The sequence below is a fragment of the Felis catus genome, chromosome C2, assembly GCF_018350175.1.
Source record: "Felis catus isolate Fca126 chromosome C2, F.catus_Fca126_mat1.0, whole genome shotgun sequence".
Taxonomy (NCBI): domain Eukaryota; kingdom Metazoa; phylum Chordata; class Mammalia; order Carnivora; family Felidae; genus Felis; species Felis catus.
In genome coordinates this window covers 17,691,423-17,763,511 of record NC_058376.1, presented here as the reverse complement: position 1 = coordinate 17,763,511, position 72,089 = coordinate 17,691,423, and positions in this window count along the sequence as shown.

The window sequence follows — 72,089 nt, the reverse complement described above, 5'->3', positions numbered from 1 at the left end:
ACGTAAGTAAGAATGCTGCTCAAAACAACATTATTATGTACAGACATAGGACTGATTCCCAGATTTTTGCTGACAGGAAATTTTATACATAATTATATACACGTCAAAGTATGTATTATATATTAATATGTAATTATACTCATAAAATACATATGACAACATGAATGTAATCTGAACCATATAATTATATTAAACATTTTTTATATGGATCTCATTCCACGAAGTCAATGAAATTCAAAAACTTTGAACAATTTTATGAATTCAGCACTCTTGTTGGTAGTTCTGAAGATACGAAAGAATAAGATGGGCCTTGAAGTGGCTTAGAGATCTTTCAGGGAGTTCTTTATTTCTACCCTTCTTACCATGAATCTTAACTCTTGGGATCCAAGGAGTAAAGTTACCCTTTTCTATCAAGTCTTTTTGGACTATATTTCCAGTCTTGTGTGGAAAACAGACTTTCCTTGCTTCAGTGAAAATAGCCAACATTCCTCGGGGACATAGACACTGTTAGGAGATTCATGACTTGTTTTGGTTTGGGGAAAAAAGGAAAATTTAATATTAATAAAAATAAACTAAAAAAAATCTTGATTTTTTTTTTATTTTTGAAAGAGAGAGAGACACAGTGTGAGCAGGGGAGGGGTAGAGAGAGAAGGAGACATAGAATCTGAAGCAGGCTCCAGGCTCTGAGCTATCAGCACAGAGCCTGACGTGGGGCTCGAACTCACCAACTGCGAGATCATGACCTGAGCTGAAGTCGGATGCTTAAGTGACTGAGCCACCCAGGTGCCCCAGTGAAAATAAATGTTCATGGAATACAAAATACCATCAGTATTTTGTGTCAATTCTAAGATAAAGCAAAACTGTTCCAGGATAATGCTGTGACGACCCATGGCCAACTGAATCATTGAGTCCACTTTTGCTCGACTGTATAGGAACCAGAAATTGTCATGTGATAAGCAAGTTTGTGACTGGGGGTCTTCCCACTTCCTGCTGGGAAGGTAGTGGACTCACAAATATTACTGCCAATGCTTTGAGATTGTTTACATACTCCAATTTTCTTCTATACTTAAGTTAGACACATGAGTTTGTCAAATGAACAAATTCCCTCTGTGTCCCTCATAATCATCATTTCTACTCTTTATCAAGAAAAACAGTTCAATGGAAAAGTGTGTTGGGGTGCAGTGTTGGTTAGAAAGAACAGGGAATACAGAAATAATGGAGTTTTCTTTTTCCAGAAAGCAGTTTGATACTTTCAAAAAAGAGATCTCCAATTAGTGGATCAGGATCTACCAGTAAATCTTGGATCTGTATTTGTTAGTTAGATGCTGCCCCATTTTCCTTCTTTGTCATGTTTCTCCTGCCCAGTCCCAACTCCCCCACGTCCATTAGGCCCATCATCTGGCAGTTCATCAGAATTTCCAGAAGACGAAAAATACAGAGTTGTGCCACCATCAAGGACTTTAGGACAGCACATGCAATGCCACCATGTGTTCTTAATTATCTCTGGAATTTGATTAGATGACTCCCAAAGGCTGTAGACTCCACTTTAAATTCAAAGATACGATACTGTAAATGCATTTAATGAGTCTGTGGGATTCTCACATATGCTTTTGTGTAAATTTATCATTATTATTTACTATTCATGTTACTCCTTTCTTAATGTCATTGAACAGGTTTTTACATATAAATGAAATAAGCATTATAACTCTCACTGGCTAGTTTTTTAAAAAATTTTTTGATTCATAATGGTTTGCTTCTAAAAGATGAGATTTCTCTCATTTATTTGGATTGCTTTATACAATTATAATCACGTAATAATTTCCATTCATTCAGCAAGTATTGATGCCTGTTTTCTAGAAGTTACACTTTATGAAATTCATACATACGCATGTTGAGTCATCCAATAAACACGGAAAAGTATGAATAAAAGCACTGGCCTTCTTCTTCCTCCCAATCAACTGGCAGCCTCAGAAGGCAAAGAAAACCTTTTTAATGGTTTGTATTTTTATTTTCCAGTGAGATCTTAATCACTACATATCTATTATTTGATCTCTCCACTTCATCCAGACAAAACTTGTTAGCTTCTCAGTGTGAAAGACTATGATTTCGCCCAAAAACCTTGCTCAGCCTGGGGCCCATGGGTGGCTCAGTCACTTAAGCATCCGACTCTTGATTTCGGCCCAGGTCATGATCTCATGGTCATGAGATCGAGCCCCATGTAGGCACGGTCAGTGCAGAGCCTGCTTGAAATTCTCTTTCTCTTTCTTCTTTCTGCCTTTCTTTCAAAATGAATAAACTCTAAAAACAAACAAACAAAGAGACAAACAAATCTTACTCGTCTTGCATTTCATCCTGTGGATGTTGATAGCTATGTTATTATTTTTTGTTCCTCTTCAAGTAGTTAGCTTTGTAACTACTATTAGCTTTCACTTCTATTTTTCCCCACTAGCTTTGTACATCTCAATTTAAGATTACAGTATTATTTTCCCTATTCTTTACTGCATCTTATTTCTCTTCTTCCTGATACCATATTTCATCATTAATCAAACCTTTACTCTTATAGTCTCAAGATTATTAGCATTTATAATCTATTCAGCAACCAAAACCCGTCAATGCCCCCATATTCCTGGTGTGAAAAGGCCCAGATGTTTTGAGTTGGAGGATAGATTTTATAAGTAGGGCTTGTTGAAAAAGCTGTAGGAGAGCTGTGAGTCCTACCTGATTTACTAAAGTGAAAGTCTAGGGGCGTCTGGGTGGCTCAAGTGACTGACTCTTGATTTCAGTTCGGGCCACGATTGCATGGTTCGTGGGATTGAGTCCCACACTGGGCTCTGCACTGCCAGTGCAGAGCCTGCTTGGGGTTCTTTCTTTCTCTGCTCCTTCCCTGCACTCTTTTTTTTTCCCCTCTCTCTCTCAAAATAAATAAATAAGCATTAAAAACACAAAAACCCAGTCACTCTTTAGAAAAACAAAGCTGAAGTCTGGTGTCTACTTCCTAAGTGTAGTGGGGAAGGCTTCACTAGTATTGCTTAGAAGTCCTGATGGGTATAAAAACGGAAGACATGGAACATTAGCGCTTGGTGCCTGATGTTTTCCGGAGAAAGTTAAGGAGCCTACAATGGACTAGGGGGGAAATTGCACTGCCCTCTGAGAATAAGGCTAAAGATAAGTGAGTATTTTCCATTAATTACATGTGGTCCAAACAAGGTAGCAAGACAGCTTGAAGCTGCCCTTCCTGCCTAAGGGGATCTCTTTCAATAGAGTTCAGTGTAGAATGGACTCCTGTAAAAGTGTAACTGAGACTCAATCAGCACTGCTTATGTCAGAGAAGTTATAATTGGATGAACCAGATAAGGGAACCTCTAAAGACTTCACAAAAGTGTCCATGAGATAAAGAATAAGCTTGAAACATCTGCCAAATCTCAAGAACATGAAGATAACTTAGAACCATACCACCAAGGGAAGGCATTTCTGACCTGCTTTGACCGTTGGACCTTCTGACGTTCTGGCCCCATGGATTTCAGGAACAAAAGACAGAGAATGGAGAAAGAGGTGAGCGAGAAGAAAAACAGAATCCCACCTACCCACCTTTCTGGATGTAGGCTCACGTCTAAAGATAGTGGCAACTATTGAGTGGGTCAGTTGGAAAGGAAAGAATTCTTATATTGAAAAGAAAATTTAAATTATCATTGACATTATAAGCATTCTAATGTCTTGATTAAGATTACACTTTGCTACCTAATGGTTTAGAGGGACCTTCTGACTTTTATGACTTGGAAGTGTCCAAAGAAGTAATGTCATTCCTGCTTTTCACTCAATTGCAAAAGAACATTTTTTTTTCTAATTTTTTGGAAGGACAGCAGCAGAAAAAAAAAGAAGTATTTTGAATATATTCAATGAGTACCCATTGTAGATGTACTACTGTTGTTAGAATAAATGTTTAATTGTGGTCCAAGTATTTCCTAGTATACACATGATTCTTTATGGCCTCAATCTTGCAGACACACAAGTCACTTAAAAAAGACTGCTTTCAATGCATGCTCAGCCATATAAAAGAATAAGATCTTGTCATTTTCAACAATGTGGAAAGAGCTAGAGAGTATAATGCTAAGTGAAATGAGTCAGTCAGAGAAAGACAAACACCATAGGATTTCACTCACGTGTGGAATTTTTTAAGAAACAAAATGAACAAGCAAGGAACAAAATTGGCAAACAAACAAAAACACTCTCTCTCTCTCTCTCTCTCTCTCTCTCTTTTTAAAAACACTCTTAAACACAGAGAACAAACTAGTGGTTTCCAGAGGAGGTCAGTGAAGTATGGGTGAAATAGGTGATGGGGATTAAGAGTACACTTACTGTGATGAGCATTGAATAATGTATAGATTTTGAATCATTATATTGTGCACCTGAAGCTAATATAACACTCTATGTTAATTATACTTTATAAAAAAATAAAATAAAATAAAATAAAAATACTGTTTCAGGTCAAAGTTAAAGACATTGTCATTGCATACTGCTCATTGTTTCAAGTGATTCAGTATTTTAATTTATTCACACTTGAGATTCTGTATTTGTGTGTTCATTTTCAAATGTTTTTCCAGGAGTTTTTAATTATCTTTCTCTTTTTTAAATTTAATTTTTATTTCTTTAAAATTTATTTATTTTGAGAGAGAGAAAGAGAGAGAGAGTGTGCGTGCATGTGCCTGTGTGCAAGTGAGTGGGGGAAGGCAGAGATAGAAGGAGAGAGAGAATCCCAAGCAGGCTCCATGTTATATCAGTGAGGAGCCTGACACAAAGTTGGAACTCATGAACCATGAGGTCATGACCTGAGCCAAAGCCAAGAGTCAGACTCTTAACCCACTGAACCACCCAGGAGCCCCTTTTTCTTTCATTACATTATTTGCCTACATCATATTTTTCTCATGCACCTCTTTATGAAGAATCCTCCTTTGTTTCTCAGATAGCTTCATTTTGGAATCTTTTTTTTTCCCTTTCCTTTTCTTTTCTTTTCTTTTCTTTTCTTTTCTTTTCTTTTCTTTTCTTTTCTTTTTCTCCAATCTGCACTGCTCGCTCTTTAGTCCAATTATATTTCTGATATTATGGAACTTCCATTTTATTGCTCTTCTAGTTTAGATCCATTGGTTTTTGCTTTCTATGTCTTTCCTTTTCTTGATTTACTGCTTAATTTGTTGGATATATTCTTGAATAACTTCTTAAGAAGATATAAATGGAAATCAAAAACTCCCAACAAACAAAAATCCAGGATCAGATGCCGTCACAGGGGAATTCTACCAAACATTTAAAGAGGAGTTACTACCTATTCTTCTCAAAGTATTCCAAAGCATAGAAAAGGAAAGAAAATGTCCAAATTCATTCCATGAGGCCAGCATTACCTTGACCCCAAAACCAGATAAAGACACTATACCAAGAAGAGAACTACAGGCCATTATCTCTGATGAACATAGGTGCAAAAATCCTCAATGAAATATTAACATAATGAATCCAACAATACATTAAAAACAATCCTTCACCACGATAAAGTGGAATTTATTCCTGGGATGCAAGGGTGGTTCAATATTCACAAATCAATCAGTGTGATATGTCACATCAACAAGAGAAAGAAGAACCATATGACCATTTCAACAGATGCAGGAAAAACATTTGACAAAGTACAACATCCATTCATGATAAAAATCCTCAACAAAGTAGGTTTAGAGGGAACATGCCTCAACATAATAAAGGTGTAAGTGAAAAAGCCATAGCAAACAATCACACTAGAAGAGAAAAACTGAGAGCTTTCCCCCTAAGACAGGGGAACAGAAATAAGACAAGGATGTCCACTCTCACTATTTTTATTCAACATAGTAGAAGTCTAGCTACAGCAATCAGACAACAAAAAGAAATAAAAGGCATCCACATTCATAAGTAAGAAGTAAAACTTTCACTATTTGCAGTTAACATGATACTATATATAGAAAACCCTGAAGGCTTCACCAAAAAACTACTAGAACTGATGAATGAGTTCAGAAGTTTGTAGGATACAAAATCGATATATAGAAATCTGTTGCAGATCTCTACACTAATAATAAAGCAGCAGAAAGAGAAAATAAGAAAGCAGTCCCACTTAAAGCTGCACCCAAAATAGTAAAACACCAAGGAATAAACTTAGCCAAGGAGATGAAAAGCCTGTGTTCTGAAAACTATAAAACACGGATGGAAGAAATTGAGGATGATACAAACAAGTGGGAAGATATTCCATGCTCATGGTTGGAAGAACAAATATTGTTAAAATATCCATGCTAGCTAGAGCAATCTACAGATTTAAAGCAATCACTATCAAAATACCAACAACATTTTTCACGGAATTAAAACAAACAATTCTAAAGTTTATATGGACCACAAAAGACCCTGAATCACCAAAGCAATTTTAAAAAGAAAGAGCAAAACTAGAGGTATCACAATCCTAGATTTCATATTATACTACCAATCTGTAGTCATCAAAACACCATAGTACTGGCACAAAAAAAGCCACATAGATTAACATAACAGAATAGGGAGCCAAGAAATAAACCCACAATTTTATGGTCAATTAATCTTCAACAAAGGAAGAAAGAATATTCAATGGGAAAAAGACAGTCTCTTCAACAAACAGTGTTGGGAAAACTGGATAGTTACATGCAAAAGAATAAGACTGCACCACTTTCTTACATGACACATGAAAATAAGCTCAAAATGGATTAAAGAGCTAAATGTGAGACCTGAAACCCTAAAAATCCTAAGAGAGAGAGCACAGGCAGTAATTTTTCTGACATTGGCCATAGCAACATTTTTCTAGATGTGCCCCCTGAGGCAAGGGAAACAAAAACAAAAATAACTATTGGGGCTACATCAAAATAGAAAGCTTCTGCCCAGCAAAGAAAACATCCAACAAAACTAAAGACAACCTACTGAATGGGAGAAGGTATTTGCAGATGGCTTAGCTGATAAAGGTTTGGTATCCAAAATACACAAAGAACGTATACAATTAAACACTGAAAAACAAAACAAAACAAAACATGAGACATGAAGAGAACTTCTCCAAAGAATTCATACAGATGGCCAACAGACACATGAAAAGATGCTCAACATCACTCATCATCAGGGACATGCAAATCAAACCAGTGGTGAACTATCACCTTACACTTGCCAGAAGGGCTAAAATAAGAAACACAAGAAAAAGCAAGTGTTGGCGAGGATGTGGAGAAAAAGGAACCCTTGTGCACTGTTGGTGAGAATGCAAACTGATGCAGCCACTATGGGAAAAAGCATGGAGGTTCCTCAAAAAGTTAAAAATAGAACTACCATATGATCCAATAATTTCACTACTGGGTATTTATACAAAGAATACAAAAACACTAATTTGAAAAGATGTATGCCTCCCCTTGTTTATTGCAGCATTATTTACAATAGCCAAGATATGGACGCAGTCCATCAATAGATGAATGGATAAAGATGTGGTATGTTTATAGAAGGGAATATTACTCAGCCATAAAAAAGAGTGAAATCTTGATATTTGCAACAACACGTATGGAGCTTGAGAGTATAATGCTAAGTGAAATAAGTCAGTCAGAGAAAGAAAAATATCATATGATTTTACTCATATGTGGAATTTAAGAAACATGACAAATGTACAAAGAAACAAAGAGATAAGCCAAAAACCAGACTATTAACTACAGAGAACAAACTGATAGTTATGAGAGGGAAGATGAGTGGGGGGGGGTGTGTGTGGGAAGTAGGTGAGGGAGACTAAGGGTACACTTACCAGGATGAGCACAGGGTAATGTATAGAATTGTTGAATCACTGTATTGGGTATACCTGAAAAGAATATAACACTGTAGGTCAACTATAATGCAGTTAAAAATTTTAAAACACGGAGTGAGCTTTTGGATTATTTGCCTGTCTGAAAATGTCTTACTCTTGGTCAGAGTAAGACAGTTTGATTGTCTTGCCCATTTGATTGGTTCAACATTACCCGGTTTTATCAGCCTAGATAAATTAGATCATGCTGCTTTGACAAACAGTCCACAAACCTCAGTGATTTCACAATGAAAACTCATTTTTCACTCAAGCTACATGTCCAGTGCAGACCGGAAAGGAGTGCTGCTCATTAGAGTCTGAGTCTCAATGCAATGGGGGCCTTACGTCAACAAATACTTTTGCTCCTTTGGAGGCAGGGAAAAGTGAGTATTGTACATTATCTCTGAAAAAGGCCACCTGGAAGTCACATACTCATTTCCATTTATATTTTATTGGCCAAGAAAGTCACATGGATACACTTACCAAAGCAGAATAAAGGGAACATGACACATCATGTACCTTTCAGCTGGAAGTACTATATATGACTTTCACTTGTATTTAATTGGTCAAGGCAAGTGCCAACACCCCATTTAATATTAAAGAGAAAAATGCAATCCTGCAACATGCCTAGAAAGAGAAGAGAATCAGATTATTCGTGAATAGTCATAGTACCCATTTATGACTTAGCAATGAGTTTCCCTTTGATTTCTAAGGCATTATCTCATCGTCTTCCAACATTCAGTGAACTTAAAAACATTTTTTTTAATGTTCATTTATTCTTGAGAGAGAGAGAGAGAGAGAGAGAGAGTGGGGAAGGGTCAGAGAGAGAGGGAGACACAAAATCTGAAGCAGGCTCTTGAGTTGTCAGCCCAGAGCCTGACACGGGGCTCAAACTTACGAACTGTGAGATCATGACCTGAGCTGGAGTCTGACGCTTAACCGACTGAGCCACCCAGGAGCCCCTTTCCAGTGAACTTTTTTGATTGCTGTTCCTTTGCATGTGACCTGTGCGCCCTGACAGGGTAAGATATTAGAATTTTCATTTTAATCTCTGGTGTTACACAATTTTATGATCGTGTGATTCAGTGTGGATTTTTAAAAATTTATTTTACAGTTCTATGAACTGAGGTGAATGATGAAAAAGAAAGATCTGGCTCATAGGTCCAAAAACACCATAAAAAAGATAAAGAAATCAGTAGCCACTAGTAACTTTTTCAACAAATGCTATAACTCCATCATCTTAATGTCTTTTTCACCAAAATGCTTTAACTCAATATTTTATCAAGGGTGTGAGGACGGACTTCAATTATTAAAAAAAAAAAACAAACTAGAAAAGAGAAATTATTACTTAGCATAATGGAAATTATTGCTTACATATATCTATGCCAGAAAATAAAAAATAATACATGTTGAATTTTAAATACAAAATAATTATTTGTAAATATAAAATCCACAAATTATATTACTTTTATGTATAACTTATACTTGGTATCGATGAAGAATATTTTCAAGTGCAGGTAAACCAAGCAATAATGGCTGTGGATAAAAATAAAAAGATAATTCGTATCTGCCTAAAAATAAGTCCAGAGGTGTGGGCCTACTAGTGTTTTGAAAGCTAAAACAATCTCATCAAGGAGCACAGCTCCTCATAGCCTTCCATTCTTCCATTTCACTCACCTCAAAAGGCTTGTTTTTCCAGTGTATATGGATCACTAATTACAATAATATTACTTATATAGAGGGCAGCAATTAGGCGACTTAAGGGAAAATGGCTAATGCATTTCATAGAAGTCAAAATTACAAACTTATGCCTAGGATTTTTGCCTTAACCAGAGAAATGGTCTCATTTTGCTGGGCCATGTACTACCTCGAGGAAGGTCCAATTTCATTGCGTTCCAGGGACCAATGCCAGACACAGGAGCCAAGTATAATTGGATTAACATGAAGGAAATTCTATTCTTGGGGCAACTGAGCAGCCATCAAGGTCTATGGAGCCTGGGATGGAATAAAGTTCCAGAGATACGGTGGCAAAAGTTACAGAACACATTTGCCAAAAAGAAAATAGACCATCTTTTGTAATGAATGAGTTTCCCCCTTTTTGTTCCCCTTTGCTTAAGAACCAAACGAAGGCAATGATTCTTTTTGCTCTTAATTTTACAACTAACAGAGGACACATCAGCCCATAAGACAAAACCAGATCTATAAACACTACAGAAAGGAGGGATTATCTCCAGTTGAAGCAAGTGTGTGCTTTGCATTTAAGGCAACGCTTTGTTCTGATATTGTATTCACGTCCGTCTTATTCCAGAAGGTGTTGTGTTTTGACCATTTCCCTTTCACCAGGTCTGTGCTTAAAACCCGGAGTGGTATTTCCGGAGGCTAGTGTATACATAAAGTCACGTGAGATGTTGGCAGTTTTTTACATACCTGAAACCTATTTCAGAGCAGCAATTAGCCAGAGGAGCAGATGAAGGACTCTGGAACTTTTGCCCGCCTCTGTCATGAACGGGCTACGTAAATGTTGGCAAGAACCTAAGCTCTCGCCACCTTCTCAGCTGTAATGTGGCGGCTAGGGACCAGGGGGCTCAAGTCTTTCCAGCTTCACTAGCTTGTGATGTCAGGAAGATGAACACTCTCGGGCTTTTCCCGGGTTCGGACCCCATGAGGCAACTAGAAAGTGCAGCACAGCGAACTCGCTCCTGGTCGGCCCGGGGGCAGCTTTGGAGGCCCAAAGGAGGTGGCTAGTTTTCACCTTGCTTATTCCCTTACCTCACATGTCATTTCTAACAGGCTCTTATAACCCAGGCAGGGGAGTTCTGAGAGTTTCCCAGCAGGCCTTTGGTTTGCCTGTTGACTCTGTGAATCCGAAGTCCAGCTTCCTGTGCTCTTTCGCTTCTGTTTTCTTTCTTTCCCACAGCGGTTAAGACAATCTGCTGTCGTATTTGATTTTCTAATTCTTTCTCAGGGTGACAAGCCTATTGTATGCATTATGCTGCTTATGAGAGATATGTAAATACAGACTCAAGCACAAACAAGCCCAGCAAACCTCAGAGGAACTCTTGGCTAAAAGCATTAACACACTTGCTCGTACCTTCGAGAGCTAAACCAGATTGTTCTCCGATGTCTCAGCTACGGGGCTGAGAAATAGGACGGTTTGATTTCTGAGCTCGCGCACCGAGAAAAATCTCAGAAAACAGCCTGCTAAAATTCCCCAGACTAGGGTGCGACTCAGGTCACGAGGAAGCTGCTGCCATTTTGCATTGTCATTCTACAGACTGGCATCGCTTATGGGCTCCTTTCTTCCTATCTGTTTCATTTTGTGGGCTGACACTAAAGTTCCTGCTGGCCCACGTCAGCAATAGCTCAAGGTACTCAGCAGTTTATAGTCTCTATATATGTATGATTGATCTGTGTCGAACAAATAAAAGAAGCACAGCTCACCCCAAGTTTTCTACGTATTGTACTGGAGTTTCTTACCACATAAGACAGAACAAGTTCTTGGTGGGCCAACATCAATAAAAGAAGCCAAGTACTTCACTTGTACCCATTGCCTGGCTTGTGCAAGGGACTATAAAGAAAGCAGAGAGATATAACTGTGCTCGTGATCGGCTCATAAGCTAGCAGGGAAATAATCAGTTTATCATAAGAAGATAGAAAACATCTGCCGTAGGTGGAATAATGCCCCCCCCCCCAAATGTCCGCATCAAAATTCCTGGGACCTGTGAATATATTACTCGGCAGATTAAAATTAAGATTGCAGCTGGAATTAAGGATGTCCTCAGCTGACCTTAGAATAGGGAGATAATCCTGGATTTTTTAGAAGGGACCAATAGAATCACAGAGCCCTTTAGAAGTGAAAGAGGGAGGCAGACTGAGAGTCAAAGTGATGTGGAGGGAGAGGAATTTTGCCCACTGTTGCTGGCTTTGAAGATGAAGGGAAGGGAACATGAACTTTCTACTCCAAATGCTGGAAAAGACAAGGAAACAGATTCTTACACCAGGTCCTCCAGGAAGAATGCAGTCCCGCTAACAGCTTGATTTTAGCCCAGAGAGGCCTGCGTCAGATATCTGACTTGTAGAACTACAGGATAACAAACGTGCTGTTTCAAGCCACTAAATTTGCGGTCACGTGTTACAGCAGCACCGGGAAAACTAATATAGCCCCATATGATTAAGGCCCAGGGAGAGGTTACAACCGGTCCAAAGAAAGAGAAGGTGCACGAAAGCCCTGTTTTGAACTCGAAAGCACTATTGAAATATGGTGTCTGTTCGTAACTACCGTAAAAAAATAAACGTAGTACAAAGAGGTTAATAATAGTCCTTACCTCATAAGGTTGGGATGAGGACCAAATACATTTATACGTGTAAGTACTTGGAACAATGTCTGACACCTAGGAAGTGACACACGAATGTTGGGTATGGTCCTCAGAGTTTAGCGCGGTGTAGTTTCGTGTGTTGTGTTATGCCACTTAATTTCAAGTAGTATTGCAGCAGAGCAAAAGATGCCACCCCAAAATATGCCTCTTTGGCATGAAGGTTATCTTGAGCTGGTTATTTTTAAGAGACTGCAGGCAGAGAAGACGTTCTGAAAACCCAGTAGAGTGGAAGTTACCCTTTTGTAAACGATATTTACGTTTATAAGGAAAATCTCCATTTGGAAGATTGGAAGATGGGCCAATCTCCATTTGGAAAATCTCCATCTCCAGATTGGAAGATGGCCTCCTCTTTGCAACAGGAAGAGAAGGCTAACTCTGAATCTCTAGGGACTCGTATCCGTGGAGAAGGCAATGCTTTACACGTTGATAACAACCTTACCCTTGTTTACTGTGCTTTTCCTGGTAGCCTTCTTGGACTGGGCGCTATGATCTCCCCAGCCCCTTCTTTTGTCTTTAGCTGAAGATGTGATTTAAGGTGATAGCTTGGGCCTTTTCAGGGAGTTATTCAGCTTTCTTGCACATCTCCCATTTTATACAAGAAGGATATTGTTTATTAAACTTTCGTTTGTTTCTCTCCTGTTAATTTGTCTTTTTATTATAGATAGAGGGAAAATTATTTTTCCTTATTCACAATATAGTTTAGAGTAGTTCAGGTCACTTCAGTATATTGGTAACAGTGTAAAACCCTGCACCTGTTTACTTGAGGTCACACCCTGGTTCAGTCACTTTCTAGGCATGGGAGCTTATTAGTTTTCGGCCCTCAAACTCCTTAAGCTCTATTCTCCCTTCTCTTGACTATTAAGTCAGCTTGTAAGTCATATTACATATATATCGCTGTTTAGTTAGGAAAGCAGAAATATTTGTAACTGGAGCCCAAAGGGTACATGAGCACCTGGCTCCAGGGGTCCCAAACAGACCAGGTTTAGCTACTCCCAGCTGACAAAATCCAAAGGTGGAGAGACCAGGGGCGGCGAAACAAGAAAGGAATTTATTTCAGTGAGGACAACACCGAGAAGGCAGAAGACTGTTCCAGAAGATATCTCCAAAGTGCTGAAAATACTTCTAGGTTTAACATAAGGAAAATGTGGAACAAAAGTCAGTGGGAACATGAGGCCGGGCAGTAAAGGTCGGGTGCATTGCTGTCTTGGGGTCAGTCACCCCGAGTCTTGCTGCCTTCAGGGCAGTTGTTACTGCTTGAGGGGGTAGTTTTGGTTCTATCAGTGGATGCCTTACCCCCTCCCCCCCCTCTTTCCCCCCCACCCCAGGGTCTTTTGCCAGAGATCACAGATAAGCTAGAAAGAAGAACTTAATTAGAAGAAACAGACTGAGGTCAAAATGGAGGTAGTTAAGGTGATAATTGGGTCCTTCGGCCCACGACAGACCATCCCATGGAAGGTGCCGCTGGTTGTATGTTGTATGCTGTAAGAGCTGCTTTTTTGAAAGGAGGTTGCTGCAGCCTGAGGCAGACAACAGGAGAACCTTCTTGGCGTCGCTTTCCTTCCATTCTCTGATCTCACAGCGCCTCCCACCAGTTGAACCCAGCCAGAAACCAATGAAACAGTGCCACTGTCCAGTCAAACAGAGCAGAGAAGGAGGGGAAAGAAGAGGTGGGAGAGCAAGGCCCAAAGGAACCACACAGGGGCATAAAAACAGTACCTACATTATGGCTTGGGAGTGAGGATAAAACGATTTAAACCCTGCGAAGCACTTACCTGGCACCCATGTGACCCTCACACAGTACCTGTTCAATTGATGTTTGCTATTATTGTAGTGTTTTAACTTTAATTACATAATGAAAGTAATAACAGTGATGCTTGATGTCTACATCGTCTAGGACTGCCAACTATTCTAAATGCTTTCAAATCTCTTACTGTTTCCTCTGGAGGGAGCTCATCAGTGGGCTGAACTCTGTAAGGTAACAAAATGTGGGAGAATGCTCTGGACAGAGCTCGATTAGGGGAACTGTAATAAGAAATATTTATTTGGTCTTTGGTTCCTCATCTAGAGCTTCTAAATCACTAGAAATGTCCTCAGTGATAACGGGGAGAGGAGTGTCTTATGTTATTCTTCCTAAGCCCCTTTCAGCTGTCCTTGAGGTTAGGTAATGAGGCTACCCTTGGTGGGCTCCTAGATAGCTTCGGAATCATCACCCAAGTAACCAACCAGGCGATTACAGGGTTGAAAATTTTAGCCCTACCTACCGCACAAGTTCCAGGGAGGGGAGAGTGGCTAGATATTGAGTTCAGTTGCCAGCGGCCAGTGATCTAATTGATCACGCCTAAGTAATGAAACTTCCTTAGCACCCAGACAGTGGGGTTTGGGGAACTTTTGAGTTGGTGGACACACCAAGATGCTGGGAGGGTGGTGTGCCTCGGGAAGGCATTGAAGGTCCAACCCTTCCACCCATACCTTGCACTTCACAAGTATCCTTGTGCATAAGGATAAGTATCCTTTAGGATAAACCAGTCCAGTAGTCCCCTCTTTATTCATCAGGGATGCATTCCAAGATGCCCGGCGGATGCCTGAAACCATGAACAGCACTGAACCCCATGCGCGCTGTTTTCCTCTACACACATACCTGTGATAAAGTTTAATTTATTAATTAGGCAGTGTTAAGTGATGAATAACAATGACCGATAATAAAAGAAAAATAGAACAATTTTAACAGTATGCTGGCACAAAAGTTAGGTGAATGTGGTCACTTCCTCTCAAATTGTCTTGTTGTTCTGTACTCATCCTTCTTGATGCGAGATGATAAAATGTCTATGCGAGGAGATAAAAGCGAGGTGAATGACACAGGCCTTGTGACATAGCATTAGGCTACTATTGACCAGCTGGCCATATATCAAAAGAAGAGTCACCTGCTTCCAGAATGCTGTTGACCTCAGGTACCTGCAACTGTGGACATGGAAACTGCAGGTTAGCGGTGGACTACTATAATGAAAAGTAAAGCGCTTTATTGAGTTCCGTGAGCTGTTCTCGCAATGTTGAACCTGAGGGGGGCATCACGGGAACCTTCGATTTTATAGCTGGCCAGTCTGAAATATGGACATCATCGGCTTTGGAATCGGCCACTGACGTGGGGAGCAGTCTTGTGGGACTGAAACCTTACATCTGTGGCTTCTGATTCTAATGCTAGGTAGTTAGTGTCAGGGAGTTGGAGAACGGGGCTGGAAAGACACCATGGATTTGTTGTCAGGAGGAAGAAACCCTCTCATTTAGTGTCAACTTGTTAAGACTAAACACGGCACAGAGGGACACAAACTTAACACAAGGCGACTTATGCAAACAAGCCTTCGCCTCCTTCAGCTCTATGGTCTCGCTTTGAACACGTGTTGGTGAATGGTACAAAGAGCTTTTAAATCATCTTTTGAGAAAACTTAATAATAGTACTTTGGCTGTCTCCTGAGTTTATTTAAGAAACTTATCTACTATATTGTCAGCATGGAAAATGTAATGTCTTGCCAAGTAAAATATACATACAAGTCTTTGGTAAAGTGTTTCATTTCTATCCTGTGGCACAGATATGTTTAGTGTCTGCATTAAAAAGACTCTTCCATGGTGTTCTTTCCCTTTATTCCACTTTTCATTCTTTTAAAAACGTCTACATTGTGTCTGAGACCCTAGCTTATGTTAGGTCACTGAAAATTCTTGTGTGTGTATATTGACTACTGTTGTACCTATCTTTCAGTATTTCTGCTGAGTTCCAGACCCACATTTGGCTACTTCATGGGTGTTTCTACTGCATTTTCCAACAGCATATCATACCCAGAAAGCAGCATATTATTGTTAACCTCGAACCATTGCTCTTGCTCCTGTCGTTCATATTTTGGTATATGAAACAATCTTTTCCACTCCTGAGTCAGAAATGAAGGGTCGTGAGAATGTCTCTCAGTCACTTCCTCCTGTTTCTCCCCGCTGATTCCATCCAAACTGCCACAGAGTTGTGAGTCCACCTTGTTCAAAGGTCTCCAATCTGTTAAATAACACATATGGCTAAAATTAATTTCACGTGTTCTCCTTCTCTCTTCTTTTTCTAATGTTTATTTAATTTTGAGAGACAGAAAGAGAGAGACAGGGTGAAAGCAGGAGAGGCAGAGAGAGAGGGAGACACAGAATCCGAAGCAGGTTCCAGGCTCTGAGCTGTCAGCACAGAGCCCGACACGGGGCTCAAACCTGTGAACCACAAGGTCATGACCTGAGCTGAAGGTGAGAATGCTTAACTGACTCAGCCACGCAGGCACCCCACTTTTTACTTCCTTTTTTTTTTTACGTTTATTTTTGAGACAGAGAGACAGAGCATGAACAGGGGAGGGGCAGAGAGAGAGGGAGACACAGAATCTGAAACGGGCTCCAGTCTCTGAGCTGTCAGCACAGAGCCCGATGCGGGGCTCGAACTCACAGACCGTGAGATCGTGACCTGAGCCGAAGTCGGATGCTTAACCGACTGAGCCACCCAGGCGCCCCACTTTTTACTTCCTTTTAATGTGGCTTCTAGAAGATTTGATTAGGCATGTGGTTTGCATTTGTGGCTCACTTTAAGTGTCTATCAAACAAGACTGGCACAGAACATACAGGTAATCAAGAAGTATTTGCCAATTGAGGCATGCTTTTGAAAGAGCACTCTGGAATAAGTCTAGATATTTGGCTGAGATCAAGGATACAAACTGAAGGACAAAAGATAAAGAAAAATGGATCATATACTCAGCTTTGTAGTGGGAACTGAGTTGCCCAAGGGAGAACTAGAGGTCCATGTGCTGCTTTATGCTTATTTGTGTTGGAGATAAATCTGAATTTGGATTCCAAAACATGAGAGCTGGAGAAGGACTTTTGAGACAAGTGTATGGCTGTTGGTTAAATATGAAGGGATGAATGCAAAAATTAACCTAGGGTTTCATCCAAACCCTTAAAAAAATGGCAGGTAAATACATTGTTTGAAAAACAATAAATCCACAAAGACAAAAAGAAAGGGATAGAAGATGATAGGAATGCAATTTACAAACAAAATAAATGAGAGAGAAAAATAATAAATGAATAACATATAAGTAGAAGAAAATCTCAGACTATGGTTGGTATTTTAAGAGAGAGCAGAAGACCAAGGCCAAGAAACGTATACTATGAAGCATTTCAAAAAATATAAAAGAACCCATGGCATTTAAAAGTATGTTGGCAGAAATGAAAAAGTCAGTTGAAGAGTTGAAGGATAACACTGACGAAACCCAGAAGTCAGAGCAAAAAGACAGATATAAAATATGATTAAAAAGATAAAAATAATAGATGATCAATTTAAGACTTCCAACATCTCAATAATTGAAGTTTCAGAATAAGAAAATAGAAAAAAATAGGAAGAAGACATTATCAAAGAAAGATATATTTACAGCAATTTTAGCCCTAAAGAACGGGGGTTTCCTAATTAAAAGGGCCTGCCCAAGTGTTCTACCCAATGAGTGAAAATAGGCCCAGACCATGAAGCATAATTGTGAAATTTCAGAGCAGTTGAGGCAAAGGAAGTCTAGAGGCTTCCAGAAAGGAAGCTTTATGCAAGGGATGAAATATCAGAAGGTCATTAAATTTTTCTATTCTTCCTTTTTAAGATTTTCTTTTTAAGTAATCTCCTTACCCAATGTGGGGCTTGAACCTACAACCAAGAGTAGCATGCTCTACCGACAGAGCCAGCCAGCTGCCCCAGTCGTCAATTTCTAAAGAGAATGCTGGAAACCATAAGACACCAGAGAAATACTTCCAAAACTTTTTGGAAAAATGATCTACAACCAAATATTTATATTACCTAAAATAAATATCCAGTGTGAAGTTAGGAATAAGATGTTAGGAATGTATGCAAGAACTCAGAAAAACATGATCTTCCATAGCCATGCAACTTTCTCGAGAGGTGGTTCTGCTGAAACCAAGCAACAGGAAATGGTTCAGGGAGGAAACCAAGAAACAGGAAGCCCTCGGACCCAGCACAGGAGCGGGGCAACAGGAAATCCCAGGAAGATGGGAAAGAAGTCCAAAGACTGTGGCTTTGCAGTGTGCATATATCAACCGCTTTCTATTTTAGAGCACATCAGAAGAAGCTGAGAAAGATTTTTTGTTTTTTAAGATTAAATTTTTAAGATGCTTAATGTGTTTAAATGTACCATGCCAAGAGGGGATTTATATGCTTGGCACAGCATGTGGAAATAAATCAAAGATAAGAGGATAGTAAACTAAACAAAAACAAGGCAGAGCAAATATAAACTTCAAGGGAAGACAAATGGTTTTCAGGAAGGAAAAAAGAATAATTATTGTCTATGTTGCTCAGCTTGTGATAGATAACACTGATTATTATTCTACACAAAATTACAGGATAACTCTCATGGATTGATGGGCAGAGTGAAGTTTGCATATGTGTGGTGGGCTTATGGGGTGGATGAATGTGGACAAACTAAATCTTCATATTTCACAGAAATAAAGTCAGTTGAAAATGTCTAAAGCTTAGCATTTAAACATGCTCTCCAGGGACATAGACACTTGTATTAATCAGGGTTCCCCAGAGAAATCTTATAAATCTTATATACAAAATACTTAATATAAAATAAAAGAAATAAAAATGCAATATGAGGTTTATAGTATATATATATGTATGTATATACACACACACCCATATATATATATATATATATATATATATATATATATATATATAAGGAACTAGCTCACATGATTAAGGAGGCTGAGAAACCCCACAATCTGCCATCTGCAAGCTGGAAATTTAAGAAAGCTGGTGGTGTAGTTCCAAATCTGTGGACCTGAGAACCAGGAGCCCTGATGGTGTATGTCCCAGTTCAAGTGCAAGAGAAGAATGAGGTCCCAGCTCAGCCAGTCAGGCAAAAAGTGAATTTTCTTTTGGGATGCCTAGGTGACTCACTGGGTTAAGTGTCCAAATCTGGATTTCCACTCGGATCATAATTTCAGTTTGTGGGTTTGAGCCCCGGGTTGGCTCCGCGCTGACAGCGTGGAAACTGTTTGGGATTTTCTCTCTCCCTCTGCCCCTCCCCCATTCATGCCCACTCTCACGCTCTCTCGCTCTCTCTCTCAAAATAAATAAATAAACTAAAAAAAAAAAAGTGAATTTTCTCTTCTTCCACCATTTGTGGCCTTCAAAGTGTGGGAGATTACTCTACCCACGGCAGGCAGAATGATGTATTTTACTCAGTCTACTGATCTAAATGTAATCTCATCCAGAATCAGCTTCACAGATACACCCAGGCATAATGTTTAACCAAACATCTTGGCACCAAGGACTAGGACACATAAAATTAACCATCCTGGTTGTAAATATAAAAATGATCCATTGGAGGGGATATGCCTGCTTCTGGAAAATATTAAGCATTTAATCTATTTCTCATAATCATTTTTTTAGAACTCTTTGAGCTAGAAAAAATGACAACGTGCATAAGTATGATCAACTAATAAAGTGTGTGTGCCTGTATGCGCAGAAACACTGCACAGTTAGAGCTTACAGACACGATTAAATCAGACCGAATCTGTAGACAAAGTTCAGTTCATAGTATGTGACAGTGCATGCCAAATCAAAGAGTCCCAACGTGGTAACAGAAAGCTCCAACCTCCGGAGTGCCTGGGTGACTCAGTTGGTTGAGCATCCCGCTTTTGATTTTGGCTCAGGTCATAATGCCGGGGTGTGCGATCACATCACTTGGCAGAGCTTGCTTAAGATTCTCTCTCCCTGCCCCTCTTCCCAACTTGTGCTCTCTCTCTCTCTCTCTCCCTAAGAGAAAAAAAAAAAAATCTCCATCCTCAGATTTTAGAGAGAGCCATGGTTCAACTCTTGAACTCTGGCTGAATGGATCCAAAGCATCTTGTTCAATTTTGTTTGGTTTATGCAGTTTTTTTAAAATATGAAATTTATTGTCAAACTGGTTTCCATACAAACACCCAGTGGTCATCCCAACAGGTGCCCTCCTCAATGTCCACCACCCACCCTCCTGTTTATGCAGTTTTTAATAACTGAGTGTGTCCTATATGAACTTTTACAGGGTTTGTAATTTGTACAAACTTTGATGCATGATCTATGTGAAGTATGACTACTGCGAGGCACTTATTTTCAATAATAGTGAGCATTCTGAATGCTTTGTAGGTGTGAAGCATTGTCATAACTCAATAACATATATTCCCTTATTCAATATTCTCATGAGATAAAACAAGATGTGAGTATAATTATTTTCCCTTCGCTGATGAAGAAATTGAGGCACAGGATACAAAATAATTTGCCCAGGGTTCTACATGTACTGTGAACCCCAGCACTGTCATGACTGTTCTAAGTGATGATTTTTTCAGAATAACTTTTTTGGGAGCTTTTATGTTTATTTAATTGATGCTTCGGCCGGTTACTAAAATATTGATCGAAAGTATGCGAATTTACATTTCAGAAGCACCTTTCACATCACTATTGAATAGCCTTGGTAAGCAGATATTTTGTTTTTCAGGGATTTGAATTTCCTCTAATATTCGATTGAACTGACACTTGACAACCTAAATTGATAATTACTTTGGATGTTGTTTATTTATTTAACCTGGTGGTCAAAAACTACACTTGTGGATAGAAAGTATGGTTTGTGGCTAATGAATTTTCTTGGGAGGCATTCTTCCACCCCCCACCCAAACATTCCAAGTGTATGGTGAGCAGACATCATTATAAAAATGTATGCAACTTCATGTGGCAATGTTTTGAATAACAATACACATTTGAATATCTATCATCTATATCTATCTATCTATCTATCTATCTATCTATCTATCTATCTATCATATATCTATTATCTATCTATCCAACCATCCATCCATCCATCCATCCATATTTATTCAATACTCGTAAAGGGAAACTAAGGAGTATGCATTTAAGATCATATATACCATCACACTTGTCAAGATCTTGCCCTAGAATCTACTTTTGGAGGATACACCTTTCCTGCCCAGGCTTCTAGAAAGCAAGACATGGTCACTCTTACTTTGCCTTGAATTCCGTAGCACCTGCGATTTCTGAAGTACCACGTCATTGATCCGTATATACTTGCTGTGAAGAGATCTCTGATGGCAGGCGTAAAAATTATTCCATATTTTGAAACTAAAAATATCCTAAAATATTTTGAAATGGATTGCTGTCACTCCTAAAAAGGAGTGAAGGTGCATCCCAGAGGGCATTTCCCAGAATCGGGACCTCTCTGCTTACAGTTCTCAGTTTCTCCTTAAAGACAAATAGCTGCTACATTGCCACACCTTAAAATAGGATCATTTTAGAGATTCTTAGTCATCTTTGTTTTTGGAATTTAATCTACTGACCTATAGAATGCCTGTAGATCATATCTTTTGTCTTACTGAACTTGTTCTGTGAGGTGATTACTTTAAGGAACAAAACAATAAACCAGTTACACCCTAAAATCACTATTATTCAAAACCAACAATTATTTTACTTGTTTGATTGAATGAAATCTAACTAAAGCTTTAAGTACAACTATTGAGAAAAGAGGCAAGATACCTGCAAGAAGTTAGAGTTACTTCCTAGAAATTGCTTCGCGTCTGATTTTGCTATTTCATCATGCAGCTTGGTGACAGCTACCCAGTCTATCACTGTGACACTATGACCAGGAGGTGGCACGTGCATTGTGTTCACTATGACAGGCATCCAAAGCTGGTTAACCAGACGAATAACCTCAATCTGATGAAACGCTTAACGCATTATTGTAATAGTGATACAGAACCTGTCTACTCATCTCCTGAGTGGCCCTCCCTCTCCCAGTTTTCCTCCTGTCAGCTACAATGTAAATATGTGTTCTTTTAGGTTTCTGTAAATAAGAAGGAAGCTTAGGTTAATACCCTCCCACTTTACAACTTTCAGCATAAATTTCCAAATTTTGGCCCAAAGTCGGTGAGTGCGGTTAAGTGCTTGCTGTGTGGTTTTACTATTCTCTTTTGCACCTGCGTGCTTGTCTTAGTTACTTTGCAATCTCTCGTCTTCATCAGATGCTGAGTGGCTGAGAAGCAACTCTAACTGTAAAACTCATTAAAAACAAGAAAGATCTTGCTAGTGTAGGGGAGGGACATTTTTTTCTTTACTCTTCTAGATTCAGTTGGTAAATTGATATAAGACAGATAAACAGTAGAAAAACAAATTTAATGATGTATGCATGGGAGCCTCAAAAGGGTATGAGACCAAAGGACAAGCCTTAATTGAGGTTTATAAGCCATCATGAACTCAGGAATGGGATAGAAGCCTGGGGCTTCAAAGGGGAGGAGGGTAATTCACAAGACAATAAGAAGAACAGATGTTTGGTAATTAGACCTTTGTCGGCCATACAGACAGTACATTGAGATAAAAGTTATCTCTGGTAATAGTTCTGTCTTTGAGCCAGGCACCCTATCTAAATTCTTTTAAGTGGTCAAGGGAGAGGTACAGGTTTTTCTTGAGTCTGCTGGGTCTTGATTGTCTTCAGTCCTTCAGTTCAAAATAATCTACATGCCAAAGTGGAGTCATGTATTCATTCCCCTTCAATAGAAAGTATCCAATAGAAAGTATTTAGTAGTGGCAGTTGGTTCTCATTCTCTGTTAGCTTTTTTTTTTTAATGTTTATTTATTTTTGAGACAGAGAGACAGAACATGAACGGGGGAGGGTCAGCACAGAATCTGAAACAGGCTCCAGGCTCTGAGCTGTCAGCACAGAGCCCGATGCGGGGCTTGAACTCACTGACCGTGAGATCATGACCTGAGCCAAAGTCGGCCGCTTAACCGACTGAGCCACCCAGGCGCCCCTCTGTTAGCTTTAAGTACCCTGAATTCTAGTGTGCACTTCCATGATTAAACCTTATACATCCTTCCACCAAATCAACAAAGATGTGAGTGACTTTTGAAAAAAAAAAAATCACAGAGCTAAAGAATAAACCCTGTATCCTCAACTATCAGGGATTAAGAAATATATAAAGAAAAGACAAGAATGTCCATTTGCAACAACAGGGATGGATCTAGATGGGATAATGCTAAGTGAAATAAGTCAGTCAGAGAAAGACAAATACCATGTGATTTTACTCGTCTGTGGAATTTAAGAAATAAAACAAAGAAAGAAAAAAGAGGAAACCCCCAAAACAGACTCTTAAATACAGAGCACAAACCGGTGGCTGATGTGGGTGGGGATGTGGGTGGGGAATGGGAGAAATAAGTGAAGGGGATTAAGAATGCACTTCTGATGAGCACTGAGTAATGTATAGAGTCGTTGAATCATTATGCCCTGCACGTGAACTGATATAACATTGTATACTAATTCTACTTGATTTTTTTAAAAAGAAAAGAGTATCTTAGGTACGGGTGAATAATTCTATGTAAGAGATAAGTCACAACACTCTGCTCTGTCCCCCTACTTCCAAATCATACAGAAACTCTACTAGAGACAAAAATATTTGACTTGGCTGAAAGGCAGACTTAGGGAATCTGATTAACCTGTGCTTTGCCCAGTGTGGTTTAAAGTCATTATTGCAGGTTGGTGCAAACAAACCTCATGATTTGTTAGAGACTGGAAAATACAAGCAAGGCGAGCCTTGGGCAAAATTGTCAAGCAGAGACCTTTATGACCTTGTAGTTCTCACTTGCCAGTGGGCTTGCCTCATCTCTGTCCTCTAGCATCAAGGGACCACAATCTGTAACTGACACAGTAAAATTTTCTTGGCCCCGAAGGCTTCATATATTATTCCTCCTGGACATATTTTGGAGCTCAAGAGTAGATTTCTTTAGATTCTTCAGCTGGAAGATGCCTCAGGGGACATTTGAGCAAAACTGAGGGGGTTCTTTGTCAGCATTCTATTTTACTTTTTTATATCTTGTATGCGAAAACCTGAGAAACATTTGTTTCGTGTCTTCTCGTTGCTTTCAGAGAAAATACGATTCCCTTTGCTTCTCCTTGTTTTCTAAAATTCCACGAAGGAATTAAGCCAGAAATAGCTGGCGCTCTATAGCCATTCCTTTAGGAACAACAAAAACAACAAATAAAGAATAAAGCTCATGGTATCTTTAGTTTGTAAAGTTATTTGTGAAAGTTATTCGCTTATATATTTTTCTCTTCAAGAGACTTGAGAAATCACTGGAGCATTGCTGTGGGGTTTAATGGACAGTGACTGTGTTTGGTAATCAGGGAGATGAGGGACTGAATTCCACCGCAACTGCTAACTGGCTTTGTGATTGTTCTCCGTTTGAATGTTCTCATCTGTAACAAGGGGGCAATAAAGTCCTCCTAACATAGTCCTTCTGAGCATCTGACAGTAGATCGCCTTCCGACTTCAATCACAATATGGGTTTTTTCCTGGGTCTCGAGTCTGCCAGCCTATCATACAGATTTTGGACTTGCCAACCTCCATAACTGCATGAGCCAATTACTTCAAATAAATCATTAAGAAATGAATTTCTTATCAATGAACCATTATATATTATACAGAGAACTCTTTCTTTGGAGAACCTTGACTAACTTTCTTTTTTTTTTTTTAATGTTAATTTATTTTTGAGAGAGAGAGAGAGAGAGAGACAGAGAGACAGAGCACAAGTGGGGGAGGAGCAGAGAGAGAGGGAGACACAGAATCCGAAACAGGCTCCAGGCTCTGAGCTGTCAGGACAGAGCCCGATGTGGGGCTTGAACTCACAAACCGTGAGATCATGACCAGAGCTGAAGCTGGACGCTCAACTGACTGAGCCACCCAGGCGCCCCATTGACTAACTTTCAAAGTAACCCCCCTGACATTTGGTGAGTCTTCTTCATTAGATCCTCATTCTGTTACCATATTCCTAGGTGAGAGAAGGATGATGGCTACTTTTTTTTCCATTATTCATTTTTAAGTTATTGGTTTGTCACAGTGGCAGGAGAACTGGATAAACAGTCAATGATGAAGTCTATGAAAGACTTAATGGGCACCCATCAAATATTTGCTTTCTCCTTGTCAATCCAGAATTTGCTGATTCATGTATTGATTTATACATCCATTCACGTAGTCATATACTCAATAAACATTGAGTCGCTATTTTGTGGCAGACAGTGTGCTGCTTGTAGAGGACACATATATGATCTAGTGGAAAAATGCAATACTCATCATAATTAATATTTATTTGATGAATTCTTATTAAGTCCTACATGTACTGCTAATTATTTTTACATGACTTACATTGATGATACCTAAGAAGGAGTTGATGGGATTGTGATATTGTAATTTATATTAAGAAATGTACATTTGGCCTTCAATCCAAACCAGTGGAATTTCTTAAACAAGGAGAGCAATAAAGGTGTCTTTTGTTATGTTAATGAGGTGACTTTTGGGAAGCACCTTGCCAAAGGAACCAACCCTGTGGTTAAAGGGTTGGAATGCTCTGTCCCACCCCTCTGATCTCTGCAGAGGAGAGAAGGGTTGGAGGTCGAAGCAATAGCCAATGGCCAATGATTTAATCAATCGTGACTGTATAATGAAGCCTCCCTAGATACCAAAACCAAAACCAAAACCAAAACCAAAACCACAACAACAAATAACAGGGTTCAGAGAGCTTTGGATTGGTGAACACATCTCCATGTGGGAGGAACCCATCAGGGAGGGTGTTGTGCCTGAAGAGGGCATGGGAGCTTTGTGCCCTTTCCCCGTACCTTGCCTTACACATTTCTTCCATCTGGCTCTTCCTGAGTTGTATCGTTTTGTGATAAACTGGTAATCTAGTAAATAAAATGTTTCTCTGAGTTCTGTAAACCACTCCAGCAAACCAATCAAGGCAGGGGGTGGTGGTGGTGGGGGTCCCGGAAACCTCTGATTAAGAGCTGATTGGTCAGAAGCACAGGGCTTGTGACTGGTATTTGAAGTGAAGGGGAGTAGTTCTGTAGCAATGAACCCCTAACTTGTGGTATCTGATGCTGTCCCTAAGGACAGTGTCCGAATGGAGTTGAACTGTAGAATAGCCAGCCCAGAACCTATGTATAGATAGCTGCTGTTATTATATCAATTTTCCAAATGAGAAAAAAAGGGACACCTGGGTGGCTCAGTCAGTTGGGCATCCAACTCTTCGTTTCAGCTCAGGTCATGGTCTCATGGTTTTGTTGGTTTGGGCCCTACGCTGGGATCTGAGCTGGCAGCGTGGAGCCTGCTTGGGAGTCTCTCTCTCCCTCTTTCTCTGCCCCTCTCCCACTCATCCTGTTTTTGTCTTTCTCAGAATAAATAAACTTTAAAAATCAAAAAAAAAAATGAAAACTAAGATACAGAGAGATTAAGTAACACTTAAGTGAAAATCACTAGTAAGTATTACAGCCAAGATTCTAAAGCTTCTAAGCCACTTTGATGTTAGCTGGAAGATATGGGACATAGAAGTAATTCAGATTCATGAAAATGAATCAATTTCACAGATGAGACCATCTTTGGGCAGGGAAGGGAAGAAGCAATAAGGGAGGACAGATTAACAGGGCCCAGGCTAGAAATGGAATTCACTGTTATACCGTCTTGTGGTATGAGAAGACAACTAAACCTTTTAAAAACATAAATTATGTGATCTGATTTGGGTTTTAGGAAAGTAACTCTGGCAGTAATAGGAAAGAAAGATTGGATGGGAATTAGACAGAGACAGGGAGACAGGTCAGGAGACTCCCAATCGCCTGGGTAAAGTTGATGAAAGGCTGACCTAAAGCTGCAGGACTAAGAGGAGGGATGAGATACGTCAAAAGGAGAAGTGAGTGGCTTGGATCAGTATATTGGCTTGGGGTTTTCAGGAGAGAGAGGAGTCCTGGAATACGGTTTTTCTTCTAGACCACACCATATTTCTATCTAGGGGGACCAGAGAAATGACGCTGCCATTTTCTTTAATAGTGATTAAGCACACTCTTCTCTTGCGTGGGGGAATAGGAAAATAGGCTCAGTCCTGTCTGTGTTGATGTTAAGGAGCCTATAGACACCGAGGTGGAGATACCCTTACTCTGGAATATGTAGATCCAGACCTCAGAAGAAAGACTGGGGCTGGGATATTAACATGAGAGTCAAGAGCATTTAGGCAGTGTTTGAGGCATGTAGGAGGCATATGAGGCCAGGGAGAGTGTGGACATAGTGGAAAGAAGACGCTCCATCTCAGAGCCCTGGCACACCCCGATGTTTCAAGAGTGAGCGGAGGGAGGAAGTGACAAAGGAGACACTGAAGAAACAGCTAGAGGAGGAGGAAATAAAACAGGAAGGCTTATTCTCCGAGAGAGTGAGGAGCAAGGTTGTCTCAATAGTCATGGTTATTAGTAATCTATTAAATAGAATCGTATTAGAAAAACCATCAATAATTATTGCCATCTTATCTTATACGGTTTCACTGAAAATCCACCCTAGTAGTTGACGATTACCACCTCTGAACTGAGGCTCCAGGAGGTTAAATAATTATCTGAGATCACACAGAGAGTATCAGGAGCCAGGGTTTAACTCTAGGGGACTGATGCAAAAGCTTTGGTGATTGACTGTTGATCAGAAACTTAAAGGTCACACGAAAAAGTCATGAACTGGAAAGGAATTTGATACCTAAGAAATGGAGTCAAAAGCCAGATTTCAGTTGGTGAAGGAGAAAAAAGGAGTTTTAAAAAAAGTGATAATCCAAGTAATCTTTGTAGGAATTTCATTGTAGAAAGAGGGAAGGAGAGAGAGAGGCCCTCTATTTTTATGACTTTTTTAGAATAGCAGAGGTATGCAATCTAAAATGAAGTTAATGTGCTGAAGAAATGAAAAGTTAGTTTGGGGGGTTGTTAACAATTTCTGGAAAATGCTTCCATTCTTCATAGAAAAAGTGACTTATTGGCTTAGCACACCCATCATGAAAGTGATACTGAACTTTTCCTCTGTATTCAAACTCTATTTGAATATTTAAAAGGATAAGAAGTAGCTTTTGGTTACTTTATTTTGCCTTTTTTTTCTTTTTCACAATTCTTAACCATATATAAAAATGATAAACATATGACTGCATTTTCATTATTTATAATCATTTATTCAGAAAACCATCTTGCAGTGTGGGGCAGTTGTCTTCCAAATTTAATTTCTGTCCATATAACTGTGCATTTTGTCTTAGTGAAGGCATCTTTCCACCAAATGCCCATATAGCCCTCGCAATTTAGCAGTTTCAATTGACAAAAGAATTTCTATCCCTCTTAAATTTTCTCCCAGTGCTCAAGACTTTGGAATGGACATATTCAGGAAACAAATGACTCTTCTGACATCGGATGTTGAATGGCTTTACTTTCTCACACATTCTTGGATCATGTAGTGCTTTTCCCGTGCGAGGCCTGTGACCTACAGATGGTTGTAGAGATTCCATAAGTGGAAAAAGTACAAAGATGTTCATTATTACATTATTGTACATTTCCCCTTCTCTCCTTGTGGGATGGCTTTACAATGGCTAAATTTAGTGGTCAGCATTTACCACAAATGACTGTTGGCATAGGAGCCCGGCATACAGAAATTTATTTCAGCAAAACGGACTTCGAAAACACCTTTCACATAGAGACGCGAGAAACATACATTTTAGCTGAAAGGTGATATGTGTATATCTCAAAAGAGAAAATGTCTCATTGGACAGCGTAAAAGACTTTTGAGGTAAATGTTACTAAGAACAGTTCTAGACTTGAGAATGAAAATGTAGTAGAAAATATTTTAAATCAAATACATGGGCAGTTATATATTAGAAATTTTGATTACTCAAGTAATCAAATATTTTCACCTCCTTTTTAAAAAATGTTTAGTTTTGACAGAGGGCGCATGAGCAGGGGAGGGACAGAAAGAGAAGGAGACAGAGGATTCGAAGTGGGCTCTACGCTGAGAGCGGAGAGCCCAATGCGGACCTCAAACTCAAAAACTGTGAGATCATGACCTAAGCCAAAGTTGGACACTCAACCAACTAATCTACCCAGGCATCCCAAATATCTTTCCCTTCTAAAATTACTTTTATATTCCTGGGTAAGCTCATTATAACATACTTGGAAACAAACTATTAATGCTGATCGACTGGAAAAAAAGCAAATAAAATTTTGTGTTAAAGAAAGCTCATATCTTCAAAAAAGTCAGTCTTGAGATTCCTTTTTTTTGTTTGTTTCGTTTTCTATTTTGAGAAATGATAAAATATCAGAGCATCAGTGTCAGACCTCCTGGCACGATATTTCCTCTCTGGTGAATACTCACAGGTACCATGCTAAGAATGTTCTAATGGTGTCCCTTTGGTTTTGAAACGCATCTTCATGGCTAATGGGTGTAATGGGAAGGAGTCACAATAAAGCTCACTCCGTGATGGGGAGAAAAGTCAGGAGGAGGAAAGATCATGGTTAAAAGCAAAGGTTTTGGAGTTAAATATACATGGCTTCAAATCCTAAGTTTTACTGTGTGATTTTGGGCAAGCGTAGACTTTAAGTCTTTCAGAGCCTTGGTTTCTTCACCTGCAGAATGCTGATATGATGTTGCTTCAAGCACTAAAGTGTACCACAGTAGAAAAAGCTCCGTAAATGGCAGCTTTTGATCAACACGAACAGGTCACCTTAGCGGAATTGTGTTCATTAGGCTAATTGGGATGAGTTATTTTGGAGTCTTTTGAGGCCAGGCTGCAGCAGCGATGGATGCGCATAAGCCTTTTGTGGGAGGTGGGGAGGAGACAGGAAGTGGGGATAAGAAGTTGCCCAAGGCAGTCCACTGTTTGGCAATAGGTGGAGTGTTTGCAGCAGAGTCTTGGTCGAAGTAGAACTAGCCATTAAGACGCCCTTGTTCTGTTCCAATGACCATGTGAGTGAAGAAATAAGAGGGCAAGTTGAAAGATGAGTACCTGGGAAGATGGTCAACAAGACAGAATGTGGATAAATGGTTTGGAACTCAGGTGGTGGTGAAAGCCACCAACTAATACATATGTGGGGGAAGTACGTGGGGCGTCAACAGCCGTGAGCTCAGCTACTATAAGCTGTAAACTAGACAAATGTGTGTTGTTAACACTGAGATGTTGACGAATGGAGTGGACTCTTGCGGCATCAGGGCCAACGTCATGAACTTACGACCTGTGCAGTCACATGCTTAGAAAGACCCGTGCTTGGTTTGGGATTCTTAATATTTTTGAATAGTGGCCCACATATCTATTTTGCATCGAGCCCCAGAAATTCTACAGACCTTCTGCGTAGCATGCTTGTGTTAAATAAGAAGTTTCAACCATAGTGACACCACCTCCAACCCCCAAGGACATTTGGCAATATCTGGAGTCATTTTAGATTGCCGTAGCTGGGGGCATCCTACGGGCATCTACTGGATAGGGTCCAGGGATGTTGCTAAACATCCTATAATCCACCCTGGGGCCCCTCACAGCAAAGAATTATCTGGTCTTTTAATGTCATTGGGGCTGAGGTTGTGAAATCTTCATTTGGTTTGTTGGCAGTTTTATTAAAGGCAGATTTATCTGTGTATCTCTGGACAATATTATCGCTACCTAATCTGGGAAGGTTCAAAGTTAACTGGTAAACTTTAGATAATTAAGCTCCATACAGCACCAAGCTGAACATTTTGCACAACATTCCGGCTAATGGATGGATGTATTTTTGTAACTGAGTCAAAGTGTCATAAAGTTGAACTGACTGGTTGCCAGAAAAGACTCATTTGACTTGGCACCCATAATGAGCCCACCAGCAGCACCTGTGTAACTCTTATGATTCTTATTTTTTAAATCCGGCAATGAAAAGATGGATTCTGGCTGAGTGGTCAGAAGTTTCTTTTCTAAGTGCCAAATCAAGCTTCTCACTGTAGTTCACTTCTGGGTCAGTTTCCTATTAGCTCAGAGAAAACACCACACTCTTACCTTCATCAGCTAAAACAATGCTCTGTGCAAAGTGGTATTTTCTTAAAAATGTTCGGAATAAAAGCTGTAGCACGTAAAGAGGGCCTTGTCAACTGCTTGCTGTTTTGTGTTTGCTAATTTGTTCTTGTGGATTACAGAGATACTGAGCCAAATAGCCTCGCATGCTAGAGATTATTTTACATGAACCCAAATTGTGGGTTTCTTTCCTACATAGGCAGGATTGCTTCAACCATAGGGAAAGTATTTTATGACCACAGATCTGACACATACATCTAGGGATCAGGTCAGATATATGGATGTGTCTGGCTAGGGGTGTAAACGGGAAACAGGTGATGGGAAGTGGATAGACACATTAACAAGACTGGAAAAAAACATGACATGAATGCCCTAGTTACTGCGGGACAATCACAGTCGATTTATGCAAGACAGCCAGCAGGACTGTTTTTAAATTTTAATTTTAGATCATGGTGTTTTCCTTTACATGTCTCCCCCAGATGTTTCTTCCCATTTGGCATGAACGTTCTTTATCACTCTTCTGGAAGGATTTAAGGATTAATTACAACTAAATTACTTTATATCTGAGGGCAATTTAAACGTAGTCATGGATTCTGATTTCTCAGAATCCTGAATTCTGAATTCTCATGGATTCATGCTTTCAGATTGTTTACATGTTCTACATGCTTTCAGATTGTTTACATGTTTACAAAGTACGGACTTTGTAATCCCTCTTGAATTTTAAAAAGTGATTTCCATGGTCTTGTTATATTGACCATATTTTCTACACATCCTGGGCCTCAAGGACACAGGGAAAGTTTGTAAAACCTGGCACGTCTCAGGCTCTTCAATATCGGAAACATTTAACACGAAGAAATATTCTAAACATCATATATTCACCCATTTCTGATAAAATCTTAGGTGTAATCTTTCCATACAGTTTACAAACAGTACAAACTAAAACGTATGAAATCACTCCTGTTAAATGAAATTATTTTAATGCATTATCTAATTGTATTTTTTTTTCTATGTGGACAAGTCAAATTTGTTTTCTGGGAAAATGTTATATCAATTATTTTTGATCCTGAAAGAGACAATAACTTTCATTATGACTTTTTTTTTTTTTTGAGTTAATTATAATTCAATCATTCTTGTTTGGAGAGATTATTTCTCTTTTCTGTAAGAACATTTTCTCAACAACTTAAAAAAAAAAGTAACTTCACAAGTGTATTAGTCAGAGTTCTCCAGAGAAAAAGAACCAATAAGATATATATAGAGAGAGATATACAACAGGAAATTTATTATGGGAATTGGCTCATATGATTTGGAGGCCGGGAAGTCCCAACATCTGACCTGCCATTTGCAAATTGGTGTAATTCAGTCTGAGTTTGAAAGCCTGGGAACCAGGGCAACTAAAGGCGTTAAGTGTGAGTCCAAAGGCTGGAGAATTAGGGCTGGGGGAAGGAGAGGATGATAGTATAATTTCCAGTCCAAGGCCAAAGCTGAAGGCCCAAAGAGAGAGAGAGAGCACGTCTGTCTGAGGGTAGAAGATGGATGCCCTAGCTCACACAGAGGGTAAATTCATCTTTTGTCAACCTTTATGTTCTACTCACGTCTTCATGTGATTGGATCATGCCCACCCACGTTGATGAAGGCATCTTCTTTATTCAGCCTACCTATTTAAATGTTAATCTCTTCTAGTGACAACATAACAGTCACACCCAGAAATAATATTTTGTCAACTATCCAGACATCCCTTAACTCATCTAAGTTGAAACATAAAATTAACCATCACAAGATGTTAAACTGGATATATAATTTATATGAATCATTCGACATGGAAGAAGGAATAAGAACAAAATGAAACATATTTCGATGACCTCCTCTGCCCCAAACCATATGTCAAATTCTTAATCCACAGTTCCTCAGAATATGGTATATTTGGTGACAGGAAATTTAAGGAGGAAACTGAACTAAAATGAGGTCTTTAGGATGGGGCCTAATCTGCTATGACTGATGTTCTTATAAGAAGAGATCGGGACACATATATACACAGTTGAAAGACCACGTAAAGACACATGGAGATGTGACACATGCAGATGGCCATCTGCAAGCCAAGGAGAAAGGACCGGAACAGATCCTTCCCTCACAACCTCAGAAAAAACAACCTTGCTGATACCTGTATCATGGACTTCTAGCTTCCAGAACTGTTAGAAGATAAGTTTTTGTTGAATTGAACCATCCAGTCTGTGGTATTTTCTTACAGCAGTCCTAGCTAACTAAAACAACATATAACTAGTGTTTGGCATGGCCCATGGCTCTTTATTTATTTTTGACTTTTCTAGCATCCATTGCAGTACATTGCAAACAGCAGAAGTTCTGTTTCTTCCACTGGCAATGACTACATTACCTTTTGAAGTATGAAACACCAGATATTCATCGAAAGTTCGTATGCCCTCTTCCATAGCTGCCTAATCAGGGTCTACATATCCCAGTCCCCTTGCATTTAAGTGAGACATTTGATTATTTGCCTTTATCAGAGTTAGGGTACCTCTTCCTGACCAAAGATGGAAAATGTACATGTGCCCTCTTCATTCCCTCTTCCCTTCTGCCTGCTGGATATCAAAGCCCAAGGCAACACTATGCTGAAGATTATGGAGCTCTTACCCATCTGAATCCCTAAGTGAGTGCATGGGGCACTAGCATTTGGCTTACTCAGTGCAACCTTGTTAATAACACATTTTCTAGGGACTGACACTTGATTGAGAAATAACCACTCCTGTGTTAAGCCACCGAAATTATGTAGCTCATTTGTAGAGCAGCTAGTTGGATTCTACATTGTATAGTGGGTATACTATAATACCCACCGGTGGGTGCTGCTATAATAAACACCTAAATTTATGGCACGGACTTATATCCAGGCAACAATTAAAGAGAAAACTCACGCCATCGAAAGAATCACATTGTGCAGTGAGACGACATTGGATAAGATTTTGCCAGTAATATGTTGAAATACAAACTCCTTGTTTATTAAACCTACAGGAGGAAAAAAGTTGGCAAAAGTCAGATATGAGTAATTTACGTTGGGTATCGTTTGCTGAATTTAGGATGTTATTACAAAGAAATAGGTGAATTCAGGTAATAATTGTTTTTGTTGAGAGCATACATAAAAGATAATAAAAGTTAGGCAGGAATTTGGGGCCTCTCAGGATTAGAAAAGCCTCTATTACCCAAACAGGAAGAGAGAAGACCTAAAATCTTTTAGTTTCAAGGACCCAGTAAGACTCACCATTGTGCCAAAGATCATATTAATGGTAGATCTTCTTCAGCCTATTGGCACAGTAGCAATGTAGCCACCACAGACTGGAAAGGGAGAGTGCTTGGACCTAAGAAACCAAGGCACCAATCAGGCTTGAGGATAAAATCCAGCAAACACGTTGGGTATTATTACTGAAATATGGACATAAAGAATTCAGGGTAGGATTTCTACGTTTAACAAATGGGTGAAATTTGAATTTCAGATAAACAACAAACACCATTTTAGTATACGTATATCTCCAGTATTGTATGTCATAATTGTGGAAAATAGTATAGGGGACATACTTGTACTAAAATATTACTTCTAGTTATATGAAATTCACATTTAGCAGGGCATCCCAATATGTCCTCTGGTAACCTTAATTTAGATACTTTCAGTCTTTTGAAGGGAACTATATTACTAAGAACCCATGAGCTCAAATGAAAAGCATCTTTGAGTTTTGGAGCCTTTAAACATCACTTGGGGGCGCCTGGGTGGCTCAGTCGGTTAAGCGGCCGACTTCGGCTCAGGTCATGATCTCACAGTCCGTGGGTTGGAGCCCCGCGTCGGGCTCTGTGTTGACAGCTCAGAGCCTGGAGCCTGTTTCGGATTCTGTGTCTCCCTCTCTCTGACCCTCCCCCGTTCATGCTCTGTCTCTCTCTGTCTCAAAAATAAATAAACGTTAAAAAAAAAAATTAAAAAAAAAAACATCACTTGGGCCCCAGCAACTGCATGAGAAGGAAGTGAGCTAGGAAATTTGAGGAGCTCATTAGGAAGCATACTTCCAAATGCTTACTTCAGATGCGGCCATGGAAAATAATCTTAAGGCAGAAGCTCCCAGAAGTCAAAGCCCAGGGCTGCCAGGGAACAATAGAGAAAGGTGTTCCTCGGGGTCTACTCAAGGAAATGCTTCCGGTGTTAGGGCAGGAATGCTTATATTAATTAATTTATCTAAATAAATAAATTCATTTATTTAAATAAATAAATGCTTATATTGATGAATATATTTAATTTATTAAATAAATCAATGAATTTAAACCATTAAAATGGTTTCCCGTTTTTTTCCCTGCATATGTTACCGTTGAGCCCCTTGTTTTTCTTTGTCCTGGAGGAAAATGAGTGTTGGGCCATCCCAGTTTCCTCATTTTATATTGACTGTGGGGCCGTGAATGGAGGTGGGATGAGAACTTGTACTTAAGGATTTCCTGACTCATGAGGAGCCCTATCTGCACTGGAGAGTAGACATCCTAGATGTGGAGCCAAATGCCCTAACTGGAAGGTGGTTCTCCCATGGAGAGGTGTAGGTCTCTTCTAGGTGGGGAGTTGTGGGCTAGAAGGGCTGAAAAGCCTTTTCTCCCCCTATAGTGTAGGTAAAAAACTGTCAAGTTCTGAAGTGGCAAATATTTGATGCTCTGTAGGCCAACAGGTAAAATAAAGACATAATGTAGCTATGTATTGAACAACTGTTTTTCAAATGTAAAACACATTCTTAGCTTGTAGACCACACAAAAGTAGGCAGCCAGCTGGAACTGGTCCAAGACTGTAGTTTCTGATCCCCCGAAATCATGGGGGTTAGTAGGAGGCAACTTCCTACCTAGGGATTTTGTTTTCTTGAAGGTTCCCTTACAGTTTGGTGGGGTTTACATGACTGATTCTTACCAGGGGAATGTGAGCAGAAATAAGTAAGGGCCGTTTCTGGTGCAAAGGTCCACATTTTCTTCTCTACTCCATTACCTGGTTTTCACCCATAGAACAACCTGGGAAACCAGCCATTAGAAATGCAGAATCAAAATCAGCTGGCGGTCTAATAAAAAGATAGACCAAATATGTCCAATCCCAGGAACACATACATGGGTATGTTATGTGAAAACTAATACATTTCTGTTACATTAAGCCATTGGAAGGTCATGTTTTATTTATTTTAAGTTATACTTTTTTAAATGTATAACATATTCAAATGATCATATTGTACGGTCCTAGAGAACACGGATAGATACATCTTCTATGATCCACACAAATATCTGTTGATATAATACAACATATTATCATATATAATACAATCATATTATCATATCTGAGGCTCAGACTGATATAAATCATGTATTTCAAGACAAATAATAAATATTATGTACCTAAAATGGTAGGAAAATCGAAACAAAATCCCAGCTGGTAACTACCTTCTGACCTCCTACACCTGTCTGGGGCCTTCAGTTTCTGAGGCTTTCTGGAGCCTGGCCTGCGGAGGGATTTCACAGAGCCAGCTTACAGGTTGCTTTCTGTGGTCTGCTAATTCAGTTAGCTTTTGTCCCTAAGTTTTCTAACTTCTCACATTCTGTTGCTGTTTAATACCTCTCCCATTCTTTTAATTTCTGTGCGTGTATGACTTTCGTTGGGGGGGGTGGGGGGTGGGGAAGAAATCCTTTGTTGACGTATATATGAAGTCTTAGGAGAACGTGGAACCAGGCATCTATCAAATGCACCATGTCTATTTGTAAATTTAAGGTATACTTTAATAGTAAGATGAACACAGTTTGGCAATGCTAAAAACTGGGTTTTGAATAGCAAAGTAGTTTCTTCAGAGGGAAATGTCTGCTTTTTATCAAAACAACAACAGTCCTCTTAGGAATTAACAGGATCTGACCACCAAGCATCGGTGCCTAAATTACTCATGTCATAAAATAGCACAGGGCATGGTCAATAGAATCCACCCAGATTTGTTATAAATAACCAGGATCTTACATGGGGAATTTAATCTCACTCTCCTGGAATCCAAATCTTGTACCAATTTACTCTAGGCTAGGAACAGACTTTTGTTTTCCTCCTAAGAAGAAAAATATGAAAATATAATTATACAGTGACTTGGTGGGGTCAGTGAACTTTTTCTTAAAAGGGCCACATAATAAATGTCATTGGCTTTGTGGGCCATATGGTCTCTGTCACACTACTCAACTTTGTCACTCAAAAGCAGCCATAGGCAAACAAACTGGGCACTTCTGACGTGTGTCGCTATAGCCTAATGGCTGGGTAAGACCTTGGAGCCATTTTCAATGAGGCATTTCAGTGGCCCAGATAACAAAGTATTATTGTCTAGCACATCACTGCAAATCACCAATCAAAGACCAGTGTCTGAAAAATAATTGGAATTTCTTTTTTACCCAAGAGATTACCCTACAGCTGCTAAAACACAAGTACTTATATAAACCATCTGTAATACAATGAGGCTCAAAGGCATGGCTAGCCAAAGTCAAACCGAGAGAAAATAGTTTGTATTGGGACTTCCTTTGTTGTTGTTTCATCTTTTAGAGTTCAGGTCACTCCATGAGACAGTGTAGGGTGGTGATCCGCAAATCTTTAGCCTGTGTAAGAATCACCTGGAGGGCTTTTTAAACTATAAATTACTGGATCCCACTATAAGAGATTCTGTTTTGGTAGATCTGGCATGGTGCCTGGAAATTTGAATTTCCAAGTTTCCAAGTGCTACTATTTCAATATAACCACCCAGGGAAATCTTCACTCAACACCTACTTAAGTAAATTCTCTGGGATTGGGATCTGGGCATATGAATTCTTAAATATTCTACATTATGAGATTTCAGTATTCAACTGGATTTGAAATAAGTGGCTAGAATATATATATATATAAACTCAATCTCCACCTTTCGTTTCTTGTATTCCACGAATAGGGAAAGTTGATGAAGAAGTCTGTTTTCCAAGTTCCTTCCAGACAGATGATGATGATAGCAATGATAATAATGATGATGAGTCAACAACTACATAACCTGCATCTTTCTGCATTTCTATTTACTAGCACTCTGTCAGCCTGGATGTGTTGTTGACTAAAAAATTAAGTTCACTTTATAATATGTCCCATATTAGATTTTAGAATACTGATGCTTTCATTAGATTTTTGGAGTTAATACATATCTTTTCCTTTGTTACTGTCCTAACTGGAAAGACCACCTGTGATTTCAAAACAGAGTCACATTTATTTTTTTTTAAATTTTTTTTTCAACGTTTATTTATTTTTGGGACAGAGAGAGACAGAGCATGAACGGGGGAGGGGCAGAGAGAGAGGGAGACACAGAATCGGAAACAGGCTCCAGGCTCTGAGCCATCAGCCCAGAGCCCGACGCGGGGCTCGAACTCACAGACCGCGAGATCGTGACCTGGCTGAAGTCGGAGGCTTAACCGACTGCGCCCCCCAGGTGCCCCTAAAACAGAGTCACATTTAAAAAGCACGTGTATTATAATACCTGTGGATTTATGAGAAGTGAAAGAAAATTGCGTAAGACTAGGCAGTGCAACTGCGTAATTTTTCTTAGAAAACAGCTATAATTCCTATTTTTCAATGTCACTTTGTAAATTGCATTTAAACGTAAACTTGCGTTTTATGAGCACATTCCATTTGTTTTTCTCTTCTTCTTAACCATTCTCTTGAATAAGTTAGGCTTTTAAATCTGTTTTCTTTGAAGTTCAGAGTTCATTCTTCAAAAGTTGAAGTCTTTCTTTCCTCTGTGCCCCCCGCTCCACTTTTCTTCTTTTTTTTTCCTGCTTACCTCTCTTGGGATTCAAGGTTGAGTGGAAAACTACTGGACTTACTTTGTAGGAGGTCTCTGCACGCTCCAACACCCCGTATCTATATGACTCTACATTGGCCTTCCACTTGTGAGCAGAGCTTTAGAAAAGCAGGAGAATCTTTTGGACTTCCCTTCTAGAAGGTTTCGATCCTTTTTGACAACTCTGACCCTTTAACATATGGTTCGTTAATAAGACAGGACACTAAGAAAATCGTGCATGCAAATTATTTATTTATTACTTTCAATGATCATAATCTAGTGTTCTTTAAACATCTCTTGAGGGGAAACAGGGAAACCACTCTTACTCTGTTACTTTTCTAATTGAAATCATGGAATTTCGTAGGCGGAAGTTTGGGAGAGTTTTTCAGCATTACAGTAAATTGAGCTGTACATATTGATAACTTTTGGGTAAACGTAATTCTCAAAAGTATTTATTTCTTTATTTCTTTCTTTATTTATTTTTAAGATTTTATTTTAATTCCAGTTAACATACAGTGCTATATTAATTGTACAATATAGTGATTCAACACTTCCATACATCACCCGGTGTTCATCACAAGTGCCCTCCTTAATCCCAATCACCTGTTTCACCGCACCCCCTACCCTTCTTCCCTCTGGTCACCATCAGTTTGTTCTCTATAGTCAAAAGCATACTTTTAACTTTAATCTCTTGTTCTGACCTCCCCCAAACCACTTGTTCTGCTGATAATAGAGCTCTCAATAAATGGAAATATGAAATTAAGAAAAGAAGAAAAACTATAATGTCTTGGCAGAAAATGCAAGGCAATCTAGTCCTTTGTTATATAAACACATTTGATAATGGGTATTTTACAACAATGTGGATTTCAATTATATCACCAATTGTTCTGTCATGGGAGAAAATCCAATTAGGAGAGAAAACCCAGTCTCACAATTATTTTATGTGTCACTTCTGCTGTCTTGATCAAATGCCCCTTGTTTAATGATTGCTTAGTTATTATGAGTTTGACTGACCTTTCCCACACACTTTGAAAATCTACACAAATTCCTTTTCTCCCTTGCAGTGTCTTCACTTACCATTTATTTTTCTCTTCCGGTATATTTTTTGTTTTCTTTGCCTGTTCTCACTCCCTTTTTGCCACTGGTTTTCCTTGCTGGTGAGATTACTTACTTCGCCATTACTTAGGCTATATATTTTTCTACACAGCCTACGTGGTCCCAAAGATAGGCCCTAAGTCACTAGGTTCACTAAAGATGTCCCTTCTTGGCATCTGGTCCCTTTGGTTTGTGAATCATTGCAGGAGATAAATATCTACTGACGTTGATACCCAGAAAGATTGCATTTATTTATTTATTTATTTATTTACATTTATTTAATTTTGAGACAGAGAGAGGCCATGAACAGGGGAGGGGCAGAGAAAGAGGGAGACACAGAATGTGACACAGGCTCCAGGCTCCGAGCTGTCAGCACAGACCCCGATGCGGGGCTTGAACTCATGGACCGCGAGATCATGACCTGAGCCGAAGTCGGACGCTTAACCGACTGAGCCAACCAGGCGCCCCGAAAGATTGCATTTAAAAAAAAATATTTATTTATTTATTCATTTTGATTTTGGGGAGAGAAAGCCTGAGCAAGGGAGGAGAGAGGCTGGGGGGACAGAGGATCTGAAGCCGGAAATACACTGACAGCAGCAAGCATATGGCCCTGAAAGGTCGCATTTTATCGATGGTCACAAGCTGAAGGCCACACGATAATACAGGGTCTAAAGGGATTTACTAAACTGTGCCCTGTTTACTAAACAGGCACAGGCTTTGCCGATCCCTCAGATATAGAACTGCATAGAACATGGGAGTTAAGGAAAGACAGCGTGTAATATGTGCAGACAAAAAGGAGAGGCAAGACAACTGATATACAGCTTCTTGTTGGGTTCCCTGCCTGCTAAAAGAAATGAGCGATGCATTCCCGACACAGAAAATAAACTAGTGAACAAAGGAATTAGACTTCCAAGGGAGGATTTTCCACCAACAGCCTTTTTGCACAAAATCTCTTTCAGCTAAATACAAGGGGATGGAAAACATCTCTACTTTTTCCAGTCCTATTTGAAAGAAGGCAGAGAAAAGGATTAGAGACATCAGTCTACGGAATTCTCATCAATAGGGAGTAATTGATTGGTTCCTAGACCGAAGACAATGGTAGAAGAGACTATGCCATTTTGTTGATTGCCGTAGTAAAGTTCTGGAAGAAAGAAGGGGTCCAACGTGAGCTGCCGTTGTTCAGAAGCCAGGTTTTAAAACATTTACATAAACTAATTCTGTAGTTTGAAATTATGAAAGATGAAATGTTTTGAGAGAAGAGATGAACTTAAAATTATATAATTCTTACTGTAATCACAGATGTTGTCAAGACTGAATAGAGGGAGATGAAAAATTTTTGAAGCGTATCTCTAGAACTAAGTTATGGACATGAAATAACATAGCAGTTAAGAGTTGAGTTGGAGCCAGACTACCTGAATTTGAATCTCAACTACTGTACTGAGCCACTAAGGGATACTCTCAAGATATTCAAACTCTCAACGCTTTGGTTTCCCGTCAAAGAAATGGAGGACGTAAGTTTACCTACATTTTAGTTTCTTTTGTGTGTGTGAAAATTAAATTAATAATACATTTTAAAAAATTACCAAACTAGCATCTGGTATGCAGCAAAATATAAATTCTAGGTACTATTCAGAAAAAATTAATGTTTATTTATTTTTGAGAGAGAGCGAGAGAGAGAGAGAGAGAGAGAGAGACAGAGCATGAGTGGGGGAGGGGCAGAGAGAGAGGGAGACACACAATCTGAAGCAGGATCCAGGTTCCGAGCTGTCAGCACAGAGCCTGACGTGGGGCTTGAACTCACAAGCCGTGAGATCATGACCTGAGTCGACGTCAGATGCTTAACTGACTGAGCCACCCAGGTGTCCTTCTAGGTACTATTTTAAAGGAAATGTTATAGAATATGGATGACAAAAATGCTGTGAAATTATATACAGTAAAAATTATATACAGAAAATTATGTACAGAAATCATATACAGTAAAATAGTTAAAAGGGGGAAATATCCCCATCTGAGCAAAGTCTTACAAACAACGTTTCCCCCCGTTGCCACAATATGATGAACAAGACAGACCAACTCTCTGTGTTCAGTAATGCAATACTGATGGATCAAAAGAAAAACAAATGAACCCTCATCTTTCTTGTAAATTATCTGGCATGAACGATCTGCAGAAGGGAAGTGATGGGAACGGGCATAATTTCAACTCAGGATAAATAAAGAGCGGATAAGCACACATCAAGGAGGTTTTGAACTGTTCTATGTGATGTGGTCAAGATTTTAATGAAGGTGTGGAGATTAAGACGATTCTAGAAGACTGGAGAAAAGCAAATATTTTCCAGAATTCCAAAAAGGAAGGAAATGAATTCCACACGTAGCAATGGCCATAATGGTGGTGATAGTAATAATAAAGGATAGCAGGAGAGGTAATAATAGGTAGGTGAAAACAATGGTGTACTTGATAGGCTAACCATAGCACATAAAATGCTCCGATTGGGGCGCCTGGGTGGCTTAGTCGGTTAAGCGTCCGACTTCAGCTCAGGTCACGATCTCGTGGTCCATGAGTTCGAGGCCCGCGTCGGGCTCTGGGCTGACAGCTCAGAGCCTGGAGCCTGCTTCCGATTCTGTGTCTCCCTCTCTCTCTGCCCCTCCCCCGTTCATGCTCTGTCTCTCTCTGTCTCAAAAATAAATAAACGTTAAAAAAATAAAAAAAATAAAAAAAAATAAAATGCTCCGATTAATTTTAACTTCAAAAAAATGTATAAAGGATGGAAAAGTTGTGCAAAGTATACATTGCTATTATTCATATTTTACATACAAGAAAAAGAAGAAAAAGAAGGGAAGGTCATGGAACCATACTTGATGGTGCAGAAATAGAATCCAAGCAGCCGGACTCAGGTGTCCTTGTTTTAACACTGTTAAGTATGGAACCAAATAGACTTTTAAAGGGTATCTAATTTACATTTGTCAATTATATGTATTATAATTAAATTATATGTATTTTAATGAAATGTATATATATGTGTATATATATATTTAATTCTATATATACATATATATACATGATTACGTTATGCTGCTAGCGATATCTAAAGTAAATAATATGCTGGCTTTATTTTAAACATAATTTTGAGAGAAAAAAAATCATAGTAACTTTTCCACCTGCTCTAAGTTTTTTGCTAAGAAAAACTAATTATCTGATATTTGGTCAAAGTGATGTGATTTGTACTACCAAACATTTGCCTGGTGTCTTTGTTGCATTTTGTCTTGTTTTATTTTCCAGCCAGCTGATATATGACATCTTGGCATCTTTCTGACAAACACCGATGACATGCAAAACGGTGACAAATTGGGATCTTTCGGCACAGTGCAAAGTACATGCTTTGGCCTATTTGTTGATAGTGTAAAGACTAGCAATTGTACTAGAAGGGATACGCCCTTTTCTTATGAAAACGATCATGACGATACAAAACATTTAGGAAATATAATATAAAATCATCGTTTGAAAGTTTGTGGCCCATTTGTTCTCAAATGTATTCTCTTTCTCACTCTGTGTTTATTAGGGATTTTATTGACCATGTGGCCTTTGACTGCCACATAAAAATTAGGAGGCCTGGTTTCTGAATATAAGAGACTGGATATTAGATTCTAAGTTGACAACCTTCTAATTTCTGGATCCTGTCATCCTGGGTCCTCTCACAGCCGTCCGTGTCGGTAGAGGTTGCCTGTAAGTTAGAGTTGGCGGCCCTCCCCTCCCCTTCTTGCCAATTTCTACACTGAGGTCTGGACCAGACATCTTATTTTCTAAGAAATTCTGGTTATTCTTCTCGGACCGCCTTCATTTCTGTCCTCAATTTCAGCCTCTCATGGAGGTTTAACCGCATCTTTTCTCTGTGCATTGTTCTCATACTTGGTTCATGCCCCAGTGAGGCACTGGCCAGGGTTAAGACAACCCAAGGAAGGGATTGCATCATTCCTTTATGTAACACCAGCCTACTGCCGGATGACAAAAGTGAAAATATGAATGAATGCTTTTTTTTTTTTTTTAACATCCTAGGTGACTCCCTTACCCTTGGTTTGAAATATGTTATAAAGAGACTGGTGTGAAAATTATGAGCAGTCCCAGCAACCGAATGCCCGTGATGAATCTTCTGTTTATCCTTCAAGGATCAGCATGGGCCACCATCTCAGATCACTCTCCTGAGCTTCATGTCTGTGGAGAGCACCATGTTTCTTCCCATCATCGGAGCACCGCACTTCTGAAAACTATTCGAGGGATTCCATTGTTCTTAGGCTAAGATACAAACTGATTTATATTACTTTGCAAGCGCTCCATCATCTGGTCCGTCCCGATCAAGTTAGTCTCGTCATGTGCCACATAACGTTCTTTCTGACCACCATGCTGTCGTAGTACCAATCTCCTATAACATGTATACTACGATACTACTCATTCCACTGGTGCCTCTAAGTTTTTACATATGCTGTTTTCTCTGGTATGAATTACTTCTCACCCTTCTCTCAATCGTCTTGCATCTTTCTGTGACTAAATTTTAGTAATCGTTAGGCCTCAGCTTATACAACTTCCTCTTGGGAGGTTTCCCTGAGGCCTAATGGCTGACTTACATATCTACTGTTGTCACAGCACAAAAGATTTATTTTTCTTAAGTTTTTTAAAATGTTTATTTCTGACAGAGAGAGAGAGAGAGAGAAACAGAGCATGAGCAGGGGAGGGGCAGATAGAGAGGGAGACACAGAATCCGAAGCAGGCTCCAGGCCCCGAGCCATTAGCACAGAGCCTGACGCGTGGCTCAAACTCACAGACGGCGGGATCATGACCTGAGCTGAAGTCAGACACTCAACTGACTGAGCCACCCAGGAGCCCCTAAGAGATTTATTTTTTTAACAGTATTATTTACTAGCCTTTGTACTTCTAAAGATGATAAGCTCTTTGTAGCCAGGGATGTTTTCTTTATCTCTCTATTTCTACAACTTGGTATAATACTAGGCTAGCAGAATATAGCAGGTGCTCAAATTCCAAAGCATGCACCCCTTTGTAAAGCCCTACCAGACCGTTCTAGGTGCTACTATTCCGAATCCATTGTAATTCAAATCTCCTATTTGCATTGCATATTTTATTGTTGGTCTAAACTCTGTGCAGTATTTCACCTTTCATATGACATTGTTGGTCAAGCATTTGGTTCACGCGCTTAAATCCACTTAACAGTTTTACAAGAAAGTAGTGTGTGTCTCACCTTTGTCATGTATTATTACACAGTTCTGGTATAGCTCTTTATAGTACAGCAGTCACGATTTTCATTCATAAAGGGAAAAAATGATTCCATAAAGGAAAGTAAATTTCTGCCTTGGTAATAGAGTTGAAATCTCCTTGATGCGAAGTCTATTTAGACTCATTCTAGCAGAGCTTAAAAAACATATATCAAAAAGGACAAAGATAATATGCAAGTAATTTAACTGTCTACCTACAGTCCACACTCTTTAAAGAAACACAAAAGATTCCAGACACTCGGCAATCTGAATTCATAATAACTCAACATCTAATCAAAAAGAATGAAACATTCTAAGAAGCAAGGGGATATTACCCAGACTGAGGAGATAAATCAATCAATATAACCAGATGCAGAGGTATCTGTAACAACAACCATGCTTTCTGGTTTCTGTATTCGATCCTTCGACATCTTGGGGCCCCTGTCACCGCCAGCCAATTCCTGGAGATGGTAAAAGATGCTTCTACAAGCCTGTCTGGTGAACAACAGCCAAACAATCCACAGCCCATACCTCAACTACCTCCTTTATCAGGCTTTCCCACTCAGGCCACTATTCCCCTGTCTTAATCACCTAAGGTTCAGGTTCCAGACAACCTGGGACAACTCCTATGTCCCAGAGCCTGCTGAAATTACTCAATTTCAAATTTCAAACCTGATTACTTTACTTGTCCCACTTCTTTCTATGGGAGCTACAATAAAAACTTGAACCCATATTTCCCCTTGCTCCCTCTGCCTCCTGAGGGACCTGATATGGCCCCTCACAAAGGGGGTGCCCCCTCCCCTTGGGCTTGTGAATATAACACTCTTTCCCATGGCAATTGTCTTCTGGTCTGTTGGCTTTGCCATACCTGCCAAATAATAAAACCTGCATTTTAAAACTATGTTAGAGATGATGAAATTAGCAGTCAAGCATGTCAAAATATCTTTTATAACCATATTCAAATACTCCCAAGTTCTGAAGGAGAACAAAAACATAATGAGAAGAAAGCAAATATTTAAAAATGGAAATAGTAAAAAAAAAATGTCCAAATGAAATACAGAGAGAAAAGTCTAATAAAAACAAATAAAGCCTCAGTCACTTCTGGGACAGTATTAAGTGGTTTAACATCTGTGTAATGGAAGTCTCTAAAAGAGGAGGGAGCCAGAAAAATATTTAAAGAAATAATGTCCAAAACTTTTCTAAATTTGAGGAAAACTATCAACTCACATTTCCAAGAATCTCAACAAACACCAAGCAGGAGAACACGCGTACAGATAGAAAAAAAAAATGCCGGTATGAAAGCCTGAAGACATTTTCTGTGTGCATATATGCATATATGTATCTTGCACATGGAAGAAAAAAGAAAAGAGAGGAAAGAAAGAAAGAAGAAAGAAAGAAAGAAAGAAAGAAAGAGGGAAAAAAGTAGAAAGAAAAGAAAGAAGGAGGGAAAGAAAGAAAGAAGCAAAGGAAGGAAGGAAGGAAGGAAGGAAGGAAGGAAGGAAGGAAGGGAAAACCAACTTTTTAATCAAATTTTATTTTTCTTTATTTTTTGTGTAATTATTCTTTTTTTTATTTTTTTTAATGTTTATTTATTTTTGAGACAGAGAGAGACAGAGCATGAATGGGGGAGGATCAGAGAGAGAGGGAGACACAGAATCCGAAACAGGCTCCAGGCTCTGAGCGGTCAGCACAGAGTCTGACGCGGGGCTCGAACTCACGGGCCGCGAGATCATGACCTGAGCCGAAGTCGGCCGCTTAACCGACTGAGCCACCCAGGCGCCCCTTTAATCAAATTTTAAAAACAATGATAGAGTAAACCTTAAAAATATCCTTAGATAAGAGACACATCACCTCCAAATGAATAGACATGAAAATAATTACATGCTTTTCAATATATACCACTGGAGTCTATGAATAACATCTTTAATACCTAAAAATACCACACTCTGGGGTTCTAGAGGCTAGGACTTCAACATAGGGATACCTGGGGGACACAATTCTACCCATAGGACCATAGGTTCAAGGGTTGGGTAAGGAGAAACTAAGCTGTGCAAATTCATATAATGCCTGCAGGTGATTAACTCATGTTCACATAGAATCAACTGCTACAAAGGGAGATAAAATGGTGAAAATGGCTATAGGAAAGACTACAGGGTCTGCAACATAGTGAATTAGTTTGACAAAGTTATAGAGCAGAAAAACTTTGCATTGAGACATCTTTCCCTACTGTAATAGAAAATGATTTTTTTAAAATTCTACTGCCTAGTTTGAATTAGAAATTATCTGGTTAAAAATGGGTTATAGTCTTATCTCTCCAGGGCTTGGTTACAAGGTTTCAGAATGATTGCTATTATTATTATTACTATTATTATTATTATTACTATTACCTCTATGATACCAAATGAGGATAATGATCTTTTTATCCACGTCTTTTAGCTGTTAAGTCAGGGTATGATTAAGTAAAATTCCATGAATAACTTTATCATTATGAACTGAAATCTGCCTCACTATGCGTAGCATTGCATTGGTTATATCAGATACTGTTTCAAAGTTCTTTTCTCAACAACAATAAAATACTGTCTTGGTATTCCCTTTGAGAATAGACCTAATTCTTTTGACCTGGAAATATGACAAATGGCAAAGTAGTAGAAAAATCACACCCGTGCAGATACATTGCTCTTACTTCTAAAGAAACAAATCCTGGATGCAATATTCAAAATGAAGTCGCGTTTTAAAATACTCCGGGTCAAGAATTAAGTGCTAAACTATTACTGTTTGAGGTTCTGTTGAGGAAATCGGGAATCTGGACTTTGACTCAAGATTCCACCGTGTTTTCTAGGTCTTTGACTTCATTGTGTTTTCTCACAGCTGACCATCTTTCTGCATAAAACAAGCCAGTCAATGTCTCCGGAGCCTTAACTATCTGAACTTAAACTGCACAAGAAGAGATGGCCTCTATTTGCTACAGTTCCTAAATACTCTAGCTTAGAACTGACATCCACTCCTGATCTATCAACTGTGTCCAGGGATGGCATCTTGGGCAAGACTGTCCATCTTGGGTCAGATAATGATCACTAGACAAATCCATTTAGAGTCCAGGGGTAAGGAACTAACAGAACATATCAGAGCCTACATGAACCATATGTATGGATGCAAAGAGATAGTTGGGGCATGAAGAAAGAGGAGAGATTTCTAGAAAGAAATAAGTGCTGAGTAGACATCCCCCTAAATGGGTATCCTACAATTTTATCTCTCTAAATCTTACTTAAATCATATATTCATTATTTTGTCTGTCATTTTTGTTTTTCAACATGTTTAACTGGTTAGTATTATGAAAAATATAACCTTTTTTTCCCCAGAATTGGTGTCACTTTTTTTGTGTAGTATAGTTGATAACCAGTGCTACATTAATTTCATGTGTACAACATAGTGTTTCATTCTTGACTTATTTATTCAGTAAATCTTTTTTTAAATTTTTTTTAACGTTTATTTATTTTTGAGACAGGGAGAGACACAGCATGAACAGGGGAGGGTCAGAGAGAGGGAGACACAGAATCTGAAACAGGCTCCAGGCTCTGAGCTGTCAGCACAGAGCCTGACACGGGGCTCGAACTCATGGACCATGAGATCATGACCTGAGCCGAAGTCGGACGCTTAACCAACTGAGCCACCCAGGCGCCCCTTCAGTAAATCTTTTTGAGTATCTCTGTGCCTGACACCACTGTAGGGTTTGAAGTAAGAGTGGATAAAACAAAGGGCATGATACCATGATGCTTACTTTCTGGTGTGGGGTTAAAAGATGGGCAGTAAACAAAGCCATGAATAAATACCTTGTTACATGGTGTAAGAATCATAGAGAGAAGTTAAACAAGGAAGGGGAAAGAGAGAGAACCAAAGTGGCAGAGTGGATGCTGTTTTTATATTGGTGATTAGCAAACTTCTCTAATAAGGTGATATTTGAAGAAAGGCCAGAAGGAAGTAAGGGAGTGACCATGAGGGTCTGAAGGGAGAATATTCTTTTTTCTCCAAATTTTTATTTAAGTTCTAGTTAGTTAAAATACAGTTTAACATGGGTTTCAAGAGTAGAACCCGGTGATTCATCAGTTATGTACAACACCCAGTGCTCATCACAACAAGTACCCATCACCCATCTAGCCCATCTCCCACCCACTTCACCCTACATCAACCCTCAGTTTGTTCTCTATCATTGAGTCTCTTATGGTTTGTTTCCCTATCTCTCCCACTGACTTTTTCCCCCGCTTCCCATATGTTGATCTGTTTTGTTTCCTAAATTCCACTTATGAGTGAAATCATATGGTATTTGTCATTCTCTGGCTGACTTATTTCACTTACCATAATATACTCTAGCTCCATTCATATTTTTGCACACGGCAAGATTTCATTCGTTGTGATGGTTGAGTAATATTCCATTATATATCTTCTTTATCCATTCATCAGTCGATAGACACTTGGTCTATTTCCATAGTCCGGCTATTGTTAATAATGCTGCTATATACATTGAGGTGCATGCACCCCTTCAAATCTGTATTTTTGTATCCCTTGGATGAGTAGTAGTGCATTTGCTGGCTCATAGAGTAGTAGTTCTATTTTTGACTTTTTGAGGAACCCCCATACTGTTCTCCAGGGTGGCTGTACCAGTTTTCATTTCCACCAACAGTCCAAAAGTGTTCCCCTTTCTCCACATCCTTGCCAACATCTATTGCTTCCTGTGTTGTTAATTTTAGCCATCTGATAGGTGTGAGGTGGTATCTCCCTGGGGTTTTGATTTGTGTTTCCCTGATGAGTGTTGTTGAGCATCTTTTCATGTGTCTGTCAGCCATCTGGATGTCTTCTTTGGAAAAGTATCTATTCATGTTTCCTGTCCATTTCTTCACTGGATTACTTGGGGTTTTGGGGGTGTTGAGTTTGATAAATTTTTTATAAATTTTGGATATGAGCCCATTATCGGATATGTCATTTGCAAATATCTTCTCCCATTCTGCAGGCTGCTTTTTAGTTTCATTGATTGTTTCCTTCACTGTGCAAAAGCTTTTTATCTTGGTGAAATCCCAATAGTTCATTTTTGCTTTTGTTTCCCTTGCCTCTGGTGATGTGTATAGTCAGAGGTTGCTGTGGCAGAGGTCAAAGAGGCTGCTGCCTAAGTGCTTCTGTGGGATTTTCATGGTTTCTTGTCTCAAATTTAGGTCTTTTATCCATTTTGAATTTATTTTTGCGATGATGTAAGAAAGTGGTCCAGTTTCATTCTTCTGCATGTCGCTGTCCAGTTTTCCAAACACCAATTGTTGAAGACGCTGTCAATTTTCCATTGGAAATTATTTCCTGCTTTGTTAAAATGAGTTGGCCACATAGTTGTGGGAGAACATTTCTGAAAGAAGGAATGGCATATCAAAATCACTTCAAATAAACAAAAATTGTGTTTTGCTCTAATCATGGTAGGTACCTAGATTAGCATGCTTCAAAACTGAATTTTCTTTAAATAATACATAATTGAATATAAAACTGAATGAAGATTTTGTTAACTAGACTTAGTTACTCAGGCCTATGATAACCCTCACATTACAGCATATCCCTATTTTCTTTCTTGTAATGGCATGATACTTAAAAGAGCATAAATATTTCAAAGCCTGTTAACGTTTGAAACTAAAACCTATAAACTAATGATAAATGATATAATACTATCTAAAGATAGGGTTTATATTCCCAGTCTCTAACAGAGTCACCATAAAAAGCAAAAGGAAAAAACAAAGTTATACAACTCCTAAATTTCTCTAGATTTGTGTCATAGTTCCCCCACTCTGATACATATGATTACTGGTATGAGTAACCAGTTTACCTTAAAAATGAATTGGGGGTGCCTGGGTGGCTCAGCCAGTTAAGTGTCTGACTTCAACTCTGGTCATGATCTCACAGTTCATGAGTTTCATGAGTTCCATGAGTCATGATCTCACAGTTCATGAGTCCAACTTCAGCTCAGGTCATGCTATCGTGGTTCGTGGGTTCAACCCCCACGTCAAGCTCTGTGCTGACAGCTTGGAGCATGGAGCCTGTCTCTTTCTCTCTCTCTCTCTCTCTCTCTCTCTCTGCCTGTCCCCCGCTCACACTCCATCTCTCTCTCTCTTAAAAATAAATAAACATTAAAAAATTTCAAAAAAATAAAAAAAAAAATTAAATGAATTGCATGGTTGATGATGCAACAATCATTGCCATGGCTTTACAAGGCAATTGCCAACATCTATATGGCTATACATCTATCACAGACATCTTTACACTCTCTTCTGATCACCTTCCTTTAGGGCGATGGGCAATATTCCATTTATAGTGATGGGCAATCACTATATCATATCACCATGATACCAGTTTTAAAGAGTGGAAAATGCAAAGATAATTTACTGAAGAAATTGGAGACTGCAGGTGTAAAGAGCTGTAGTCATTGCATTTGTTTTGTGACTGTTGGCTGAATGGCTTCCCAATCAATGCAGAAAAGATATTTGCATTTTCCTCAAGTTTCCCCCAAACATATCACGGGCCCAGAGTCTCAGAGTCATGCTGAATCGATATGGCTTTAAAAAAAGACCGACAATAAAGAGCACCAATCATTAAAGAGAGTCTGGTTGAGATAATCTCGGGGAAATAAAAACCTCGGCAGCTGCTGGCAGTTATGTCTTTGTTACTGTTTTCTCATCGCTAGCAAAGACAGAGATGCAATGTATCTGACGGTTTCCTCCAGGAACCCTCCGACAACTGCACAGTCTGGTGGAGACAAGACCGTCAAAGACCGAGTCCTTTTTCATTCCATTTATTTCCCCACCCCCAGCTCCTTTGTTAGAACTCTTCAAGGCACCCTTCCACTGGCTCAACTGAAATGTCTGTCATCCATTTCTATTAGTTCTAGATAACTCTGACTTCGTATTCAGAATGGCATTAAAGCATTTGTGATGGTTAAATTCGCGTTTGAGTACCAGATGATCATTTCTGTATTTTTTGCTTTACCTAATAAATATGTTTTGCTACACACAATACTGCTTTATGAACTTACTATCTTAGTAAACATGACTTGAAAAAGGATTGCAAATGACATTTAGTATTAAGGGATAGCCTCAAAGTGCATTTGAATGATCCATCAGTGTCATCGAATATTGTTTAGGACTCTACATTAGAATGCATAAAGAAATAATGCAATCTGAAGCTGAAACTATGTTTTTCCTAATGATCGTTTTTTAGAATTCCCATTTGTTCGTATATGAGATGTAATCTTACACGTTTATGTATGTTTGCGTGAGTTCCAGGAAAAGCCATTTGATGGCCCAGGTGAGACTCCAGCATTCTCCGGGGACTTGTGGGGAAGGGTCAGGTTGCAATGGAAGTGACACAAGACTGAAGCAGCCTAGATTTCTGGCTCACCCAATAGGCAAGAGCTGCCTTGGATGGTGACCCACAGTTAGCCTCAGAGAACCAAAATAAAATGGAATCATTTATGACGGGGACAAAATGGAGATAGTCCGCGCAGGCGCATAAAGCAGAAAGAAAGTTAACCTCACCTAACAGGAATTCATACTCTTCTCAGAAATCAGTGGGGGATTCCAGCCAGTCCCCACGCACGGAATCTGCTCACACCGTCCCTGGACCTCCTCATTCCCCTGACTCAGCTGTCCTGATCCAAATAAGAAAGAACACCAGTAGGCAATCAAGCGGCCGAGAAAGCCAAGTAACTCCTGTATTTATCCCATAAAATCCCTGTGAGCCACTCAGAACTCATTGCTCCCATAGATTGGCGGTTTTTGGGCTTGCAAACCCAAACCCTTGCCATACTCCTCCTTCGGTTCTGTTTTATTCAGTATGTGGTATTTTGTCTATGAAGGAGAAATAAATTATTAAAGCACTGAGTGAGATGGGGTAGTGTTTTGCTGCTGTAGGGTAATTTAGCTTATCCTGATGAATTCAGATCTCGATACTAGAATTAGTATGGTACTGTTAAAAAACCCTGAAAATATAAGGCGCTGACTGAGTTGTTAGGCAGAGCTTAGCTTCTGGGAACATGAGTCCAGAGGCTGGGAGCAGGCCAAAGGACTTTATCGCTCATGGTGCAGCGTGTTCAGATTGGAGCCCCTCGTACCCATCTGAGCGACGTGGAGAGACCCAAGTGGATGTTGCACACACGGTGAGTTTGCATTATATCTGAAGAACTCCAAGTGTAGGACATCCAAGTCATTTTTTTTTTTTTACTTTTTTTTTTTTCAACGTTTATTTATTTTTGGGACAGAGAGAGACAGAGCATGAACGGGGGAGGGGCAGAGAGAGAGGGAGACACAGAATCGGAAACAGGCTCCAGGCTCTGAGCCATCAGCCCAGAGCCCGACGCGGGGCTCGAACTCACAGACCGCGAGATCGTGACCTGGCTGAAGTCGGACGCTTAACCGACTGCGCCACCCAGGCGCCCCCTGTGTTCCTTTTTTAAGACACATGTTGGTCTGCACTTTTCCCGTCTCTGTTTCACCCTATATTCTGCGAATTGAATGTTTCTTGATAGCCGCGAGTGTTTTATTCCTCTTTGTATCTCTTTAGGAGATGATGCGTCTTTTATCTGCCTCTTGCGCTTTTTTTCTAGTAACTGTTTTGTTAACATAACAAGTGTGATGAGTCACATAAGCAGCAATCCTATAGCGAGATATGGTCAACAAGCCAGAATACAACAAAACGCCTAAAATGCCTTTTAAAGGTATAATTTACTTGAGTAGAAAGTCCTGAAATATTCAATAGTAAGAGAGATTTTTGATATGGTTCATCTCTGAAGAAAATCTGGGTTATTCTGTAATTGCACGATATATTTTCATTAAGGTTATGAAATGTTTTCCTATTACTAATATTGCTTCTGCTATCACCTGTAGTTAATTTTTTTTTAATGTTTATTTATCTTTGAGAGAGAGAGACCGAGCACAAACAGGGGAGAGCCAGAGAGAAAAAGGGAGAGGGAGAGAATCTCAAGCATGGCCGTGCTGTTTGCGCAGAGCTTCAGGCGGGGCTCGAACTCACGAACCATGAGATCATGGCTGGGTCGAAGTGGGACGCTTAACTGACTGAGCCACGCAGGTGACCCTCGACACGTAGTTCTTCATTTTCCGTCATTAATGTGCAAGTATTCTGTGCAGTGCTAAAACATATGTTAACCACTTTATAACATTGATTCTTTCATTATTTTTCAGAATTCTAGGATGTAGGGATTTTTATCATTTCAATTTCCGATCAGGAAATCTAGGCTTCAAGGGGCACCTGGCTGACTCAGTGGATGGAGCATGTGATTCTTGATTTCAGGGTCATGAGTTTAAGCCCCATGTTGGGCATAGAGCTTACTTAGAAAAATACTTCTTTTTTTTTTTAATTTTTTTTTCAACGTTTATTTATTTTTGGGACAGAGAGAGATAGAGCATGAACGGGGGAGGGGCAGAGAGAGAGGGAGACACAGAATCGGAAACAGGCTCCAGGCTCTGAGCCATCAGCCCAGAGCCTGACGCGGGGCTCGAACTCCTGGACCGCGAGATCGTGACCTGGCTGAAGTCGGACGCTTAACCAACTGCGCCACCCAGGCGCCCCTAGAAAAATACTTCTAATCTACCTAAATTCACACAGAGTTAGGACTCAAACCCCTTTGCTATTTAATGCTAATCTGACATCTTAATCATTTTACAATCATAATGTCCTGGGATGAGTTTATAGAAACTCACAATGAAGTCTGCAATTGATTAGTAAGGGAATATTCTCTCATGTTGATCCTAAGATATTTCTTTTTTTTTTTAATTTTTTTTAACGTTTTATTTATTTTTGAGACAGAGAGAGACAGAGCATGAACGGGGCAGGGGCAGAGAGAGAGGGAGACACAGAATCGGAAACAGGCTCCAGGCTCTGAGCCATCAGCCCAGAGCCCGACACGGGGCTCGAACTCACAGACCGCGAGATCGTGACCTGAGCTGAAGTCGGACGCTTTAACTGACTGAGCCACCCAGGCGCCCCAATCGTAAGATATTTCTTAAATAGTATTCAAGCCAGATCAACAAATTGCAGTACCCAATTCTAAGTACAAATTACGTTCACTCTTCTAATGCTTCTAGTTGTATATACAGAGTATTAATTTATAAACTGCTATAAAAACAAAGAGGAGTGAAAAAACCTCAGTCACTGATTCCTGAAACAAGTCCCAACCTTGAGCTCATAAAGCTCATAATATTTTGGGGAGATTTTCCCAAATACCAATCAATGCAGTGATCATTTTAAGGATTCATTTTTAAAAATTTTTTCTTAGATTTTGAAATTTTATTGAAATCCAACTTGGTTAACATGTAGTGTAATAATGATTTCAAGAGTGGAATTTCGTGGTTCATCACTCACATACAGCACCCAGGGCTCATCCCAACAAGTGTCCTCCTTAATGCCCATCCCCCATTTAGCCCATCCCCCTACCCAACTCCCCTCCAGCAATGCTTAGTTTGTTCTCTGTATTTAACAGTTTCTTAGGGTTTGTTTCCCTCTCTCTTTTTATCTTATTTTTCCTTCCCTTTCCCTGCGTTCATCTTAAACTCCACATATGAGTGGAATCATATGCTATTTACGTTTCTCTGACTGACTTATTTCACTTGACTCTGATAGTTGAAGTCAGATTTAGGAATTTAATATCGTGGGGCTCCTGGGCGGCTCAGTCAGTTAAGCGTCAGACTCTTGATTTCCACTCGGGTCATGATCTCACGGTTCCTGACGTGAGGCCCCGCGTCAGACTCTGTGCTGACAGCACGCAGCCTGCTTGGGATTCTCTCTCTCTGCCTCTGCCCCTCCTGTGTCCACAATGTCTCTCTTTCTCTCTCTCTCTCTCTCTCAAAATAAATAAGTAAACTTAAAAGAAATCAAGTCAAAATCACCATCAAAATGATATCTGGATTGTCACCTAATGCTCATGGGGGAGGACAGCGGGGAAGGTAATCAGAGCCTGTTGCTTGGGGAATGCCATTAGAAGTCTTAACTCGAGTGTTCTGATTTGTATGGTCGTCGTCTCGTTATCCCAAACCAGACCAAACCTTGCAGCTGCACTACCTTTCACTGAACCGTTAGAAATGGAGATAATGTTTCTTTTTTTGAAATGGAAGAAATTGTGTTTCGTCTCAAGTCAAGACATGCTATTTAAATCCGGGTGACTTTTCAAATACGAGACACTTTTTCATCGGATTTGGCTTTGGTTGCTTTTTTGCTCCATCAGATGGTCTCACACTGCCAAGTTTTGAAGTGTGCATGTTCAGGTTATGGAGAGTGTTGTTTATCTGGGTGCATATAGAGTTCAAGTTGCTTAAAATAGGGAAAATGATTGTTCCCTTTCCCCCCTCCTGCTTACAAAAAAGCTATGGTTCAACATTATTTGATTTAGGTCAAAACTAAAAATAAAATTCCTCCCAAGTGTGACTAAACAAGGAAAACTTCTCAAAAGCACTTAAAAAAAAAGTCATAATCAAGTGTAAAGGAGGTAGATGGAGAAGGGCTTTTGGCTTTGAAATGTAACCCTGACAAAGCAACTTCTGAAAATAATTGCAAGCCCAAAGTGCCGATGCTTTCTAACTCTGTGAGCTTCAACTAAAACCCGATGTTGTTGTTAATTTGCTGACCTCAGCCAACACGGGAGATTTTTAGTTTTCTAGTCTTCAAAACAGGTGTTGCTTGACTTGCATACATTCATGAGAAAGCCAACTATCAGCATTCCTAGGACGAGAAAGTATTTTGTGACTGCTTTCTCATAAACGTCAGATTTAATAAAACGACACCCATGAAAACACCATGAGGAAGCATTTTAGTTCCGTCTAAATTTTCCTTTCTGATGCTCCTTCTCCCCTAAGGTCCCAGGATCTGCCTGTTTGCCCCATCATGACCTTCTTATGTAAAGTCCTTCTCCAGATCATCCCTCCTTTAGCAACATGACCTCAGCTTGTACATGGCCTTCTTCCCTCCATTTTTTCCCCATGATTTCTCCTACATCTATGTCTTTTCATTAACTGGCATTCCAAAAAGACACTTATATTCTTTTTTTAATGTTTGTTTGTTTGTTTGTTTATTTAGAGAGAGAGAGAGAGAGAGAGAGAGAGAGAGAGAGAGTGACCAGGGGAGGGGAGGGAGACAGAGGATCTGAATCAGACTTTGTGCTGACACCAGAGAGCCTGATATGGGGCTCGAACTCACAAACGTGAGATCATACCTGGAGCCCAAGTCGGATGCTTAACCGACTGAGTCACCCAGGTGCCCCACATGGAATCTCATATTCTTTTTTCTATATTTTACTCAGCACCTGTAACTATACACTCTATGTCTCCTCTGGGCCAGACATGATTACAATCATTAAAGATATGGAGGCATACAAGACAGTAGGTCACTGCCTTAAAGGAGTTTATATTCTAGACGGGAGACACCTAAATAAATAAGTAACCAAATAAAAATGAGAGAAGACGGCTGAATGTGGTGATTCCCAAGAAGGAGGCAACCATGGTGGAGGTGAGTGATGGAGGTAGCATATTAGATAGGAAAGTTAGAGAAGGCCTCTCTGAGATATTTTTCTGCTTAGATGTGAAGTTCAAATAAAAGCCAGTTGGGTGAAGAGTCAGGGGAAAAACACAACTCCACCTGTTCTAGGACAGTGTGTCCTGAGAAGGGTCCAAAGGTGGTAGAATGATGTGAACTGGGACAGAAAGGTAGGGAGGGCCCTACTTTGACAAATGTCCTTCATCCATCATGAGATGTTTGGATTTTGTTTGAAAAGCAAGGAGGTGCTATTGTGAAATCAGGAGTTTGCTCAATTCTGAAATAACATTTTGTTCTGACCCAGTGTGAAGACAGGAGCACGTGTTTGTTGACTGTGTAATGCCTTGATCAAGTTAATGGCTCTACACTGAAAGAAATTTCAGGCAACATTAGCTATAGCTAATGTTGAGGTACAAGGAACACTTTTGAGAGTTTCTTAAATCTCATGAAGAAGGCAAGTGTCTCTTCTACCTAAAAATGTCCCTTGACATTTTTTTTTTTTTAATTTTACCCAGAAGCTATATTTTGGGAGTAATTTAGGAAATCTGGAAGATGCATTGACTCCACCAGTAATGTTTGTGGCATCCATGTGACTTGAAAACATTTGCCTAAGCTTCCAAGAGTTTTCATTTACTCATTTGGGGACCTTGGTTATTAAATGCGATTCTTAGTATAATGCATTATAGATTAACATCAATCGTGTCACGGAAATGATTAAGAATCGCAAAGTTCCCGTCCTTAGGAAATTTTCAACCTAAAGTAGTCTCCATACAGATCTAATTAAGAGCAAAAGTCTTATTGGAAGTAAATGTTAAGATGGATTATATATGTTTAATGTTCATTATTATTTTTGGAATCTTTTTTTTCAAGTTTCAGCCAACTGTATCATATAGCCTATAGTGTGAAATTGTTCTGTTCTAGTTGTTCTCCCTACAAGTCTTTTCCCAGGTTTTACCTATCCATTTTCTGGCAATATAGGCAAATAGTATCCACAGGAGGTGAAAGACAGATCACTGGACCCAGGGCTGTCTTCACAGATGTTTAATCTGAACTGTCAAACAAAGCTCCATTCTCAGAAAGGCACCACTCTGTAAACATTTCGAAATTTTTAATATTTTTTTCCCTTGACCTTGTGTTTTATAAGTGAAATTTGACGGGGCAACAGAGCATGCATGCTGTTTTTCTTCTTATTTTATTATTTTTTTCATTTTGCACTGACCTCTGAAAACTAGATAGCCTGTCCTGAATGGACCCATTGGAAGTTGGCCTATGGTCATTGACCTGTGGGAGCCATAATTTCCTCTATTTCTTTACGGTCAGCAGACCATGTAACCAGTTTAATGACCAGCCAGGCATCAACAACTTTGAGAGTTTTGAGGTGTGAGATAAGCTTCCAAGGTGTGCTACAGGATGATGAGCTGCAAGCAAAATATTTTCTTTCCTGTAAATTGTGGTTAACCTGTCTTAGAATTGTAAATGTTTCCTAAATTTGTGTTGCTAAATGTCTATGCCTTTAAAACCAAAGTTGCAAACAAAGGGCCAGTGGGTCAAATTGAGTCTATAATTATGTTTGACCAGCGTAGGGATTTACGAATGTGAATGTGAGTGTTTTTAACTGGGGCCTGAAGTTCCAGGAAGCCAATGGTCTCATCATTTAATTGTCCTTTACGAGCCATTTAAATGAATTGGTCTTGGAGAGCATTAACAGTGGTTCCCAAACTTTAGCAAATATCTAAGTCACCTATAGGGCGTCTTAGAACAGGTTGTTGACCTCATCCCCAGAGTTTCTGATACAGCAGTCCGGGGTAGGACCTGATAATTTCTTTTTTTTTTTTTTCTTAATTTTTTTTAATGTTTATTTAATTTTGAGAGAGAGAGAGAGAGAGAGAGAGAGAGAGAGAGGGAGAGAGAGAGAGAGAGCCGGGGAGGGGCAGAGAGAAAGATGGAGACACAGAATCTGAAGAAGGCTCCAGGCTCTGAGCTGTCAGCACAGAGCCCGAGGTGGGGCTCGAACTCACGAGCTGTGAGATCAGGACCTGAGTCAAAGTCGGATGCTCAATTGCCCAGGACCTACCTGACAATTTCTAACAAATTCCCAAGTGATGCCAGTCACCTGGAAGGATACTTTGAGAACCACTGGTCCCAAACATTAACTGCCTTTCCTACTATTTGCTATTAACGATAGTAAACATCACCTACTCCGTTATGAATAAGAGTATGTTAATAAAGCAGATATACTTTAATTAATCAAGCTAATTTGTAGCTGTGACAGCATATATCAACCGAAGCAAGTGTCCAACTGCCAATGTTTTCTCTCCTTAAAGGGAAAGCTGTCGGCTATTCACTGGCCGTATCAAAATCTCATTTTGGAGTTCTCCATTTTCTCTACCAACATGCTTTGCTTTTTCCTAAAATAGTAAAACAGGCTTAAAATCATCTGATTTAAAAATGAAAGGAAGTCTGGTCACCCTCGGAAATATCAAGAGCCATGAGGTGATGGGACAAGATTGCTGGGACTGATGCTGATCGATTCACGTTCGAAGGGCTCTTATCTGACTGCCCAGGAGTTGTAAGTGCCCTGAGCCCACAGTGCCAAGATTTTCCTAGATATTTAAGAACCCTGCAGTATCCTTCACTTACCGGCGCCCCTGAGCTGGCAGGGGTGGCTCCAAGCGCTCCAATAGAATACACAGTTCTCTCTGGAGTCACTGCTCTCCTCCCTCACCCCTTTGAGATTTAGTGTCGGGTCATTCAAAACAAAGCTGCTCTGTGACCATGATCGGCCAAAGGCTTCTTCTCAAACCCACACCTTTTAGAGGATATGTGATACGGCTGTGCGGTTGACTAAACTGGTTTTTCTGAAGCTAATGTGTTCTAAACTCTCCCTTTATGTCTGCTTTTCATTTGGTTAATAACTTTGCTCGGATAATGGAATGGAAGATGACTGTGAAAGAAATTAGCATCTTAATTTTACCTGGTTTTCATTTCCTTCTTTTGTGTCTGTGTGGAGTAAAAGGGAATTACTAACGTGTTTTTATTCGAAGCACCAGTGGAATTTTCTTTAAAAAGTTGCCTTTCCTGGGTTCCTTAATTTTACTGATTTCCTGAGCCCTCATCAGGCGTAACTACAGTTCGGTTCGTTTTTATATTCAGATCATCCATTTTCCATAATAATGGGAGATGGTGAGAATGCGAATAAATTAAGTCTGCAGTCCCACCATTAGGTGGGTGCCTGACTGCAAATTACCGGAGCTGAGAACCGCGTCTCATTTATCTTTGTCCCACACGGCACTGAACATAAAGTGGCTGTGTATTATAGCCGATGTTCAATAAAGGTAGAGTGAATCAAAATGACCCTTCGCCACCCAACACGCACACACACACCTTTTTGTTCTAGCTGCTCATTTAGTAAAGGGGGGGTACCGGTTTCTATTGCACCAGTTTCTCGAAAGGACTAATAAAATAATGTACGTGAAGCACCTAGGTCCATGCCAGGGAATCCTTGAGCACTGGATCTGGGTTAGCTTTAAATTATCAGTAGCTACTCGTACTGCTTTGCTGACTATTGCTTGTATTCATGGTTTCAAACTCTCCTCTGGTAAACGCTTTAACGAAAGGGCCATTTTCCTGAGCAGATTGGACAATCTCCTATCTTCCTTTCTTCTGTTCAATGTTTTTTTTTTTTTTTAATTGCTTCATATTCCTGTCATTCAGATTGATGTCCTCTCCTGACATTAACAGAACACTAATGGCCACCTGCAGCGTCAACAGTCGGGGGTGCAAAGTTGTGAAAAGAGCCCGAGCGCGGCTGAAAAATAAACAGGGAACCTTCCGTCTTCTCAAAAGGAAGTTTGCTCTCCGCGGTGAGGAGGGATGCACGATCCCTCCTGGTGTCTGGACGGAGCATTCAGGGTGGCGTGAGACAGGATGCGTGTTTGCTCAAAGTCATATCTTAAGTCACCTAGTCATTTATGCTAATACCTCCTGCATATCATTCTAATATGTGATACTTCATTCACTTTGCTTTTCTCTGAGGGTTTATTCACAAGATAATGCTTCCAGATGAGTCAGAAGATCTGGCCTATTTCCTTTTTGTCTCTTTATTTATTTATTTATTTTTCAAATTTTTAAAAATGTTTTATTTTATATTTGAGAGAGAGAGCACACGCTCGCAAGCGGGGCAGAGGGGCAAGAGAGAGAAAGGGAGACACAGAATCCGAAGCAAGCTCCAAGCTCTGAGCTGTCAGCACAGAGCCCGACGGGGGGCTTGAACCCACGAGCAGTGAGATCATGACCTGAGCCAAAGTCGGACGCTCAACTGACTGAGCCACCCAGGCGCCCCTGGACTGTTTTCTACTCTCTCCCTTTCTATTGCAGAAATCATTCCACTGTTTCTGGATAGCAATCACTTTAGCTGCACACAGAGTGATCTCTAACCTTGAAATAATGCTGCTCACCGGGACGCGTGAACTCTTTCCCCAAGGTTGCCTTAAAGGCTGCCCAGGTTGGGCACTGCACAACTCGAGGGTGCAATCCACACAGATCCACAACAGTGCTGACTATGTTTTCCACTCTTTTTCATCCATGAACGAGTAAGTGAATTAAGCAAACAGGTGTGAGCATCTTTGGTAGCCATGCTCTCCCTTCCCTGGCATGAAGAAGGATGGCCTATTACATACATTGTTGGTGCACATTTCCAAAAGCAACCAAGAGAACAAGGAGGCCATTACCCATATTTAATGGATTTACTTTCCGTTTTTACCACTTCATCTTTAAATGGACTGGCTCTGGGGGATTCTCTGGGATTGAGGATTTACATGTTTAGGACAGGATTATAAAACTAAAAACATTGTCAAAAATCTTTTTCATCTAGATACAGTTGTTATTTTTTTTTTCTTTTGAAAGGAGCACATTTGCCACATTTACATGCAAATATATGCAGCAGATACAAGAAAGTGATCTCTGTGTTACCTGCTTTCTGGTACCTCACATATAGGAGAATGTGGAGCTTCCCCAGCGGGCCCAGAACCGCGCGGCTTTTAGCAATAAGGGGCTGTCTCTGCCCTTCAGGACTAAGGTCAGAACGGCCTCTGGAGCGCATCTTTTTTTTTAAGCACACAATTCCGTATTTTACTTCTTGACTTGATTTCATGGAACTCAGAAAGTGCCATAGGAAAAGAAAAAAAGGTATAACACACTCTTTCTATTCACCGGAATGGTGCCAATGGAAAATTAATGGGCTTTGCTGTCTATAATTATTGAATCACTTCAACTGATGAAGCATCGGGCGCTCTGGGATTTCATAGGAAGAGACCCATGGGGTTGCAGAATCTTAAAATTAGCGAAAGCCTTAGACATCATCTTACCTGTATCTGACCCAGTTTTAGCCCGCCCTTGGCTTCTCCCGGCGCTGCCCCTTGCCCCTGTCTTCAGCAAGGCATCAGGTTATCACCATCAATCTTCTAATTCTGTTCCTGTCTCTGCCTCCCCTCTCCCAAGGGGAAAGGCCGGCCTTGACCATGGTCTGCACTGTGCCTACTGATACAGGAGCTCTCCTGGTCCTGGGACCCCAGTCGGACCCACTACTCTCATATTGGCTGGATTTTTCCTGCTTCTGGGCTGAAAAGAATCCATGGGGTGTGAGACGTGGCTTCCCTTTCAGCAGCCTGGAGGCTCTGGGATTGAAAACCTGAAAGTGTGGGCGACATCAGCACCCCTTGGGTCAAACTTTCACTAGCGAGAGGCAGGAAGCTGGAAGTAGACAGCGTATTTGTTCTCCTTCCTTCCTCCACCAGATAGACCGTTCTGAAATCTGGAGGTATGATCTCCCCGCAGACACTTTTCTTCACGTCTAACCAGGTGCTTTTCTTGTAAAGCTCTCGCCAGTTCAATAAGTTACCATCTTCCATTTGCGCCCTTCCTTTTCTGCCTCGTCTTCCTTTGTCCCTCACCATTGTTGCCCTGACATTGTACCTCCCCTCCCTCACCCCTCGCTCCCCAAAGCCTTAGGGTGTGAGCTTCATATTAGGCTCTGCTTTTTGGAGGTTGGGCCAAGCGGTAACTTAAACTTTTTGTCTATGGGACAGGAAATGGAGACTCAGAGCAATTACATTACTTTTCCATCGTCAAAGACTGTAAAGCACATTTTTAAAAAGTTCATTTCCTTCGCTCTCCTTATGAAATATCTATGAAACGGCTACCCTGTTATCAACATCCAATTTAAACAACCCTTCCCGGTGTCACCTTCCCACCCCTTACAACCCATGCTGATCACTCTCTGATGAATAAAACACACACTTTTTGATTTTGCTTCTGTTTTCCTATTTCCAGCTCATAATTTCAGTGGGAATACATATGCCTTATCTCCACGTGAATTAGTAAGTTCTCTGAGTGCACGAAGCTTATTTTGATTTTTTTTTTTTTTAATTCCCTGGAATTCAGAATCCAGGAAAGGTTCTCCATGCAGGTTACACAGGGAGCTTTGCTATATCTAAAGAATTCTTCTTCCTCTCAGGAACATTCATAATTACGGTGAGACTTCTGAGAAACTCACCACTGCAACCTTTTAAAAACACCAGTGACAGGGGCCCCGGGTGGCTCAGTCAGTTGAACGTCGACTCTTGGTTTTGGCTCAGGTCACGTTCTCCTGGTTCGTGAGATCAAGGACTGCAGTGATTGGGTTCTGTGCTGACTGTGTGAAGCCTGCTTAGGGTTCTCTCTCTGCACCTCTCTCTCTTTCTCTCTCTCTCTCTCAAAATAAATAAGTAAACTTAAAAAAATATCTCAGAGACCTTTCTTTTCAAAAAAAATGACAAATTAGTTTACCCACCCCTCCAAAGGTTTTGTGGGTACAAATTAGTACCCACCCCTCCAAAGGTTTTGTGACTCTTTTTCTCAAACATCGTTCTGTATATATTAATTTCTTTTTCTCTCTTGGACGCATTCTTTTATAAATGGGATAAATTCTCTCCAGTTAAGTCTTTTAAGAGTACGTACTGCTTCCACGATGCCTTTTAGAAAAGTTACAAGACCTAGCATGTTGCTAAATGTCTTGGAAACATGTATGTATCCTAAACACTTCCTGATGATCTCCACATTTATGATAATTAAAAAGCAAATTTATGAAATATTGGAAGTAAAAAGTCATTGATTACAACAGGAAGACTAATGAATTCAGGATGAGCAGTTCAGCATTTGAATCTTAAGGCCATCACATTTTCATGGAGTAAGTGCAGGTGGACCTTTTTTTATTCTGCGTCTCTTTATTGCATTTTGCAGATACTGCATTTTTCGCACATTGAACGTTTGTGGCAAACCCGAGTCGAGCAAGTCTATCGGCACCATATCTCCAGCAGCATTTGCTCCCTTTGTGTCTCTGCGTCACATTTTGGTAATCCTTGCAATATTTCCAATTTCTTCATTATTATTACGTTTGTGGTGGTGATCTGCGGTCAGGGATTACAGGTCGTGGAAAGCTCAGGTGATGGTTAGCACTCTTTAGCAATAGAGTCATTTTTAATTAAAGTACGCGCACTTCTTAGACATAATGCTACCTCACACTTACTAGATTACGGTGTGGTGCAAGCATAACTTTTATAAATATGTGCCGAGAAACCGAAAATTCATTTGACCTATTTTATTGCGATACTTGCTTTATCGCAGTGGTCTGGGACCAAATGTGCAAGATCGCCGAGGTACGCCTGTCTGGACTACCCGCATCTCTTCTGTAAAATGACCCTAATCAAAGTAACGTGTAAGAAACAGGCCAAGAAATAATCATTAAAGATTATCAAGAGGAAAATGAATGTGATGCGGCCAAGTCAAGCACAGCTCTTTGAAGTTGACCAATAAAATCGTGCCAAGTTACAAGATCACTCTGAGGCATTTGGCAATCTTGAGCTTTTGAATCTCTTGACCTGTGTTAATTTGACCAACAGGCCATCATTCTCCTTAGTTATTGACTTCCCTCCCTTAGGAGCTTTTGCAGGGGTTTTATGGTATCTTCCATAAAACAAACATGAGTCAGTGGACTCATCCTTTATTTTCCGGCCATGCTACGATCTACTTCCGGGAAAGAAAAATGATTTGCTAGGGGCAGTCACAGTAAAGTCATGTCAGAAAGCATGGTTCACCACTGGTATGATTCTGAGTTATTCCAAGCCTTATCAATGAATTCAATTTTTGGTCAGGTTTAGAATTCTATTGTTCGTGGCCCAGGGGCCAAGAGAACCTCAATTTATACAAGCACGCTGTGAGATAACCCGAGAAGCAAAGTTATTCTGTAGGAAGAGTCATTTGACCTGGATTTGTGAGGGGCTTAGGACTCAAGTCGGTAGTGTTACTTCCTGTGTAAGAGCTCCTGAGAAGTCTCTTTCCTTCTTTCTCTGTTAGCTCACTTGTTCAGGTTGTATTACTTCTCAGCTGGATTCTAGAAACAGTATGTGCCCTCATCTCTCTGCCTGTAATATTTCCAAGGGCCGTAATTCTGAATTGACCATCTTGGTCACTATTTTTATTTGTAGAACTTCTCTATCTTACTGCTTTCGCTCGTTCTTTATGGCCTCTTTGAACACTCCTCCCACCAAAAGCCAGACATTTACAATCCATTCGTGTTTGGAACTTTTCACTAGCCAACACTTTCAAGTGAAACTGGTTTTCTCAATGTTACCCATGTGCAAATGCTCATTCCAAGCTGCAGTCCTTACACCAACTTCTCATGGTTTAGTCTTAACATTAACTATAATGTGCTGGTCCATAGAGTTTTGATCTTTTGGACAATGGCACAAATGATCTAATTTGTACTATCTAGGCTATTTTTTCCTCTCTGGTTAAGGAGAACATTTAAATTCAATTTCTTGGGGCGCCTGGGTGGCGCAGTCTGTTAAGCGTCCGACTTCAGCCAGGTCACGATCTCGTGGTCTGTGAGTTCGAGCCCCGCGTCGGGCTCTGGGCTGATGGCTCGGAGCCTGGAGCCTGTTTCTGATTCTGTGTCTCCCTCTCTCTCTGCCCCTCCCCCGTTCATGCTCTGTCTCTCTGTGTCCCAAAAATAAATAAACGTTGAAAAAAAAAATTAAAAAAAAATAAATTCAATTTCTTGTTAAAATTCTGGACCTAATTTTAAGTATATCTAAAAATGACTTACCATATTGCTATACCTAGGTGAGCACCAGGGAGTAGAAAGGCACCTAAAATTTATCAACCATAGTCCATGTATACTTTAACCCAAAGGTATACGTTATAAATTATATATTTAAGGTATAAGTCAATGTATGCCTTTTCCTACAAGACTAAATGTATGAAGTTGGATGCAGGTTGGTGAACACTATAAGAAGATTTGCTGTGGTTTTAAATACAAAGAGCTTGATCTCCGTATTTTTTTTTTATTTTAACTTCTTTCTATCTCATTTCTTTCGTAAAGATATCTGTTCTTGTAGATGGTAATAATGTAAATTTGAAAAATAACATTAACGGAGCAAAATTATATATATTTCTATAATTTTAAGCTCCTTTTTTCAACAAAATATATGTGCATTAATGACAGAAATCAATGATTCTCTTTTATTTTCAATTACCTTTCCATATGTATTATATATCATTTTTATATTTGTTTTAATTACTTTAATAAGCTCGTATCCTGCCTTTATGTTATGTTTCCTTATATGATACTAGGATTAATCTTGTTTCAACACATATTCACCACTTACACCTTCTTACCTAATATTTCTTCCTTTTTTTTCTTTTTTCACAGAAAATGCTTAACTAAGTTTATTGTTGAGTATTATTATAACTTCAGACATAAAACTCCAATGACTATAATGAGTAGCTATGTGTTTAAAACAGCCTCAAGGTTTCCACCTTTGTTTTTGAGGTGAAAAAATACTGACACTGGAAAACATTTCCCTACATGTTTAATACCTACCATCAGGGATAAAATGAAGTGACTCCCTGGAACATTCCCATTTCATTTTACCATTTCAATCCCATTTCCTTCTTTAGAAGACAGGAAGCCTTCAATGTGTTAATCTTGTTTAAGTACCTACGGTGAGGATGTCCTATAATGTCATCATCTTCTCTTACATGGATATTTTTAGATGAAACTGCAGTTACCAGGGCATTTAAATAACTGGTCTAAGAGAGAAAATCCCAACAACTTTTTTCAACTTCTACAGAAAGTAGCACCAAGCCGGCCGCTTAGGTTTTCGTGTGTAGAGCTGTCTGTCATTGCAATCTGTGTGATCAGAACAATATCTTTTGGATTATTGGCATCAGAATTCCCTGACTGAACAAAGAAAGGCGTGATGATTGAAAGAAACATTTCATATGGTTTAATATTAGGTGCCTAGGTGGACATTATATAATTTCTTTTTTAAGGTTTTTTAAATTCTGTTTAACATTTATTTATTTTTGAAAGAGACAGACCGTGAGCGGGGGAGGGACAGAGAGAGAGGGAGACAGAGGATGTGAAACATGCTCTAGGCTCTGAGCTGTCAGCACAGAGCCCAACAGGGAGCTCGAACTCACGAACTGCAAGATCATGACCTGAGCTGAAGTTGGACATTTAACCAACTGAGCCACCCTGGCATCCCTTTAGTGTTTTGTGTATTTTTTTTTAATTTATTTTTGGGAGACAGAGCACATGTGCAAGTGGGGAAGGGGCAGAGAGAGAGGGAGAAGATCTGAAGTAGGCTCAATGCTAGCAGTGGAGAGCCTGATGTGGGGCTCCAACTTGTGAACCACTCCTTATGGTTCGATTTTTCATCCTTGATGCCCATGTTATTTAGTCAGGAACAGTCCCGACTAGTTACCCAATAGTTACCCGATCAAGGTAGAGTGAGAAAAAAGATACCATTGTCTTTTATTTTATCTTAGTTGGATGATTTAATCACTTGTCCTTAAATGATTTAGACACAACGGCTTGGTCATGATCATGAGAACATTCGAAGCTCTGCAAAATTTGTCCTACAAGCAATTTTATAATCTTATAACACACGTCTGAAATGTATCCCTTAAGAAGAAAGGAAATGTCTTTTGTATCACATGTGTTTGGCACTGACATACGTTTGAGGAAGGTCACTTAAGGTTTGGCAACCTTCTGACATCTCACACTTTCTTTCACAATTTTTTAGTACAATCGTACAATGTTTATTCTAAAAACATTAGTCTTTTTGAAATGTTTGTTTATTTATTTTGAGAGAGAGAGAGTGCAAGTACACAAGGGGAAGAGGGGAGGAGAGAGAGAGAGGGAGAGAATCTCACGCACAGCCTGACGTGGGGCTTGATTTCATGGACAGTGAGATCATGACCTGAGCTGAAATCAAGAGTTGGACGCTCAAACGACTGAGCCACCCAGGCACCCCACTAAAAATTTGTTTCTAAAATCTGACTGACAGAAATTAATCTTTATTCATTCTTAAATGTGCATGGCAATACTGAAGTTTGTTCTTCAAAATTTGTGAATCAATGTACTATAAATTCGTTATATTTCCTGCCGTGATTTTTAAGTTAACTTTTTGGCTTCCGTAAGTAGAGAGTCTCGGTGGAGTGGAACGATGGTGTGGGGAGGGAAGACTTAAAATCAATTGAATCCAATTATTAGGGAGTCATGTTTCATGGCAAGCAGTTATCTGAGGAACTTCTGTTAACACCATTTGGTCACTCACTTTTTTGATCATTCACTCATCAGTCATACGATACTACGTTGCATGGGGTATGGATATTGACTGCCTACTATTCAGCACCTTTTTCCAATTAGAAGGTAAATAAGACATGGTCCTTACACAGTCAAAAGGAGTGTCTCCTGCAGACATGCATAAAATTACAGGATACCACTCAAGAAATTAGTGAAACATTTTACTTGTTTCTGATATAATTAATTAGCAATTACATTTTGAAAGTATGATATATATGTAGAGCAAGGGATCTTTCAAAATAAAAGTTGACAAGGGTAAATTATAGAATATGGAGTAAATGTTAAAATCTAGACTGAGCTTATTTAGAAAGCAGAGATATTCTGATCATTTTGTTCGTCAACTTACCAATGAATCGGGTCAGGTAAGAACACTTCGATTTTTAACTTAGCTTTTAGTTCTAGAAATTACTCACATTTTTTTTTCCCCTCTAGATAGCTTGTTTGAGACATGTTCGAAAAAACAGTCCATGCTTTGCATCTGGTGGAGAGTCTCTTGAGTCTTTTTTGCCTATGGGCTTCCTCTGGCACTTTTTTATCTTTGCAAATTACTTGTTGAATGAACAGAGTTTTGATGTGTGCAGTTTCCCTATGTCGTGGATTTTGCTGATTGCAGCTTGTGAAGTCATTAATATGTTTCTCTCTCTTTCTGTAACTAGGTAGATGCATATGTCTGATCAGACTCACGTTCCAATTTTGTGACAAGAATCCTCCCCTCCATAGGTGGTCATGTAACTTCTCTCAGGAAACACATAGCATTGGGTTGTCTCTCTTTGTGTGACGTTAGGAGCCAATGGTGATCATTGTCTTGTTACATTATTTTATGAGAATTTAACAACATGGTGACTTCTCCATCAATCATTCCTTCTGTTTTTATTATTTTGGATTATTTTTAGAACAAGTTTTCCCAAAACTGTCTGTTTGCTCTGAGGTACAACTTACATAGGAAAGGCATATTAAATACTTACTTTTCCTTTTATTAACCAGCAGAAGAGAGAGCTGGTCACTGAACATCCTCCAAATGTGATAAATAAACTCTTTTTACCCTAAATATTAATAGGAATTTATGGATTTGAGCATACTTGATGAGTTTGAATCTACTGCAGCTTTTATTATACTGAAGCTCAGTTTGCCAGTGGATAGTTCAATCATTCATCTTAAAAATAATAATAATAATAACGCACTCTGATAGTCTGCTTGTTTTCAAGTAAGACAAGAGGTTCTAGGGTCCTCTTATGCATTTGCCATCTAAGGCCTTAATTAGTTATTTTCCCCAGAAAAACTGATTTTGTTTAATGGGAAATGTTTATTAGAGACCACAGTAGAGAGGCTAGTATATATATATAGTTTTTAAACTCAGGAATATTTACTATGAACATACTAACGAACACTAATAATTCTGTTTTACCTCCTGTTCCTGGAATATGCTTTTCTGCATGCTTTGCTATTGATCTGGGGACACGGAGTTGATGGATGGGATAAAAAGGATATTACTGAAGGTGACACTTGTCACTTTCCAAAGGGAGCACTTAAGAGCCAATGTGCGATTTGCCTTGCTCTGTTCCATCCCAGGAAATAGAGACATAGTGTTTATTCGATCATAATGGGATGATGAATCCTTTATCAACCTGAGTGACCACAGAGAACAGAAACTGTCCCATTGATCCACACTTATCATTTTGCACATCTGAGAATTAATCCTCTGTTGTTCAAGCCTTTGAGATTTAAAAATTTTTTTAATGTTTATTTATTTTTGAGAAAGAGGCAGAGCGTGAGCGGGGGAGGGGAAGACAGAGCAGGAGACACAGAATCCGAAGCAGGCTCCAGGCTCCGAGCCGTCAGCACAGAGCCCGATGCGGGGCCCGAACTCACGAACCATGAGATCACCACCTGAGCCGAAGCTGGACGCCTAACTGACTGAGCCACCCAGGACCTCTGAGCCCCTGAGATTTTTAGAAGAATGCATTCTACAGTATAATCTTGACTGAGAAAACACTTTTTTATGCACATAGAAAAACTATGCTCTGTCAACTTTTGTTTCTTAGTTTAAATCCCTAGTCTAAAATTGGCTAATATGGTTAAATTTCTGTTCCTCGCTAATGGCAATTCATCCCCTCTTTCAACATTCAGCATATACTTACATTTCTTCTGACATATCGTTATCTGAAGTGTAGTATAATAACCCTAAGTGCTGACTGCCTTGCAAACATACCTGTTGAGCATTTTCAGCAAGTCTGGATTTGAATTGCTTTGTCCTGGAGCCAGTCTGTGAGACGTATTAGGATACTGATTTTGTTTAGCCGTGCTTGTATTCTGTCATGTGTATAATCTGCTGAGTATATTGTGCTGATGATTTGACTGAATGTTTCCATATTATGTACTACACAGGTATGACTCCTACATCATATATCTATCACTTCGTAGAGTATTTTCAGCGTTGGTCACTGTAGCTGCAAACTTACTTTGTTTGGAAAATATTTTGGTCTTGTATAAAAGCTTTGGGCCCAAAGATATC